Here is a 72,089-nt window from a genome sequence, read left to right as displayed (position 1 = left end):
AGGTTATTGACATTTTTCCCGGCAATCTTGATTCTAGCTTGTGTTTCTTCCAGCCCAGTGTTTCTCATGATGTACTCTGCATAGAAGTTAAATAAACAGGGTGACAATATACAGCCTTGACGTACTCCTTTTCCTATTTGGAACCAGTCTGTTGTTCCATGTAGTTCTAACTGTTGCTTCCTGACCTGCATACGAATTTCTCAAGAGGCAGGTCAGGTGTTCTGGTATTCCCATCTCTTTCAGGATTTCCCACAGTTTATTGTGATCCACACAGTCAAAGGCTTTGGCATAGTCAATAAATCAAAAATAGATGTTTTTCATATATATATATATATATATATATATATATATATATATATATATATATATTTGTCAGTCTCTTCAATAAGTACTGCTGGGAAAGCTGGCCAACTGCATGTAATTGAATGAAACTGAACACTCTTTAATACCATAAGCAAAAACAAAGTCAAAGTAGATAAGAGACCTAAATACAAGGTCTTACACCATAAAACTCTTAGACGAAAATATAGGCAGAACTCTCTTTGACAGAAATTGCAGCAAAATATTTTTGACCCACCTCCTAGAGTAATTAAAATAAAACAAAAAATAAAAAATAGTCTAATTAAACTTAAAATCTTTTGCACAGCCAAGGAAATAATAAACAAGACAAAAATCCACCCTTCAGAATGGGCAAAAATATTTGCAAATGGAGCAACTGACAAGAGAATGAGCTCCAAAATATACAATGAGCTGATGTTGCTCAACATCAAAAAACAAATAACCCAATCAAATAGGCAGAAGACCTAAATAGACATTTCTCCAAAGACACACAAGTGACCAACAAACACATGAAAGCATGCTCAACATCCATAATTATGAGAAAAATGCAAGTCAAAACTACAATTAGGTATCATCTGTGATCAGGTGTTATCTGTGACCAAATATCACATTGGTCTGAATGGACATCATCAAAAAATATATACACAATAAATGTTGGACAGCATGTGGAGCAAAAGGAATCCTCTTACACTGTTGGTGGGAATGTAAATCATCAACCACTACATAAAACAATGAGGAGGCTCCTTAAAAAAATGAAAAAAAAAAAAAAATAAAACTACCCATAAGCCTGACTCCTGGGTATATACTCAGAGAAAACCATAATTCAAAAATATATGTGCTCCCCAATGTTACTTGCAACATTATATACATAGCCCGGAGATGGAAATAACCTAAATTTCCATCAATAAATGAATGGATAAAGAAGATGTTGAGTAATGGAACATCATTCAGCCATAAAGAGTTAAATTGTGCGATTTACAGAGACATGAATGGACCTAGAGACTGTCACACAGAATTAAGAAAGTCAGAAAGAGAAAAAACATATATATATACCACATAATATTGCTTATATATGCAATCTAGAAAAATAATACAGATGAACTTACCTGCAAAGCAGAAATAGAAACAATAGAGAATGGACATATGGATACGGGGTGGATGGGTGTTGAGATGAACTGGAAGTTTGCCACTGACACATATACACTACTGTGCATAACATAGATAACTAAAGAGAATCTACTACATAGCACATAGAACTCTACTCAGAGCTCTATGGTGACTTAAATGGGTAGGAAATCCAAAAAGAGTGGATATATGTGTATGTATAACTGATTTACTTTGCTGTATAGCATAAACTAAAATCACACTGTAAAACAACTATACTCAAATAAAAATTAATAAAAAGTAATTTTAAAATAACATCTTATTATTGCTTGTACTTGTATATTGAATATATTTGTCTTATATTAAAAGCACGTGCAAAGGAGAATTAGGAATTTAAGCATGGCACAACAGCATGCTATAGAATGCATTATATTTCCTCACATTTAATATTTTGAAGCCTTAATTCCAAATACGAAAGTGTTTGGAGAAGAAGCCTTTGGGAAATAATTAGGTTTAGATGAGGTCATTTGTTTCACCCTCATAAAGGATTAGAAGACTTATAGGAGCCACTAAAGAGCATGATCTCTCTTTCTATCTCTCTCTGCCTTGTTGAGACACAGAAAGATGGCAGTGATCTGCAAGCTAGGAGGACAGATCTTATCAGACCTGACGTTGTTGGGATCTTAATTTCACACTTTCAGTCCAGAAATATGGGAAAATAAATTTCTGCTTTTTAAGCCACTCTGTTTCTGGTATGTTGTTTTGGTAGTCTAAATAGATAAAGACATAGAATTATTTTTGCTTTTATTTCCAATATTCTGGGAGGTGGGTCATAGAGGATCCTGCTGTGATGTATGTCAGAGAGTGTTTTGCCTATGTTCTCCTCTAGGAGTTTTATAGTTTCTGGTCTTACATTGAGATCTTTAATCCATTTTGAGTTTATTTTTGTGTCTGGTGTTAGAAAGTGTTCTATTTTCATTCTTTTACAAGTGGTTGACCAGTTTTCCCAGCACCACTTGTTAAACAGATTGTCTTTAATCCATTGTATATTCTTGCCTCCTTTGTCAAAGATAAGGTGTCCATATGTGCGTGGATTTATCTCTGGGCTTTCTATTTTCTCCATTGATCAATATTTCTGTCTTTGTGCCAGTACCATACTGTCTTGATAACTGTGGCTTTGTAATAGAGTCTGAAGTCAGGTAGGTTGATTCCTCCAGTTACATTCTTCGTTCTCAAGATCGCTTTGGCTATTCGAGGTTTTTTGTATTTGCATACAAATTGTGAAATTATTTGTTCTAGCTCTGTGAAGAATACCATTGGTAGCTAGATAGGGATTGCATTGAATCTATAAATTGCTTTGGATAGTATAATCATTTTCACTATATTGATTCTTCCAATCCATGAACATGGTATATTTCTCCATCTATTAGTGTCCTCTTTGATTTCTTTCACCAGTGTTTTATAGTTTTTTATATATAGGTCTTTATTTTCTTTAGGTAGATATATTCCTAAGTATTTTATCCTAATTAAACTTAAAAGCTTCTGCACAACAAAGGAAACTATTAGCAAGGTGAAAAGGCAGCCTTCAGAATGGGAGAAAATAATAGCAAATGAAGCAACGGAAAAACAACTAATCTCAAAAATATACAAGCAACTCCTACAGCTCAACTCCAGAAAAATAAATGACCCAATCAAAAAATGGGCCAAAGAACTAAATAGACATTTCTCCAAAGAAGACATATAGATGGCTAACAAACACATGAAAAGATGCTCAACATCACTCATTATCAGAGAAATGCAAATCAAAACCACAATGAGGTACCATTTCACGCCAGTCAGAATGGCTGCGATCCAAAAGTCTACAAGCAATAAATGCTGGAGAGGGTGTGGAGAAAAGGGAACTCTCTTACACTGTTGGTGGGAATGCAAACTAGTACAGCCACTATGGAGAACAGTGTGGAGATTCCTTAAAAAACTGGAAATAGAACTGCCTTATGATCCAGCAGTCCCACTGCTGGGCATACACACTGAGGAAGCCAGAAGGGAAAGAGACACGTGTACCCCAATGTTCATCGCAGCACTGTTTATAATAGCCAGGATATGGAAGCAACCTAGATGCCCATCTCCAGATGAATGGATAAAGAAAGCTGTGGTACATATACACAATGTAGTATTACTCAGCCATTAAAAAGAATACCTTTGAATCAGTTCTAATGAGATGGATAAAACTGGAACCTATTATACAGAGTGAAGTAAGCCAGAAAGAAAAACACCAATACAGTATACTAACACATATATATGGAATTTAGAAAGATGGTAACAATAACCCTGTGTACGAGACAGCAAAAGAGACACCGATGTATAGATCAGTCTTATGGACTCTGTGGGAGAGGGAGAGGGTGGGGAGATTTGGGAGAATAGCATTGAAACATGTATAATATCATGTATGAAACGAGTCGCCAGTCCAGGTTTGATGCACGATACTGGATGCTTGGGGCTGGTGCACTGGGACGACCCAGAGGGAGGGTAGGGGAGGGAGGAGGGAGGTGGGTCAGGATGGGGAACGCGGGTATACCTGTGGCGGATTCATTTCGATATTTGGCAAAACTAATACAATATTGTAAAGTTTAAAAATAAATTTAAAAAAAAAGACATAGAATTATAAGGTTTCCCCATAAAGCCTTTATTTATATAGGAAAATGTTTCAGAGGGAAACATATATTGATTGCTAAACAAAGAGGCTCAGTGACAGAGTCAAGTGCATCCAGAGTTTAAAAGCCCAGATAAAGTGAGTGTGTATGTGTGCATGTATGCCTGCTCAGTCATGTCCAACTCTTGACAACCACAAGAACTGTAGCCCACAAGGTTTCTCTGTCCATGGAATTTTTCAGGCAAGAATATTGGAGCAGGTTGCCATTTCCTACTCCAAGGTATCTTACTGACCCAGATATCGAACTTTTGTCTCCTGTGTCTCCAGCATTAGCAGACAGATTCTTTACCACTACACAACTTGGGAAGCCAAGTTGAGTGTAAAGTTGAGATAAAGTGAGTATCTGAAACATTTCTAAAGAAGTTCTTTAGGAGATTTAGTCCCTAGTGACTCAAATGGTACATAATCTGTCTGCAATGTAGTATATGAGGATTCGATCCCTGGGTTGGGAAGACCTCCTGGAGAAAAGAATGGATACTCATTCCAATATTCTTGCCTGGAGAATTCCAGGGACAGAGGACCCTGGAGGACTCCTGTCCATGGGCTCTCAAAAAGTCAGGGATGACTGAGCAACTAACAGGAGATTTAGGAGGGAAATAATTACACAGCTGAACTCTACAAAATTTTGGTGTAACATAGTTTGGGTCCCTCTCCTCTCAAAAAAGACTTCTCAGGTGATGCTAGTGGTAAATAACCTTCCTGCCAATGAAGGAGATATAAGAGACATGGGTTGGATCCCTGGGTCAGGAAGATCTCCTAAAGGAGGGCATGGCAAACTATTTTAGTATTCTTGCCTGGAGAATTCCATGAGGACCCTGGCAGACTATATTTCATAGGGTCACAAAGAGTCAGATTTGACTTCAGTTCAGTTCAGTGCAATTCAGTCGCTCAGATGTGTCCGACTCTTTGCGACCCCAGGAATCGCAGCACACCAGGCCTCCCTGTCCATCACCAACTCCCAGAGTTCACTCAGACTCACGTCTATCGAGTCAGTGATGCCATCCAGCCATCTCATCCTCTGCCGTTCCCTTCTACTCCAGCCCCCAATCCCTCCGAGCATCAGAGTCTTTTCCAATGAGTCAACTCTTCACATGAGGTAGCCAAAAGATGAGTTTCAGCTTTAGCATCATTCCTTCCAAAGAACACCCAGAACTCATCTCCATTATTTTAATTTTTTTTTCAATTTTAATTTAAAAAAATTATACATGTGTTCCCCATCCTGAACCCTCCTCCCTCCTCCCTCCCCATACCATCCCTCTGGGTCGTCCCAGTACACCAGCCCCAAGCATCCAGCATCGTGCATTGAACCTGGACTGGCATCTCGTTTCATACATGACATTTCACATGTTTCAATGCCATTCTCCCAAATCTTCCCACCCTCTCCCTCTCCCACAGAGTCCATAAGCCTGTTCTATACATCAGTGTCTCTTTTGCTGTCTCGTATACAGGGTTATCGTTACCATCTTTCTAAATTCCATATATATGCGTTAGTATACTGTATTGGTGTTTGTCCTTCTGGCTTACTTCACTCTGTATAATAGGCTCCAGTTTCATCCACCTCATTAGAACTGATTCAAATGTATTCTTTTTAATGGCTGAGTAATACTCCATTGTGTATATGTACCACAGCTTTCTTATCCATTCATCTGCTGATGTACATCTAGGTTGTTTCCATGTCCTGGCTATTATAAACAGTGCTGCGATGAACATTGGGGTACACGTGTCTCTTTCCCTTCTGGTTTCCTCAGTGTGTATGCCCAGCAGTGGGACTGCTGGATCATAAGGCAGTTCTATTTCCAGTTTTTTAAGGAATCTCCACACTGTTCTCCATAGTGGCTGTACTAGTTTGCATTCCCACCAACAGTGTAAGAGGGTTCCCTTTTCTCCACACCCTCTCCAGCATTTATTATTTGTAGACTTTTGGATCGCAGCCATTCTGACTGGTGTGAAATGGTATCTCATAGTGGTTTTGATTTGCATTTCTCTGATAATGAGTGATGTTGAGCATCTCCTTTAGAACAGACTGATTGGATCTCTTTGCAGTCCAAGGGACTCTCAAGAGTCTTCTCCAACATCACGGTTCAAAAGCATCAATTCTTCAGCGCTCAGCTTTCTTCATAGTCCAACTCTCACATCCAGACATGATCACTGGAAAAACTATAGCCTTGACTAGACAAAACTTTGTTGGCAAACTAATGTCTCTGCTTTTGAATATGTTATCTAGGTTGGTCATAACTTTCCTTCCAAGGAGTAAGCATTTCTTAAATTTATGGCTGCACCTCTGTGGGGTGTTGGGAAGTATTTTCTTTGTTTCTTTTTATTTTTTTTGTGGGGTGGGAGGATAGGGGAGGGCATTGACGTTCTACAGTTCTGAAATAGTTGGTGGTACATAGTTTCACTTGGCTTGGTTACCTATTGGACTTTAATAAGTAAAAACTTCATGAGTGTCATTTAAACAAAAGTTACAGAACAAACAATTGGCTTTAGATGTTTAATATGGAAAAATCCTCCTGTGCCCATGTTCTGACATAACTGTGCAAGTGGGAGCAAAAATGTATTCTGCTTTTCAACTGTAGGTGCTCCAGACTTGCTCTATGTCACTAACACTAAATGTGCTATTTTTCTTGTTTTTCATCAAACATCTGAAGAGAAACTTCTGTACCTTTCTGTAAATTCTTTTTAATTTCTCAGAAATCTAAAAGGGGAATAAAAAAGTCCATGAAAACTAAAACTTCATGTTTTTAGCCAGTGAGGAGGTAATAAATCCTGCCTATAGAAGGTGTGTTTTCATGCAAACTATACGACTGAGCTTATTAGCTTCTAATTATATCTTAATAAATATATTTTATTACTAGAGCAAATTTTTTTTAAGGAAAATAATGTGAAATTCTGGAAATTTTCTTTTGGGCAAAGAAGAGCATCAGCCCTGTCTTATCACATTACCATTCTGTTGCACTGCAGCTTGTATATAGCATGCTAAAATAAATTTTTGTGTGTGTGCAGAAACTAAAGGTCCAGTATAAGTTTGGGTGATGTTAGTGGCATAAAAACAAGTTCTCTGGCCTGACATAGCACTGCATCTCACACATACACACAAACACAGAAATTAGTATATCCATGTATGTCAAATACAGGTTAAAAAAGCAGGGTATTTATACAGAGGGATGTAGTCTTCTCATAAAAGTATACTGGATCCCCAGGGTTATTTGGGGAGGAAGTAGCTACTTTTTGCCCAGCCCTTTTGCTTAAGAAATGTCCAGTTTTGAGTGACTGTAGTATGGATGAGTTTTCATCTTTTGTTTGATTATTTGAGGCTTTTAACAAGTAGTTTGTGAAAGAAGCTGTTGGACTCAGCATAGAGTAGAGAAAATATCTTTATAGTCTGGATTTCAGCCCTTCTTAGATTTTAAAAGTATAAGCATGGATTGCCAGTTCCACTTGATGTAAACAAAACTTTTATACATAATATAAAATAATAAGATAACTTATTGTATCAGTCCAGGTTCGGAAACTTGTGGTAGGCCAGTTCCAGATAGTTTCATTTCACCTGTAAATTGTATCACTTTTACAGATATTGTAATTTTCAAATGTATAATATGTTTACAGATGTGCCCTGCATTTAGTCTGCCTTGTTCTATTTTGATTTTTGTTGAGTCTCCTGCCTACTTGCCAAAAGCTAGGATGCTTCAGGCCCATGTACAATTGAAAGAAGAGGCATCCTTGAGCTTTAAAGCATTGTACAAACTGGAAAATGCATCATAACACATACTGAAGTGAAAGAAGTCTGTGTGTGTGTGTTTGTTTTTAATAAAAAATTTCAAAAGGTTAAAAAAAAATTCATGGCTGCAATCACCATCTGCAGTGATTTTGGAGCCCCCAAAATGAAGTCTGACACTGTTTCCACTCTTTCTCCATTTATTGGCCATGAAGTGATGGGACAAGATGCCATGATCATAGTTTTCTGAGTGTTGAGCTTTAAGCCAACTTTTTCACTCTCCTCTTTCACTTTCATCAAGAGGCTTTTTAGTTCCTCTTCATTTTCTGCCATAAAGGTGGTATCATCTTTATATCTGAGGTTATTGAAATTTCTCCTGGCAATCTTGATTCCAGCTTGTGCTGCTTCCAGCCCAGCGTTTCTCATGATGTACTCTGCACAGAAGTTAAATAAGCAGGGTGACAATATACAGCCTTGATGTACTCCTTGTCCTATTTGGAACAAGTCTTTTTCCATGTCCAGTTTTAACTGTTGCTTCCTGACCTGCTTACAGGTTCTCAAGAGGCAGGTCAGTTTGGATGGTGTTCCCATCTCTTTCAGAATTTTTCATAGTTTATTGTGATCCACACAGTCAAAGGCTTTGGCATAGTCAATAAAGCAGAAATCGATGTTTTTCTGGAACTCTCTTGCTTTTTCCATGATCCAGCGGGTGTTGGCAATGTGATCTCTGGTTCCTCTGCCTTTTTTAAAACCAGCTTGAACATCTGGAAGTTTAAGGTTCACATATTGTTGATGCCTGGCTTGGAGAATTTTGAGCATTACTTTACTAGCGTGTGAGATGAGTGCAATTGTGCAGCAGTTTGAGCATTCTTTGGTATTGTCTTCCTTTGGGATTGGAATGAAAACTCACCTTTTCCAGTCCTGTGTCCATTGTTGAGTTTTCCAAATTTGATGGTATATTGAGTGTAGCATTTTCACAACATCATCTTTCAGGATTTGAAATAGCTCAACTGGAATTCCATCACCTCCACTAGCTTTGTTTGTAGTGATGCTTTCTAAGGCACACTTGACTTCACATTCCAGGAAGTCTGGCTCTAGGTGAGTGATCACACCATCGTGATCATCTGGGTCATCAAGATGTTTTTTGTACAGTTCTTCTGTGTATTCTTGTCACCTCTTCTTTATATCTTCTGCTTCTGTTAGGTCTGTACCATTTTTGTCCTTTATCAAGCCCATTTTGCATGAAAAGTTCCCTTGGTATCTCTAATTTTCTTGAAGAGATCTCTAGTCTTTTCCATTCTGTTGTTTTCCTCTATTTCTTTGCATTGATCACTGAGGAAGGCTTTCTTAGCTCTTCTTGCTATTCTTTGGAACTCTTCATACAGATGCTTATATCTTTCCTTTTCTCCTTTGTTTTTTGCTTCTCTTCTTTTCACAGCTATTTGTAAGGCCTCTCCATACCGCCAATTTGCTTTTTTGCATTTCTTTTCCATGGGGATGGTCTTTATCCCTGTCTCCTGTACAATGTCATGAACCTCCATTCATAGTTCATCAGGCACTCTATCTATCAGATCTAGTTCCTTAAATCTATTTCTCACTCCTCCCACTGAATAATCATAAGGGATTCTATTTAGGTCATACCTGAATGGTCCAGTGGTTTTCCATACTTTCTTCAGTTTAAGTCTAAATTTGGTAATAAGGAGTTCATGATCTGAGCCACAGTCAGCTCCCAGTCTTATTTTTGCTGACTGTATAGAGCTTCTCCATCTTTGGCTACAAAGAATAGAGTCAATCTGATTTTGATGTTGACCATCTGATGATGTCCACATGTAGAGTCTTCTCTTGTGTTGTTGGAAGAGAGTGCTTGCTATGACCAGTGTGTTTTCTTGGCAAAACTCTATTAGCCTTTGCCTTGCTTCATTCTGTATTCCAAGGCCAAATTTGCCTGTTACTCCAGATTTTTCTTGACTTCCTACTTTTACATTCCAGTCCCCTATAATGAAAAGGACATCTTTTTGGGGTGTTATTTCTAAAAGGTCTTGTAGTTCTTCATAGAAATGTTCAACATCAGCTTCTTCATCATTGCTGTTTGGGCAAAGACTTGGATTACTGTGATATTGAATGGTTTGCCTTGAAAATGAACAGAGATCATTCTGTCATTTTTGAGATTACATACAAATACTCCATTTCAGATTCTTTTATTGACCATGATGGCTACTCCATTTCTTCTGAGGGATTTCTGCCTGCAGTAGTAAATATAATGGTCATCTGAGTTAAATTCACCCATTCCAGTCCATTTTAGTCCACTGATTCCTAGAATGTCCATGTTCAGTCTTGCCATCTCCTGTTTGACAACTTCCAATTTGCCTTGATTCATGGACCCAACATTCCAGATTCCTATGCAATAATGCTCTTTACAGCATCGGGCCTTGCTTCTGTGACCAGCCACATCCACAGCTGGGTATTGTTTTTGCTTTGGCTCCATCCCTTTATTCTTTCTGGAGTTATTTCTCCACTGATCTCCAGTAGCATATTGGGCACCTACTGAGCTGGGGAGTTCCTCTTTCAGTATCCTATCATTTTGTCTTTTCATACTGTTCATGGTGTTCTCAAGGCAAGAATACTGAAGTGGTTTGCCATTCCCTTCTCCAGTGGACCACATTCTGTAAGTCCTCTCCACTATGACCCACTTGTCTTGGGTGGCCCCACATGGCATGGCTTAGTTTCATTGAGTTAGACAAGGCCGTGGTCCGTGTGATTAGATTGACTAGTTTTCGGTGAGTATGGTTTCAGTGTGTCTGCCCTCTGATGCCCTCTCACAATACCTACCATCTTACTTGGGTTTCTCTCACCTTGGACTTGGGATATCTCTTCACGGCTGCTCCAGCAAGGTGCAGCCGCTGCTCCTTACCTTGGAAGAGGGGTATCTCCTCATCACCACCCCTCCTGACCTTGAACGTGGAGTAGCTCCTCTTGGCCCTCCTGCACCCATGCAGCCACCACTCCTTGGATGTGGGGTTGCTCCTCTAAGATATGACTTAACATTTCAAGTAATGTTAAAAAACAAGCAATTAAAAAAAAAAAAAAAAAGAAATGTCTCATTTACCTCTCCAGGTCTACTCTATTTTCCCCCCATATCTTCTGTTCCACTGTCCTAGAGCTACTGTAACAATGCAGAACATACTAGGAAACATAAAATAATATACTTTTTTTTTTTTCTCTCTTATAGTTCTTGTGTCTAGAAGTTTGGAAATAATTCTTCAGGTTGGCCATGTTCCTTCTGAAAGTTTTAGGAAAGAATGTGTTCCACGCCTTTCCTCTGGTTTCTGGTAATTGCTGGAAGTCCTTGGTTTCAACTATCATTTCTACAATGAAGCTGTTCTTTCAGATTTAACTATTTCTTCCATATACAAAAGAACTATGCATATTTTTCAATATTCATCTAACTTGGTCATTTGTTCACTTCTTTTTCTGGATCTTTTTTCCTCTTACCCAATGTGTTACTACACTTTTCCTCCATTCTACTGGCACTTTGGGAATCTGTTTCCTCCTTTGCTGGCTCAACCACCTCTTTGTTATTATCTCCTGAAGTTTAAGAATATCATATGTCCATCCCATTATTCATTTTACATCCCTTCACATTTTGCATTTATATACCATTATTTATATGTTATTGTCTTAATCCCTTGCCTCTTATCTGAACATCAGAACCTTGTAAATCAACAACTTATTTTCAGCTCAGTTCAGTCGCCCAGTCGTGTTTGACTCTTTGCGACGCCATGAATTGCAGCACGCCAGGCCTCCCTGTCCATCACCAACTCCCGGAGTTCACTCAGACTCACGTCCATCGAGTCAGTGATGCCATCCAGCCATCTCATCCTCTGTCGTCCCCTTCTCCTCCTGGCTCCAATCCCTCCCAGCATCAGAGTCTTTTCCAATGAGTCAACTCTTTGCAGGAGGTGGCCAAAGTACTGGAGTTTCAGCTTTACCATTAGTCCTTCCAAAGAACACCCAGGGCTGATCTCCTTTAGAATGGACTGGTTGGATCTCCTTGCAGTCCAAGGGACTCTCAAGAGTCTTCGCCAACACCACAGTTCAAAAGCAGCAATTCTTTGGCGCTCAGCCTTCTTCACAGTCCAACTCACATCCATACATGACCACAGGAAAAACCATAGCCTTGACTAGACGAACCTTTGTTGGCAAAGTAATGTCTCTGTTTTTGAATATGCTATCTAGGTTGGTCATAACTTTCCTTCCAAGGAGTAAGTGTCTTTTAATTTCATGGCTGCAGTCACAATCTGTAGTGATTTTGGAGCCCAGAAAAATAAAGTCTGACACTCTTTCGACTGTTTCCCCGTCTAAGTCCCAGGAAGTGATGGGACCAGATGTCATGATCTTTGTTTTCTGAATGTTGAGCTTTAAGCCAACTTTTTCACTCTCCACTTTCACTTTCATCAAGAGGCTTTTTAGTTCCTCTTCACTTTCTGCCATAAGGGTGGTGTCGTCTGCATATCTGGGATTATTGATATTTCTTCCGGCAATCTTGATTCCAGCTTGTGTTTCTTCCAGTCCAGCGTTTCTCATGATGTACTCTGCATAGAAGTTCAATAAACAGGGTGACAATATACAGCCTTGACGAACTCCTTTTCCTATTTGGAACCAGTCTGTTGTTCCATGTTCAGTTCTAACTATTGCTTCCTGACCTGCATACAAATTTCTCAAGAGGCAGATCAGATGGTTTGGTATTCCCATCTCTTTCAGAATTTTCCACAGTTTATTGTGATCCACACAGTCAAAGGCTTAGGCATAGTCAATAAAGCAGAAATAGATGCTTTTCTGGAACTCTCTTACTTTTTCCATGATCCAGCAGATGTTGGCAATTTCATCTCTGGTTCCTCTGCCTTTTCTAAAACGAGCTTGAACATCAGGAAGTTCATGGTTCACATATTGCTGAAGCCTGGCTTGGACAATTTTGAGCATTATTTTACTAGCGTGTGAGATGAGTGCAATTGTGGGGTAGTTTGAGCATTCTTTGACATTGCCTTTCTTTGGGATTGGAATGAAAACTAACCTTTTCCAGTCCTTTGGCCATTGCTGAGTTTTCCAAATTTGCTGGCATATTGAGTGGAGCACTTTCACAGCATCATCGTTCAGGATTTGGAATAGCTCAACTGGAATTCCATCACCTCCACTAGCTTTTTTCATAGTGATGCTTTCTAAGGCCCACTTGACTTCACATTCCAGGATGTCTGGCTCTAGGTCAGTGATCACACCATCATGATTACCTGGGTTGTGAAGATCTTTTTTGTACAGTTCTTCTGTGTATTCTTGCCATCTCTTCTGGTAGCCAAAATATTGGAGTTCCAGAAAAACATCTATTTCTACTTTATTGACTATGCCAAAGCCTTTGACTGTGTGGATCACAATAAACTATGGAAAATTCTGAAAGAGATGGGAATACCAAACCATCTGATCTGCCTCTTGAGAAATTTGTATGCAGGTCAGGAAGCAATAGTTAGAACTGGACATGGAACAACAGACTGTTTTCAAATAGGAAAAGGAGTATGTCAATGCTGTATATTGTCACCTTGCTTATTAAACTTATATTCAGAGTATATCATGAGATACGCTGGGCTGGAAGAAGCACAATCTGGAATCAAGACATTTTATTTTACATGTTAGCAAACCACCTCAATATCAACAAGGTAAAAATGACTGAGTTTTTAACTCAAATCAATGAAAGGCACAGAAATTACTCAGATTTGTAAACCATGAATCTCTAAAATTTTCACAATAGCCTCATCTCTTCTAGTATATCTAGTTCATGACACAGTAATCGTCTTTGATAAACCAGATATCTCAAAAGAGGCCATATCTCTGTATCTCTACCACCATCAACCTAGTCTGACATTCTATTATTTGTGGTTTATCATTTTGATCACCTTTTAGCCCATTTACCTTTATCTCCATTGTAACTCATGAACTTTTGCTTTCACTGTAATGTCTAACATATTATCTCTATCTCAAAAAAACTTTAATAACTTTTAATTGTTCTATCACAAGTTTTAAAATAGTTGTGCATACTCTTTCTTCTAATATTCTACACATTTTCCCTGATTCTGTGTTCTACACCTATTTTGGTCTTGTTTCTGTGTCTAACAGGCCTAAAAACTTTCTGAAAATCTCTTCCCTTCCCTACTCACTTAGACAATGCTTACCAGATTCCATTTATATTTTTTCTTCAGAGAAAGCCTTCTCTTAACATTTAAGAATTATTATACTGGATGCTTTTACAATTTTAATCACATTCCCTTCACGACATTTTAAACTGTTTTAATTTTACATGTATTTAACAAATTCATTACTTAACATGAAACTCAGTACTAAGATGTAATCTCAGAGAAGACAAAGAGATATTTGTTTTTGTTTGCTGAATAAGAGTGGCATTAAATAGGCTTGCTATTAATGTTGATTCAGTGCCAGAGAATGAGTGAATATGGTTAGGAATTTTCACCTAATATTTTTTTTTACTTCAAATGTAGCTGTAAACTATAGGCAAACAATTTTAGATTAATATAGAAAAAATGCCCTTTTGCTTATACATAAAATATACTTCCTTGTTTATAAGAATAACTAGTCATTTTTATTATTTATTATGTGTCAGTTGATTTTAACCATCAGTTTTTTTTTTAAATTAAAGCCAATAAACATTCATGAAAATCATGATTAAACTCAATTTTTGTAGATAAAAATTAAGCTCCTGTTGTAAGCAAAATTTTGGGAATGACTCCCAATAAATATTGTCTTACTAAAATCTTCTTCCCTTTAAATGTCACTGAAACCTGTAAATATCATGAAATGTACTCCAATCATTATGTTGGATCATATGAAGAAATAAATATTATCTGGACAAACGTAATTTAATTATATGAGCACTATAGGAGCAGAAAGTTTCCCCCAGATGATGAGAAAAATAGGAAAAGAGATCTAAAGGATTTGATCTTTTCTTGCAGAAGAATGGAAAGGGTGACATTTGAAGCCATTCAATTTTCCTTCCAAAGAGTGGCCATGGCTGACATCAGTAAGAAAATATAAATGTGTACAGAACTAAATTCTACCAACAATCTGAATGATTTTAGAAACCATTTTTTTTTTTTTTTTTTGCCCAGAGCCTCTAGATGAGATCCTAGACTGCTCAATAAAATTTATTGTGACCCAAGTTTTTCATCAAAATGACATTCAGCTTTCGTGTATGTTCCACTTGTTGTGGCTAACAGTTATATTTTAATGGTAAAAAATAATGTATAAGGATTATTTTAAAACTCTATTTCCTTTATGTCTGTCAGTACCATTTTTTACCTAGGTGGCATATTAAACCTATGAAGCATATTAAAAAGCAGAGACATTATTTTGCCAACAAAGTTCAGTCTAGTCAAAGCTATGGTTTTTCCTGTAGTCATGTATGGATGTGAGAGTTGGACTATAAAGAAAGATGAGTGCTGAAGAATTGATGCTTTTGAACTGTGCTGTTGGAGAGGACCCTTGAGAGTCCCTTGGACTGCAAGGAGAGCCAACCAGTCAATCATAATAGACATCAGTCCTGAATATACATTGGAAGGACTGATGCTGAAGCTGAAGCTAGCTCCAATACTTTGGCCACCTGATGCGGAGAACTGATTCACTTGAAAAAAAACCCTGATGCTGGGAAATATTGAAGGCAGGAGGAGAAGGGGACGACAGAGGATGAGATGGTTGGATGGCATCACTGATTCAATGGACATGAGTTTCAGCAGACTCTGGGAGATGGTGTTGGACAGGGAAGCCTGGCATGCTGCAGTCCGTGGGGTCGCAAAGGGTCCGATAAGACTGAACGACTGAATGGAACTGAACCATTTGTAAATCTGCCAGGGAAAAATACTGTAAGAATATTCAAACTGCATGATTCAAGATGTTCAATGATTGAATGCAAAACTGAAACAGAAATTTCTAACCTGATAAATAGCATTGAATAAATTACCTAGGTAGAGTCTCAGAACTTTCATCTTCCTTTGGAACATTAAATATTGGCTACTGTCATAGGAAGGATTTTACACTAGATGAACTTGTATTATGCTCCACAGCAGCAGTTTCTGATTTTATCATTCTTCCTTCTCTTTTTCTATATACACTTACCCAGGCCTTACTATTTACACCAGCTGAATTATCTTGATCCGAGTGACTAAGACATTTATCCTCCAGCTCATAAACCTGATCTACCTTCCCTCCCCCCTCAATTTCCATTGGAAACAATTTGTTATAATTCTGTCTCCTATGTCTGTTGATTACCTGAAAACATCAACCGATCATTATAAATATCCATCTTCAATCTCCCAGCAATTCAGTCAACTGAAAAGATTTCCCCAGAAGTGTTTCTTTCTTTTATAATCTTTACTTTAAAAAGTTTCAACTCCTCATAAACAATTTTCAAACCAGTATATCAGTGTTGTTTACAATTCAAGAGCAACTGCTGAAATGTATAAACTCCTGATTTTCAACAAAGTATAGCCTTAGTCCCTGAAATTTATTTTTGATATCATTTTAAAATCTATGAAGCAATAAAGTGAATTTTTAGGGAAAATTGTCTGAGAAATCGCCAAATTATCTAATAAAACTTTTCATATTCAAAATCATTATTTCTATACACATTAAAGAGAAAGCAACAGGCATTTGTACCAGGTACCAGACCTGCTGAAATGAAGTTTTAATGAGATCAGAGACCAGCAAATGAATCATTAGCCTGGTAACTGTTCAGCCATACAAAGAAAGAAACTACTATACTAATGTGTCTTCAGTTCAGTTCAGTTGCTTAGTTGTGTCCGACTCTTTGCGACCCCATGAATCGCAGCACGCCAGGCCTCCCTGTCCATCACCATCTCCCGGAGTTCACTCAGACATTATTCAAAAATAACATGGCATATGAGTTCAAAGGAAAACACACTTCCACAATTTGGAAAAGCTAGGAAAGGGGAGTTAAAGCTATGTCACGTTAGGCATTTCCAATGAGTGATAAGCAGAATCAATATAGTTACATTCTGGAAGTGGATTACTGTGAAGTTAAGAGGTAGAGATGATTTGAAGAGAAGTATGCTTCCCTGGTGGCTCAGATAGTAAAGAATGCACCTGCAGTACAGGAGACCTGGGTTCAATCCATGGGTCAGGAAGATACTCTGGAGAAAGAAATGGCTACTCACTTCAATATTATTTCCTGGGAATCCCATGGACAGAGGAGCCTGGTGGGCTAGGTCCATGGAGTTGCAGTCGGACACAACTCAGTGACTAAATTACACCCATGCTATGATATTTATTTATTTTTTCATAAACAAATAAATATTTTAAAGCTATCTGGCAGAAAACAGTAAAAGTATTACTTGTGTTTTACATATAACTGGAATATATAAAGATGGCACCAATGAATCTATTTGCAGGGCAACAATGGAGATGCAGATGCAGAGAACAGACCTATGGATATGAGCGGGGTGGAGGGATGAAGAAGAAGGTGGGAAGAAGGGAGACAGTACCATGGAAACATAGGTACCATATTCAAAATAGATAATCAGTGGGAATTTGCATATGACTCAAGGAACTAAAACCAGGGCTTTGTAACAACTTAGAGGGATAGGAGAAGGAGGGAGGTAGAAGGGAGGTTCAAAAGGAGGAGATAGATCTATACCTATGGCTGATTCATGCTGAGGTATGACAGAAACCAGTGTGATATTGTAAAGCAACTGTTCTTCAATTAAAATTAAATTAAAAAAGAGGAGGTAGGAAGAACACAGATCAGAGAGGAGACTGATGGCAGAAGCAGAGATTGCATTTATGAGGCCACAACTCTAATAATACTGTAGCTTTTAGAAGTCAAAATAAGAAAGGAGTAAATTCTTTCCTGAAGGCTCTGGAAGAAATCCTGATCCATACTTTTATTTTATCCCTGTAAGACTGAATTCAGGCTTCTGGCTTCCAGAAATGTGCAAGAATAATTTTTTTGTCATTTAAAGTGTATATATGTGTGCATGTTTGTGTGTGTGTGTGTGTATATATATATATATATATATATATATATATGTAGTTTGGATTTTAGAAAATAAGTTAATATTGTGGAGTTCAGGGTAAATACACAAAGGATGTTGCTAAATTAAAGTTTTTAAAAATTACAGCTGAGATATAGTGAACTTTTGAGCTAAGACAGTCTTCACAGAAATAGAAAAGAAGGTAGATAAACAAAGTATTATTATAGAAAAGTTATATATGAAATGGAAACATTTGTGGTTAATTCAGACTTTTCTAAGTTGTGCTCCTGAACGTGAAGTTAAAGTGATGTGATGCAAAATAATCAATAGTAGCTATTTAAGGGAAACCTTTTTTGTTTATTACTGTAGTCATTTAACTATGGTAATATTTGTTAGAATGTTTGTAATACTGTTAGCATTCTGTATCTGTGGATTCTGGATTCAACAAACCATGGATAAAATTCAAATAATTACTCCATTTATATAAGCGACTTGAGCATCTGCAGATTTTGGTACCTACAAGGAGTTTAAAGGATGGTTCTGGAATAAATTACCTGTGGATACTAAGGAATGACTGAAAATTAATTCTTTTTTGTGAACTGAAATTTTTTCTTTAGGTTAATTGAAATGTAATTGACATATAGTAATATACAAGTGTACAACATGCTGCTGCTGCTGCTAAGTCGCTTCAGTCATGTCCAACTCTGTGCGACCTCATAGACGGCAACCCACCAGGCTCCCCCGTCTCTGGGATTCTCCAGGCAAGAACACTGGAGTGGGTTGCCATTTCCTTTTCCAATGCATGAAGGTGAAAAGTGAAAGTGAAGTCGCTCAGTCGTGTCCGGCTCTTCACAACCCCATGGACTGCAGCCTACCAGGCTCCTCCATCCATGGGATTTTCCAGGCAAGAGTACTGGACTGAGTTGCCATTGCCTTCTCCGTAAGCAACATAATGACTTGATTAACATATATTGTGAAATGATCACAATAACTTTTTAAACATTTTCTCACATAGTTATTTAAAAAAAGAAGAAAAAAAATTCCTTTTGGTGATAACGCTTAGGATTTACTTCCTTAGCAACTTCCAGATATAGCCTACAGTCCTGTTAGTCAGCATGTTGTATATTACATCCTGATACTTATTTATCTTATAACTAGAAGTGCATGCTTTTCCACTATCTTCAATTTCCCCTCCTCCTACTCTGTGCCTGTGTGTCCCCAAGGAACCCGCAAATCCAATCTCTTTTATCTTAAATTTGAGTTTGTTTTGCTTAGATTCCACATTGGACTTCCTTGGTGGCCCAGTGGTAAAGAATCCACCTGCCAAGTAGGAGACGTGGGTTCAATTCCTGGGTCAGGCAGATCCCCTGGTGTTGGAAATGGCAATCCACTCCAGTGTCCTTGCCTGGAAAGTCCCATAGGCAAAGGAGCCTGGCAAGTTACAGTCCATGATGTTACAAGAGCCAAACATGACTTGGCAACTAAACAAAAAATTCTCATTATACACTATTCTGTCTGACATTTCTAGCCTAATACACACTTAGGTCCATCCATGTTGTTGCATATAACAAGATTTCTTTCTTATTTTTCTCATTGAAATATAACTGACATGCAATGATTTGACACTTAAATGCATTATGAGATGATTATCACAATTAAGTCTAGTTGCTAACTGTAAAGTTAAAGTTATTTTGACATTTAAAGTTATTACATCACTACTGACTATATAGCTTACTCTGTACATTGCATTACCGTGATATATGTATTTTATAACTGGAAGTCTGTTCATCTTAATTTCCTTCACCCATTTCCCCCATCGTACCACCCCATCTTCTCCAGAAACCACCATTTTGTTCTCTGTATCTGTAACTCTATTTTTGTTTTGTTATGTTTGCTCATTTGTTTTTTAGATCCCACATATTAAGTGAAATCACATTGTTCTTATCTTTTCCTATCCTATTTCACTTAGCATAATACCATCTAGGTCTATCCAAGTTGTTGTGAGTGGCAAGATTTCATTCCTTCAATCCCTTACATGGCTGAGTAATATTCCACTGTGAGTGTTTGTGTGTGTGTGTGTGTCTGTCTGTGTACCTCAACTTTCATCCAATGATGTACTCTTAGATTGTTTTCATGTCTTAATTGCTGTAGATGATAATGCTATGAACATAGGGTTGAAGATAACTCCTTGACATAGTAGATCCTTCCCTTTGAATATGTTGTTCAGTCACTCAGTCGTGTCCAATTCTTTGTGATCCCATAGAATGCAGCATCCCAGACTTCTTTACACTATCTCCTGGAGTTTCCTCAAACTCACATCCTTTGAGTTGATGATGTCATCTAACCATCTCACCTTCTGTTGCCCTCTTCTCCTGCCCTCAGTCTTTCCCAGCATCAGGGACTTTTCCAATGAGTTGACTCTTTGAATCATTTGGCCAAAGTACTGCAGCTTCAGCATCAGCCATTCCAATGAATATTCAGGATTGATTTATTTTAGGATTGACTGGTTTGGTCTCCTTGCTGTTTAAGGGACTCTCAAGAGTCTTTACAGCGCCATAGCTAAAAAGCATCAGTGCTTCAGCTCTCAGCCTTCTTTATGGTCCATCTCTCACATCTATACATGACTACTGGGGAAAACAAAACATAACTTTGACTACATGGACCTTGGTTGACAAAGTGATATCTCTGTTTTTTTAATAATCTGTCTAGGTTTGTCATAGCTTTTGTTCCAAGAAGCAAGCATCTTTTAGTTTCATGTCTGTAGTCATTGTCTGCAGTGATTTTGGAGCCCAAGAAAATAAAGTCTGCCACTGTTTCCATTTTTTCCTCTATCTATTTGCCATGAAGTAATGATATAAGTTTCCATGATTTTTGTTTTTTGAATGTTGAGTTTTAAGCCAGCTTTTACCCAGGCATTAAATTGCTGGATCATATGGTTGTACTATTTTCAGTTTTCTGAGAAATCCCCATATTGTTTTCCATAATAAATTAATTTTTGATTGGTAACAATACTTAACTGTATTTTATTTAGAATAAAATAATATAAAACTATAACCTATTTCATATTAATTGCATATAGAAAATCTAATACTTCCCTCACATGCACTGCATTACCATGTTTAACAGTCCTTAAATACAATATAATTGTATTAATATGAAAATTAACAGTGACATCCCAATTTAAATTAAAAAAAAGTTCTTATCCCTAACATATTAGATAACTATTCCTTTGATAACAGCTAATAAAGCTAAGAATGTTTTTATATTTCTATTAAGGATAAGATTGTATCATCTTTTATATATCAACTATGAATTCAAACTGTGAAAGATCTTATAAGACTAAATTTTTTCCAATTACATTTGCAAGAAACTCTCCCCAAATTGTTCTTTCCCATCCCTCTCTCCTGCTAAACTCAAATTGCCTAAACAACAGTAGGAGAGCTATTACACTATCCTGGCTACCCTGCTCCCTGCCCTGTGACTTGCATGCCCTCAGACTCCCAACACCTTCTGAGAATGTGAACAGTGTTCAAGTTTAGGAACAACATGAACTCTATATAATCTTCATGCTCCCGTGTCACAAACGTTCATTATTGGTAGGAAGAATTTTTATTTACTTTTTGCAATGTTAGACAAAAATAGAAATGTGGACCCTGCTCTTTACCCTTGGTAATGGATAGTCATTGAAAGGCTTTGGGCCAGGGAATGGCGATACAGAAACTGTTTATAAAAGACAATTGACCCTGTGAAGCACAAGTTACAATGAAGAGGATCCAGAAGTCTTCTAGATGATAAAGTAAATAGGGGTTTGATTTGTACTTATGACAGTGGAATGGAAAGAGAGGGATAGTCATATAATGCTTCATGCAGCAGTCTTATAAAAGAATTAGAAATGGAATTTACCTCTAAACAGTTTGAGCATCAAACAATTTCCAGTAAAAAACCGAAATTCCAAAAAGGAGAAGAGAAGTACCCTTTGTGGAATAGTGAGAATAGGATGTTGATAAGGAAGGAATTTTTAAGGAAATCTCTGTTTTAAACTTTAAAGTAAAATTGTGTAGGAGATTTCAAGGAAGTCATCAAAACTGAGGGCATGAGGCTTAAAAAGTAGATAATGATGACAGATGAGTATTTGTGAATTACCTGCATAAAAAGGAAGTGGAATCAAAATATCCCTGAAGGGATTGGGAGGAACAAGAGAAAGGATGAGAGACAGGGCAGTACAAAGAGCAGGCACAAATGAGAGAAATAGACAGATTCCTCTATTGGAAGAAACTTGAAGAAAATCCACTGTGTCTCACCACATCTAAGTGCCCTCTTTTGTGAGACTCACCATTGCTTTATGCACCATATAGAGGGGGAAATGTGTACCAAATATGTACATCACAGAATCAAAGAAATACAGCATGTTTAGGATACAGCAGGGAAATGGCTAAGAATCTATCATAATCATAAATAAATGATAAAGTATTCTGTAAAACATTGTTTACAATGCTTAGTTCCCTAAGGTGAAAATCTGTGTATATCTGGTATCTGTTTATAGCTGGTGAGTATATATCTACACTCAAAAAAAAAAAAAAACATTTAAGTGAGAGTCTGAAGCTTTGATGTGTAACTCACCCCAAATCATTGTTGGAAGAACCATACAAGAAAGTTGGGAGAAGGCGGTTTCCAAAGGAAACTATTTTCATGATGGTATTAGAATAAAGGTTTGAACATAAAAGAGAAACTGCTAGCCCCTTTCTCCTGTTTGAGACTGACCAAAAGAAAGAAAGAATAGCTTCCTCTGGAGCAAATTTCAAAAACTTGGTGTCATCAGGAGAAAGCAGTGTGGACTTGTGAGAGGTTTCAGTTAGAATTAGAAAGTGAAAGGAGGGTCCAGGAAAAAGTCTAAATATGGAAAAAGTATGATTCACATGGACAGGAGACATATTTCCTTGCTAAAAACTGGCTGAAAAATCTAATGTTATTAGAAAAGTTTTCTGGGACTTATCTCTCATAATTGGTGTTATTTGGAAAGTATTTTGAGACAATTCAATAGTGGACATCAAGGACTGAATCTACACCATTACTCAAATAAGTAAATAAATAAAAATCAAACAATGTGAGAACTCTAAATTACATTGCTTTAGCCTATTTATTTATCATAGTACTCAATTGTGTGTGTGCATTTGTGCATACTCAGTTGTGTCTGGCTCTTTGTGATTCTGATGGACTGTAGCCCACCTCTGTCTATATAATTATTCTGGCAAAAATACTGGAGAATGTTGCCATTTCCAGCTTCAAGGGATTTTCCTGACCCAGTGATGGAATCTGTGTTTCTTGTGTCTCTTGCATTGGAAGGTGGATTTTTTATCATAGAGTAAATACGGAATTACTGACATTATTTTGATTAAAAATATAAAATGCACAAAATTGCTATAGCTCAATCTATGGTTTTCTCATGATATGTGGAGACCCAGAGGTATAGTAACTTCAACAATGACCTTGTTAGGAAACTTCAGTTTAACAGAAAAAGAAAAGAAATGGCCTACCAGATAAACTTCTTGCATCTATTTTCTCTGTTTCTTACTGACTTATAGTAGGAAAATTCATCCCATTCCTTAGTTAAATAATGTCGTCATAGCAAACAATTTTATCTTAATGAAAGTTGTCTCAGTGTTAACTATAAGGCAAACACCCTTAACATTAATGAACCAAATGATAGTTCTACTGGTGGAGTAGTGGATGCAAACACTAGTGATGCCTGGTCCCTGGAATGTGAACACTAACTTACTGAAAGTGGTCTTATCAATTCCTATGGTTTATGGAGAAGTTGTTTCCCATTACAGCCAATTCCTCAAGTACTATAGGTCTAATAGAGGGCTCTGGAGTGAGAATACTTGGGTTGAAGAGGTTAATATGAAAAAGTGAAAATGCTAATAACTCAGTCAAGTCCGGTTCTTTGTGACCCCATGGACTGTAGCCCATCAGGCTCCTGTGTCCATGGGATTCTCCAGGCAAGACTACTGGATTGGGTACTATTCGCATCTCCAGGGGATACTCCTGACTCAGGAGCTCCTGCATTACAGGCAGATTCTTTACTGTCTGAGCCAACCAGGGAAGGAAGGAGAAAAATAAAATAAAATATAACTCCTGATACATAGTGTTTTCTGACTTCTGTGGTGACCATAAACCCAGCATCATGACTGATTTCAAACCACCAACATACTGGCATCCATGGCCCACAGAGTTGAAATTAAGATTGTCTCTTGTGAGTGCCCCCAACACATCAATTCATACTGATATATCAAGGAAATATTATTTAGAAGAAAGAATCTTGGGGTTTGTAGTGAAAGATATAGACTCTGGTCCTATTTTGACTTTCCACTAATCTTTTACATTCTGGTAAACAGGAATTAAAGTGAGGGAGGCTGCGACCCACGCAAAAAGTGCGGCTGACAGGAGCTACCCCACGTCTGAGGTCAGGGGCAGAAGCCAGGAGGACCCAATGCCTGAAGGGCAGCGGCCAAGAGGAGTTACCCACGTCCAAGGTCAGGGGCAGCGGCCGAGAGTGCCAGGCTGTGATGGTGCAGGAATGGCCGAGAGGAGCTACCCAAGTCTGAGGTCAAGGGCAGTGGCTGGGAGGAGCTACCCCACGTCCGAGGTCAGGGGAAATAGGTGAGAGGAGCTACCCTCTGATAGAATGTGGTCCATTGGAGAGGGGAATGGCAAACCACTTCAGTATTCTTGCCTTGAGAACCTCATGAACAGTATGAAAAGGCAAAATGATAGGATACTGAAAGAGGAACGCCCCAGGTCAGTAGGTGTCCAATATGCTACTGGAGATCAGTAGAGAAATAATTCCAGAGAGAATGAGCAGATGGAGCTAAAGCAAAAACAATACCCAGATGTGGATGTGACTGGTGAAAGAAGCAAGGTCCAATGCTGTAAAAAGCAATATTGCATAGGAACCTGGAATGTCAGGTCCATGAATCAAGGCAAATTGGAAGTGGTCAAACAAGAGATGGCAAGAGTGAATGTCGACATTCTAGGAACCAGCGAACTAAAATGGACTGGAATGGGTGAATTTAACTCAGATAACCATTATATCTACTATTGCAGGTAGGAATCCCTCAGAAGAAATGGAGTAGCTATCATAGTCAACAAAAGAGTCTGAAATGCAGTACTTGGATGCAATCTCAAAAACGAAGGAATGATCTCTATTCATTTCCAAGGCAAACCACTCAATATTACAGCAATCCAAGTCTAAGCCCCAACCAGTAACACTGAAGAAGCTGAAGTTGAACGATTCTATGAAGACCTACAAGACCTTTTAGAACTAACACCCCCAAAAGATGTCCTTTTCATTATAGGGGACTGGAATGCAAAAGTAGGAAGTCAAGAAACACCTGGAGTAACAGGCAAATTTGGCCTTGGAATCCGGAATGAAGCAGGGCAAAGACTAATAGAATTTTGCCAAGAAAATGCACTGGTCATAGCAAGCACTCTCTTCCAACAACACAAGAGAAGACTCTACACATGAACATCACTAGACAGGTCAACACCAAAATCTGATTGATTATATACTTTGTAGCCAAAGATGGAGAAGCTCTACACAGTCAGCAAAAACAAGACCAGGAGCTGACTGTGGCTCACATCATGAACTCCTTATTACCAAATTCAGACTTAAATTGAAGAAAGTAAGGGAAACCACTAGACCATTCAGGTATGACCTAAATCAAATCCCTTATGATTATACAGTGGAAGTGAGAAATAGATTTAAGGGCCTAGATCTGATAGGTAGAGTGCCTGATGAACTATGGAATGAGGTTCGTGACATTGTACAGGAGACAGGGATCAAGACCATCCCCATGGAAAAGAAATGCAAAAAAGCAAACTGGCTGTCTGGGGAGGCCTTACAAATAGCTGTGAAAAGAGGAGAAGTGAAAAGTAAAGGAGCAAAGTAAAGCTATAAGCATCTGAATGCAGAGTTCCAAAGAATAGCAAGAAGAGATAAGGAAGCCTTCCTCAGCAATCAATGCAAAAAAATAGAGGAAAACAACAGAATGGGAAAGACTAGAGATCGCTTTAAGAAAATTAGAGATACCAAGGGAACATTTCATGCAAAGATGAGCTCGAAAAAGGATACAAATGGTATGGACCTAACAGAAGCAGAAGAAATCAAGAACAGGTGGCAAGAATACACAGAAGAACTGTACAAAAAGATCTTCACATCCCAGATGATCATGGTGGCGTGATCACTGACCTAGAGCCAGGCATCTTGGAATGTGAAGTCAAGTGGGCTTTAGAAAGCATCACTACGAACAAAGCTAGTGGAGGTGATGGAATTCCAGTTGAGATATTTCAAATCCTGAAAGATGATGCTGTGAAAGTGCTGCACTCAATATGCCAGCAAATTTGGAAAACTCAGCAGTGGCCACAGGACTGGAAAAGGTCAGTTTTCATTCTTATCCCAAAGAAAGGCAATGCCAAAGAATGCTCAAACTACCGCACAATTGCACTCATCTCACACGCTAGTCAAGTAATGCTTAAAATTCTCCAAGCCAGGCTTCAGCAATATGTGAACCATGAACTACCAGATGTTCAAGCTAATTTTAGAAAAGGCAGAGGAAATAGATATCAAATTGTCAATATCTGCTGGATCATGGAAAAGGAAGATAGTTCCCAAAAAACATCTATTTTTGCTTTATTGACTATGCCAAAGCCTTTGACTGTGTGGATCACAAACAAGTGTGGAAAATTCTGAAAGAGATGGGAATTCCAAACCACCTGACCTGCCTCTTGAGAAACATATATGCAAGTCAGGAAGCAACAGTTAGAACTGAACAGAGAACAACAAACTTGTTCCAAATAGGAAAAGGAGTATGTCAAGGCTGTATATTGTCACCCTGCTTATTTAACTTATATGCAGAGTACATCATGAGAAACATTGGGTTGGAATAACACAAGCTGGAATCAAGATTGCTGGGAGAAATATCAATAACCTCAGATATGCAGATGACACCACCCTTATGGCAGAAAGTGAAGAGAAACTAAAAATCCTCTTGATGAAAGTGAAAGTGGAGAGTGAAAAAGTTGGCTTAAATCTCAACATTCAGAAAATGAAGATCATGGCATCTGGTCCCATTACTTCCTGGGAATAGATGGGGAAACCCTGGAAACAGTGTCAGACTTAATTTTTTTGTGTTCCAATATCACCGAAGATGGTGACTGCAGCCATGAAAGTAAAAGACACTTACTCCTTGGAAGGAAAGTTATGACCAATCTGGATAGCATATTGTGAGACTTTTCCTTGCCAACAAAAGTCCATCTAGTCAAGGCTATGGTTTTTCCTGTGGTCATGTATGGATGTTAGAGTTGGACTCTGAAGAAGGCTGAGTGCCAAAGAATTGATGCTTTTGAACTGTGGTGTTGGAGAAAACTCTTGAGAGTCCCTTGGACTGCTAGGAGATACAACCAGTCCATTCTGAAGGAGATCATCCCTGGGATTTCTTTGGAAGGAATGATGCTAAAGCTGAAACTCCAGTACTTTGGCCACCTCATGCGAAGAGTTGACTCATTGGAAAAGACTCTGATGCTGGGAGGGATTGGGGGCGGGAAGAGAAGGGGATGACAGAGGATGAGATGGCTGGATGGCATCACTGACTCGATGGACATGAGTCTGAGTGAACTCCATGTGTTGGTGATGGACAGGGAGGTCTGGCGTGCTGCAATACATGAGGTCGCAAAGAACTGAACTGAACTGTACCCTGTAGAGGTATCTTATTTCTCAGAAGCCTGTAGAATCCTGTATCATTCACAACAAATGAATCACAAATGTTAAGGCTAGTCTTAAGGTGGGAAAGTTCTTGCCATATTTCCCTTGAAAAATAAAACAAAGAAACAAGCATATTTTGAAGAAATAAATAAAATGTACCGAGAAAATAAAATATATGAAAAAGTCCAAAATGATGCCCTTCAATCAAGTGGTTCCTATATAGGAAAATATCCACTAAATCAAATGTAGACAAGGAGAATTCTGAAAGTCCGTCATTCATTCATTATTATTTTTGTGACTTTCTCAGAATAGCAAAAAAAAAAAAAAAATTGTGTGATTGACTTTCATTATTTCAATTTGTAATGGCTCATCTGAACCTGTTCCAATATAGGAGATTAATAATATTTTCTCACTCAATTCCTAGATAATAATATCTAATAGCATTCTATAAATATAACAGTAAGTATGAGTATTTTTCAGCACCATGCTAATTAATCTTACAACAACACTGTGTAAGTAGATGTCATGACAAGTTTATACATTATAGCAAAATTAAGGTCACATATAGTAGTTAATGAAATGGCAGAAGCAGAATTCTGAGTGAGTACCACTTGATACAATATTTGTGCTCATAATCACATTCATGTAGAGTTACTAATTATGCAAGAAAGATTAAAATACACTGTTTAGAATGATCCTGATGTGCGAACTTATGTCTATATGTGCGTTGTGAACACAAAAATAATTAACCACATATTCTAAACTCCTAAGTATGGTGAATCCAGTTCTTGAAGAGAAGAATTATTTTGAAGGAGTGTATTACTAACAATGTATTTTTAGTGACAAGCTTATTTGCACTATAAATTTTTACTAGAAATGAATATTGCTATATATAGTATAATATAGCCACGGTGCCCAAAATTTAAAAGAAAAAATAAGGCAAGTCTTTTTTATACTTTTCTCGTACAGAAACTACACAAAAAATCATTGTGTAACCAATTGTGTCTATAAAAACATATTTGGAACTGGCAATTATCTAATGACTAATTAAATTTATGCATTCAATCTACTTTGCAAAATGAAATAATGGGTTTTCATTATATTTATACTGAGCTATTCAAGCAAAATTAATTCAATATGGTTACACTGGATCAATGCAGCAGAAACAAGAGCAGATCTAGAAAGCATAGCAAAATATACTTAATTGCAAGATGTTAATCATCAAAAATAATGACAAAATTTTTGTTGTGAATGGGATATAGATTTGATAAGGTCTCAAAATGAGATAAAATAAAGCCTGAGACCTTATTTTTATATGTATGTTTGTGTATCTGTTTCTTAATATTGAAGTGCAGATTACAGTTTACCATAGAACTGTAACCCCTTCTAGTTGCTTAAGGTTTGCACATAAAATGCAATCATGTGTATTACATGTAGAGTCAAGAATTAAAGAACAATCATAAAGTGGTCTATAAGGAAACAAAACAAGAGAATTTCGGCTCTTTTGTCCCATATATATATGCATCAAAAGATGGATATTCTATGGCAAAATGAAATATACCAATTATTTTAATATATATTTAATGAATTAAAGACATATAAGCTGCTCAGTTCAGTTCAGTCACTCAATCATGTTCAACTCTTTGTGACCCCACGGACTGCAGCACAACAGGCTTCCCTGTCCATCACCAATACCCAGAGTTTACCCAAACCCATGTCCACTGAGTCAGTGATGCCATCCAACCATCTCTTCCTCTGTCGTTCCCTTCCCCTCCTGCCTTCAATCTTTCCCAGGATAAGGTCTTTTCAAATGAGTCAGGTCTTCACATCAAGTGGCCAAAGTTTTGGAGTTTAAGTTTCAACATTAGTCCTTCCAATGCACACTCAGGACTGATCTTCTTTAGGATGGACTGGTTTGATCTCCTTGCAGACCAAGAGACTCTCAAGACTCTTCTTCAATATAAGTTGCTACTACATATAATATCTATCTATCTAACTATCTATCTATATTCAGAGAAAGAGACTTACTGCATAATAGATCACTTTCTTACATGTCTTTTATTTTTACAGAACACTCAAATTCATTTTCCAAAGGAAAATGGAAAATAATAACAGAAATTTTACTGTATCTGCTAACTTGGAAATAACATATATAATTGCTTTATCCCCATTTAAACAGCATCAGCCACCCATAGGCAAAGGAGTATATGCAGAAATACCCACCAAATGAAATGCTGCCCTTAGGAGTGTCTGCATTTGCATCTTCAAACATAAGGATTTTATGTGAAAGTTTTAGCACAACAGCATTAAATTTGGCAGGAAATTATCCTGTTTTCTTGTTCTGATAAGTCAGTTCTCAATCTTTACATCAACATGAGGTTTGTTTTGATGAGAAACTGCATGAAAAAATGAGAACTTGATCTTGTATCACCAGTTAATCTAGAATTTCTTTTTACTTAGGGCTGTTTCACAAGAGCTAAATCATCATGGTATGTTTTTTCTTCCTCCTTGATAATAGTAATATGGGATCACATAACATAAGGTGTCAGATAGATAGGATCCAAACTTCTATTTACCTCTAAGACCAAATAAAAGTATTTTCACATTTATAGTTTCCAAATACACGCCAGCTAAGTGACTTTCTTTTCTGTAAGAGAAAATCTGCAGATGTAATAGAAACATAGAAAACCACCATCAGGTAACAAATTCCTGAATTTGAATGTAGTGGTAAAAAGAACTCTTAGAATAAACCTTGGACAGTCATTGATATAAGTAAAGTCATCACTAAAAAAAAATGATATTATTGAGAGATTTAATTATTTACTTTTTTTCTAAAATAGTTTAAGACAAAGTAATAATTTAGAGCATAAAATGGAGTTTAAGATCATACTTTTATCTGATAGATGAATGGAGTAATTGAAAGAATGCTGCTCAATTAAAATCTCTACATTTGGTATTCTTATTTCTAAAATTATAAAGTTATACCAGCATACTACTCAGCCATAGAAAAGAATGAGATTCTGCCATTTGGAGCATCACTGATGGACATAGAGCATATTATGCTTTATGAAATGTCAGACAGAAAAAGACAAACACTGTATTATATCACTTATATGTAGAATCTAAAGAATAATACAAACAAACATATATAGCAAAACAGAAACAGACTCACAGATACAGAAAACAAACTAGTGGTTACCAGAATGAGGGAGGAGGGGGCAAGATATGGGCATAGGATTAAGAGATATAAACTACTATGTATAAAATGTGTCAGCAACAAGGATAGTGTACTCCACAGATGAATGTAGCCATTATCTTGTAATGACTTTAAATGGAGCATAATCTGTAAAAACACTGAATAACAATGCTTGTGTACCTTAAATTACTATAATATTGTACATCATATATTCTTCAAATATATATATATATTCACGTACATCATATATTCTTCAAATATATATATATATATATATATATATATATATTCACGTCAATGTATGGCAAAAACCATCACAATATTGTAAAGTAATTATCCTCCAACTAAAATACATCAATTAATTAAAAAAGATAAATTAGGGGATAACTAAAAATTAAAATCATATCAATATTCAATTTGTTTAACATGAATGTGAATAAACTTTAATTCTAATCATTCTCACTGTGTGACAGAATTGACAATTAATTATTTGAATTCTTAGATCATTAATTCACTCATTCAGAAATCATAAAGTGTTACATACTTCTGTCTTGTGCAAAAATAAAAGTCTTTGCTTTTCAAGGGCCACATAGATTAGTGAAAGATCTGGAGTGCAAAAGTGAGAGAGAGAGAGAGAAGGGAAAAGGAGAGAACAAAAATTAAAGAAAGACTGTCATAAAGGACCAAATATAATAAATCGTAAACAGACATAAATGTCCTTAAATTGACCTCTTAGAAGAAGTCAGCTGAAGCAGATTCAAAACAAAATCCCAAACTATGCTACTTTTGCAAAACACATATAAAGCTAAGTGACACAGGGACACACACATACACACACAAACACACACACGCAAAAAGACTAAACAGCAATGCATGAATAATTTTGAATTAAAGCAAGAACAAGTAGCAGTAATGGTCATTGGAAATTGGTGTGGCTTTTTGGAAAGAAATTGGCTAAATACAAATGACATGAATATATGCATTCTATCTTTTAGTTAGAGTCTAACGTATAAAATATATTTTTGTTATAAAAAAGTGATAAATGTGAAAGGCTGATATAGGAAAATAAGATCTCATAAAGGGAAGACTACAGAATACCTATTATCAGAAAGTGACAGTTATATAGTGCTATAATATTATTTGAACATTTGAGCTAGTTTATGCATGACTTGTGGGCTTCCCAGGTGGCTCTAGTGGTAAAGAATCCAGCTGCCAATCTAGGAGACGTAAGAGATATAGCTATGATCCCTGTGTTGAGAAGATCCCTTGGAGGAGGGCATGCAAACCACTCCAGTATTCTTGGCTGGAGAATTCCATGAACAGAGGAGCCTGGCGGGCTATAGTCCATAGGGCTTCAAAGAGTTGGACACGACTGAAGCACACAGGAACTTGCATGACTTGTGTCATCTTCACACTCATAGTACTATAAAATCCTGCCCCAAATTGTCTTTTAATTCTCTTACCCATTACAGTGTTGGTTAGTGACTATGTTGATGACTGTTCAGAAGAGCCTTTCCCATGCACACACACTATGCAAATTTTTCTCATACCATCATCATACACCAACAGCCATAGATATCCACCTGGCTGGCCCTTCCCCATCTCCATTATGTATATATTTCGAGTTCTCTAAAATCCTGGTCAACTTTAAGTCAGTTCAGTTCAGTCTCTCAGTCATGTCCAACTCTTTGCAACCCCATGGACTGCAGCACGTCAGGCCTCCCTGTCCATCACCAACTCCAGGAGTTTATTCAAACTCATATCCATTGAGCCATTGATTAGCCTTAAAGTAACAGTCAATGAAGTACCTTCCCAAGATTGTAATGGAGCTGGCTTATATTGGCTCAAGGAGTGCTGAATATTAATTTTCTGTAACTTTGTGAGCTGTGGTTGACATAATTCTGGCACACTGGGTTCAAAAAAAGATGAGACTATCTGCATCAGGGAAATTAGATAATACTATAAATAAGCCCTCTCCTCCTATTTTTTTTTTCCCTCTCAACAGGCAGTTGTTATACACTTACTGGCAAACTACTATATCTTTGCACTTTTAAGCTCTCTTAATTCTTACAGAACACATTGGGCCACTCATTTTAAATCAGAAGGCATCTTTTTGAAGCTTGCTTTCATGACATGTTGAAGTAGAATGCAGTCTCTCAGCAGGACACCTCTCAGTATGCCCTATCTGTCTTCTGTCGATAACATTGACTTGACAGCTTGGTTAAAGAGTAAATCAAATGAACCCATAGCAAATTCATTTGCTAATCATTTATTGCAATATGAAGGGAAGTGCTGTAATTACCACTTAACATTTCATTTTAACTGATTTTTAAATTAAATATTTTAGAGACATTGTTTTTAAAATGCAGCTCTAGAAACAAGAATGTCTTGCTAAATTATGAATGAACATAAAGCTCATAAGCCATAGTCTATGCCTTTTATACAAAGAAAATTCTTTGCTATTGATTTAAGGATTAAAACAAGCATTTAGAATAAAGTTCTCAACATTGGAATATTAAATCTGAAAACACCAAGGTCACTGGATATTTTTAACCATGGATCTTAAGTTCTATAATGAAAATTACTTAGTTTTAAAGTGTGTTTCCTACTTATGTAAATTGTAGAATTAGGCATATAAAGAACAATAGAAATTATATTAATTAGTTACTTTTTTTTCCCATGCATCTTAATATTAAGAAAAATAAAACTGGAATTGATTTACTGTGAAACTAATGAGGTTAAACTTTAGGTCACTTCACTTATTAATAGAAGTTTTTGTTTTTTTTTTAACTTTTTAAATTTTAATTGGAGGCTAATTTCTTTACGATATTGTGGTGGGTTTTGCCATACACTGACATGAATCAGCCATGGGTGTACATGTGTTCCCCATCCTGATCATCCCTCCAACCTCCCTCCCCATCCCATCCCTCAGGGTCATCCCAGTGCACTGGCCCTGAGCACCCTGTCTCATGCATCGAACCTGGACTGATGATCTATTTCACATATGGTAATATACATGATTCAGTGCTATTCTCTCAAATCATCCCACCCTCACCTTTTTTAAGGTCTTGTGTCCAAGTTTGTGTTTGTAATTTAGTGTTCTTTTCATTAAAGCAGATCCCCAAATCATAAAAGTCCAGGCCCTTTTTCGGTTCTGACAGAATCATTTATTTTCTAACCTAAGTGTCACAATTCAGAACTCAGGCTGAGTGGCTGGTCGCTGTGCCTTGTTTTCCCAGAGGGTCTCTCTGATTCACTGATTCACTGGATCTAAAACAGTCTTCATGTTGCAAAATGTCTGCCACAACCCAGAAGCTGGAAGATAAACAAAATCTGATTTAATCAAGATTCTGGATTCAGGGTCCATTCAAAAAACAAAACAAACAAAAAACAACGACAAACAAACAAACAAAAAGCAAGCATTTCATTGATCTCCAGTTTCTTGATGGAGTTGTCAGAAATGAGAAAACATAGTTTGCAAAGTGCCACAGATTTTGTTCAGAGCCCAGGACTCTGTGAAGTGCCTCTGTTTGTAAACTTCCAGTCAAAAACTGCAGACCCTTTTATCTTGCCTTTTACTGTTTTGAATTATTAAAGAAAGATTTCAAGTGCTTAAGATGTATTTCAACTTTGTAGCAGTAAAATTTGAACTACTAACGACAATAGACTGTTCCTTTTTTTAAAATATAAATTTATTTATTTTAATTGGAGGTTAATTACTTTACAATATTGTATTGGTTTTGCCATACATCAACGTGAATCTGCCACAGGTATACACGTGTTCCCCATCCTGAACACCCCTCCGTCCTCCCTCCCCATACCATCCCTCTGGGTCATCCCAGGGCACCAGCCCCAAGCATCTAGTATCATGCATCAAACCTGGACTGGCGACTCGTTTCATATATTATATATATATATATATATATATATATATATATATATATATGTATATATGTCAATGGCATTCTCCAAAATCATCCCACCCTTGCCCTCTCCCACAGAGTCCAAAAGACTGTTCTAGACATCTGTGTCTCTTTTGCTGTCTCATACACAGGGTTATCGTTACCATCTTTCTAAAGTCCATATATATGCGTTAGTATACTGTATTGGGGAGAAGGCAATGACACCCCACTCCAGTACTCTTGCCTGGAAAATTCCATGGTTGGAGGAGCCTGGTAGGCTGCAGTCCATGGGGTCGCGAAGAGTTGGATACGGCTGAGCGACTTCACTTTCACTTTTCACTTTCATGCATTGAAGAAGGAAATGGCAACCCACTCCAGTGTTCTTGCCTGGAGAATCCCCAGAATGGAGAGCCTGGTGGGCTGCAGTACATGGGGTAGCACAGAGTCGGACACGACTGAAGCAACTTAGCAGCATACTGTATTGGTGTTTTTCTTTCTGGGTTACTTCACTCTGTATAATAGGTTCCAGTTTCATCCACCTCATTAGAACTGATTCAAATCTATTCTTTTTAATGGCTGAGTAATACTCCATTGTGTATATGTACCACTGCTTTCTTTATCCATTCATCTGCTGATGGACATCTAGGTTGCTTCCATGTCCTGGCTATTATAAACAGTGCTGTGATGAACATTGTGGTACATGTGTCTCTTTCAGTTCTGGTTTCCTTGGTGTGTATGCCCAGCAGTGGGATTGCTGGGTCATATGGCACTTCTATTTCCAGTCTTTTAAGGAATCTGTACACTGTTTTCCATAGTGGCTGTACTAGTTTGCATTCCCACCAACAGTGTAAGAGGGTTCTGTTTTCTCCGCACCCTCTCCAGCATTTATTGCTTGTAGACTTTTGGATCGCAGCCATTCTGACTGGCGTGAAATGGTACCTGATTGTGGTTTTGATTTGCATTTCTCTGATAATGAAAGACGTTGAGCAACTTTTCATGTCTTTGTTAGCCATCTGTATGTCTTCTTTGGAGAAATGTCTATTTAGTTCTTTGGCACATTTTTGACTGGGTCGTTTATTTTTCTGGAATTGAGCTGTAGGCGTTGCTTGTATATTTTTGAGATTAATTTTTTGTCAGTTGCTTCACTTGCTACTATTTCCCCCCATTCTGAAGGCTGTCTTTTCACCTTGCTTATAGTTTCCTTTGATGTGCAGAAGCTTTTAAGTTTAATTAGGTCCCATTTGTTTATTTTTGCTTTTATTTCCAATATTCTGGGAGGTGGGTCATAGAGGATCCTGCTGTGATGTATGTCAGAGAGTGTTCTGCCTATGTTCTCCTCTAGGAGTTTTATAGTTTCTGGTTTTCCATTTAGATCTTTAATCCATTTTGCGTTTATTTTTGTGTATGGTGTTAGAAAGTGTTCTACTTTCATTCTTTTACAAGTGGTTGACCAGATTTCCCAGCACCACTTGTTAAAGAGATTGTCGTTAATCCATCGTATATTCTTGCCTCCTTGGCCAAAGATAAGATGTCCATAGGTACGTGGATTTATCTCTGGGCTTTCTATTTTGTTCCATTGATCTATATTTCTGTCTTTGTGCCAGTACCATACAGTCTTGATGACTGTGGCTTTGTAGTAGAGCCTGAACTCAGGCAGGTTGATTCCTCTAGTTCCATTCTTCTTCCTCAAGATTGTTTTGGCTATTCGAGGTTTTTTGTATTTCCATATAAATTGTGAAATTATTTGTTCTAGCTCTGTGAAAAATACCATTGGTAGCTTGATAGGGATTGCATTGAATCTATAAATTGCTTTGGGTAGTATACTCATTTTCACTATATTGCTTCTTCCGATCCATGAACATGGTATATTTCTCCATCTATTAGTGTCCTCTTTGATTTCTTTCACCAGTGTTTTATAGTTTTCTATATATAGGTTTTTAGTTTCTTTAGGTAGATATATTCTTAAGTATTTTATTCTTTCCATTGCAATGGTGAATGGAATTGTTTCCTTAATTTCTCTTTCTATTTTCTCATTATTAGTGTATAGGAATGCAAGGGATTTCTGTGTGTTGATTTTATATCCTGCAACTTTACTATATTCATTGATTAGCTCTAGTAATTTTCTGGTGGAGTCTTTAGGGTTTTGACTGGTTGTTTTTGTCGTGTTGTTGTTGTTCAGTAGCCAAGTCATGTCTGACTCTTTTGCAGCATGCCAGTCTTCTCTGTCCATCACTATCTCCCTGTGTTTGCTCATACTCATGTCCACTGAGTCGCTGATGCCATCCATCCATCTCATCTCTGTCACCCCCTTGTGCTCTTCCCCTCAATCACTCCCAGCATCAGGGTCTTTTCCAATGAGTTAATTCTTTGCATCAAGTGGCCAAAATATTGGAGCTTCATCTTTGCCATCAGTTCTTCCAATTAATATTCCTTTAGGATTGACTTCCTTTAGAACTGACTCGTTTGATCTCTAAGGGACTCTCAAGAGTATTTTCTAGTAACACAGTTCAAAAGTGTCAGTTCTTTGGCACTCACCCTACTTTATGATACAACTCTCATATCCATATACGACTAATGGAAAAACCATAGCTTTGATTATACAGACCTTTGCTGGCAAAGTAATGTCTCTGTTTTTAATATACTGTTCAGGTTTTTTAATAGCTAATATTCCAATGATCAAGTGGCTTTTAATTTCACACCTGCAGTTAACCATCAGCATTGATTTTGGAGCCAAAGAAAAGTAAGTATGACACTGTTTATATATTTTCCCCATTTACTTGTCATGAAGTGACTGGATGTCATGATATTAGCTTTTGAATATTGAGTTTTAAGCCAGCTTTTTCACTATCCTCTTTTGCTTTCATTAAGACAGTCTTCAGTTCCCTTCACTTTCTGCCATTAAAGTTGTATTATCTGTTTGTCTGAAGTTGTTGATATTTCTCTCAGCAATCTTGATTCCAGCTTGTGCTTCATCCAGCTCAGCATTTTGCATGATGTTTTCTGCATAGAAGTTAAACAAGCAGGATGACAATATACAGACTTGGTACACTTCTTTCCCAATTTGGAACCAGTCTATTGTTCCATGTCTTTTTCTAACTGTTGCTTCCTGACCTACATACAAGTTTTGCCAGAGGTAGGTAAATTGGTCTGGTATTCCCATCTCTTTAAGAATTTTCAAATTTGTTATGATCCACACAGTTAAAGGCTTTATCATAGTCAATGAAGCAAAAATAGATATTTGTTCAGAAATTCTCTATTTCTCCTGTGATCCAACAGATGTTGGGAATTTGCTCTCTGATTCTTCTGCCTTCGCTAAATCCATCTTGCACATCTGGGAATTCTTGGTTCACATCCTACTAAAGCATAGCTTGAAGGATTTTGAGCATAATCTTGCTAGCATGTGAAATCAGTGCAATTGTGTGGTAGTTTGAACATTCTTTGGCATTACCCTTCTTTGGTATTGGAATGAAAACTTCCTTTTCCAGTCCTGTGGCCACTGCTGAGTTTTCCAAATTTTCTGGCATAATGAGTGCATCATTTTAACAGCATCATCTTCTAATATTTGAAATAGTTCAGCTTGAGTTCTATCACCCCCACTAGCTTTGTTCATAGTAATGCTTCCTAAAGCCCACTTGACTTTACTCTTCAAGATGTCTGGCTCTAGGTGAGTGATCATATCATCATGGCTAACTGGGTCATTAAGAGCTTTTTTGTACAGTTATTCTGTGTATTCTTGCTACCTTTTCTTAATCTCCTCTACTTCTGTTAGGTTCTTGCCCTTTTTGTCCTTTAATGTGCCTACCCTTGTGTGAAATCTTCCCTTGGTATCTCTAATTTCCTTAAAGAGATCTCTAATTTTTCCCATTCTATTGTTTTCCTTTATTTCTTTGCATTGGTCACTTAAGAAGGCTTTCTTATCTCTCCTTGCTATTCTCTGGAACTCTTTATTCAGTTGGGTATATTTTTCATTTTCTCTTTGCTTTTCACTTTTCTTCTTTTCTCAAACATTTGTAAGGCCTCCCTAGACAACCACTTTGCTTCTTACAACCTTTCTTGGGGATGGTTTTGGTCATCATCTCGTGTGCATCACTTCCTGTCAGCTCCAAGATGGCCAATGGCAGCAACGAGGCCAGGGTGCTCTCTGCTCCTGGGCATCATCCAATATGAGCTCCAACCTCCCCTGGACTCCTTTTCCAGCCCCTCCAGCAGGGCCTTTGTCTCAACTTCTGGCTACATGTTGATGGACACTGGACTGCCAGTGAAGTTTTGAACACTAAAAAAGGACCAGCAGTGGGACAACCAGGGCACCAGGAACATCAGTCACTTTGAGTGGCTGAAGGTCATGTCCCTGCTAGTTAGGTTCTGACCAAATGCAGCCCACTGGAGAAGAGAATGGCAAATCATTTCAGTATTCTTGCATTAAGCACACCATGAACAGTATGAAAATGTTCTTTTTTGATTGTTACAATCTATTAACAGTAAAAACTAACTAAATCTGGCTTCAGTGATTATGAGATACTTTTAAAAATTATTTGCTACATTTATATTCAGAAGTGATAGTACAATTATGTAATAATTGTTTGACATAAGCAGACCTTAATGTTCCTGTGTACATGTCACCTCCTCAGAGAAGGCAATGGCAACCCACTCCAGTACTCTTGCTTGAAGAACCCCAATGGACGGAGGAAACTGGTAAGCTACAGTCCATGGGGTTGCTAAGAGTCGGATATGACTGAGCGACTTCCCTTTCAATTTTCACTTTCATGCATTGGAGAAGGAAATGGCAACCCACTCCAGCCTGGAGAATCCCAGGAACAGAGGAGCCTGTTGGGCTGCCATCTATGGGGTCACACAGAGTCAGACACTACTGATGTGATGCAGCAGCAGCAGCAGTACATGTTACCTCCTATTTGCTGAGGGTGAAATCTGGACAGCCACAGTAGAGAGGGTGGGGGAGCCAGGAAAGCTAACTACACTCAGTGGCTAGTCATATGAATATTTCAATATGTTTACACTAGTCATGCTGTCCTATTAACAGTACCAAATTTAATTATTCTATATTCAGAATTTAAGTATATCAAAGTATTCATTAAATATAAATATGAGTAGCTTAAAACCAAATTCTTCTTAAAGATATTTCTAAGAATAATATTTGCAAGATGCATTGAAATCAGTGACATGTCATTGAGTAGAAATCACACCCATCTTTTAATGGACAAATTGTTTGAGAACACTTCTAATAAAAGAGTGCTACTTGCAAGTTGAGTTGAAAATATTGGTATAAATAACTAGTGATGAATAAAACAATGTCATGGCTAATTGTAACAATGAATGAAAGTTACACTTATTCTTTAATTCATGTAGAGCAAAAAAATGATGTGCATATAAGATAAGTGAAACCATGATTTTGAAGCAAAATGAATAAGTTATGTACAATTGGAAACAAATAATTGTATGTGTTTACCTTTATAAGTTATAAACTATGAAATCAAACCTAATAAATGGTCTTAATTATCATACTTTGAGTTTAAAAGTGGTGCATAGAAGTCTGACTTCTGGAACCATAGTCATGTTTGAGGCATTCATTCAGATGAGCTTAGACTCTTCATTCCTGCCTTCAAAGTGTTTACAGAATAGTAACTGTGTAGCCACACAACTCTCAAGTAGCCCTGTTGTTGTTCAGTCACTCAGTTGTGTCTGATTCTTCAAGATTTCATGACCCTCAAGTATCCCTGTGAGGTATGAAATAGAAAATCATTTTGTACATGATTAAATGTCAGTTTTCATTCTAATCCCAAAGATAGACAATGCTAAAGAATGTTCAAACTACTGCACGATTGCACTCATCTCACATGCTAGCAAATTAATGCTCACAATTCTCCAAGCTAGGTTTAAGCTGGGTTTAGAAAAGTCAGAGGAACCAGAGATCAAATTGCCAGCATCCATTGGATTGTAGAAAAAACAAGAGAATACCAGGAAAAAACAAAACAAAACAAAACAAAACTTGTATGTCTGCTTCATTGACTAAGCTAAACGCTTTGACTCTGTAGATCACAAAAATCTGTGGAAAATACTTCAAGAAATGGGAACTCCAGACCAGCTTTCCTGCCTCCTGAGAAATCTGTATTCAGGTCAGGAAGCAACAGTTAGAACCGGACATGGAACAACAGATTAGCATATTTATCTCATATCTAGAGTACACCATGTGAAATGCCGGGCTGGATGAAGCACAAGCTGGAATCAGGATTGCTGGGAGAAATATCAATAACCTCAGATATTCAGAAGACACTATCCTTATAGCAGAAAGGAAAGAGAAACTTAGCCTCTTGATGAAAGTGAAAGAGGAGAATGGAAAAGGTGACTTAAAACTCAAGATTTAAAAACTAAGATCATGGCATCCAGTGCAATTCATAGCAAATAGATGCAAAAACAATGGAAACAGTTACAGGTTTTATTTTCTTGGGCTCCAAAATCACTGCAGATGGTGACTGAAGCCATGAAATTAAAAGATGCTTGCTCCTTGGAAGAAAAGCTATGAGCAACGTAGACAGCATATTAAAAAGCAGAGACATTACTTGGCCAACAAAAGTCCACCTAGTCAAAGCTATGGTTTTTCCAATACTCATGTATGGATGTGAGTAGGACTATAAAGAAAGCTGAGTGCCAAATAATTGATAGTTTTGAAATGTGGTGTTGGAAAAGACTCTTGAGATTCCCTTGGACTGAAAGGAGATCCAACCAGTCCATCCTAAAGGAGATCAGTCCTGGGTGTTCATTGGAAGGACTGATGTTGAAGCTGAAGCTCCAATACTTTGGCCACCTGATGCAGAGAGCTGACTCATTTGAAAAGACCCTGACACTGGGAAAGACTGAAGGCAGGAGGAGAAGGGGACAACAGAGGATGAGATGGGTGGATGGCATCACCGACTCGATGGACATGAGTTTGAGCAAGCTCTGGAAATTGGTAATGGACGCAGAATCCTAGTGTGCATGGGGTCGCAAAAAGTCGGACACAACTGAGCGACTGGACTGAACTGAACTGAAAATTTTGTTTGTTTTAACTATAGCACAACCTGTTAGGTGAGCGATGCTTCAAAGAATTAGCTATTTACTTCATGATATGAGCAAAGGATTGAATAATTTGTTTCAAATAAAATTTCCTACATTTATTTGGAGTAAAATTGATATATTGCATTTTTATGTATGTGTGAATTTCATTAATTCTGAAAATATTTTATCATGTTAGTTTCAGTCAACACAAAGAGCTATGAAATGATGAGTGCCTATACATTAGAATAGGTTCTGACTCATTTAGAAGCTCTATTACAGATGGTAACACCTTTTATTTGATATCCTCCACTTGTAATCTTTCCTCATATATCTGCTTGCACTTATATACATACTGCTTACCTTTACCTTGAACACGTTCTTACTTTTCCAAAGTTCTCAACATAGCTGCCTAATTAAATACATGCCTCATTTCATATGCCTTTCTAGACTTAGTCATTTTGTGTGACTCACAAATAAAAAGGAAGGAATATACATGGATTGGAATATTGTTTTGCTTGTCCTAGCAACTTTGTCAAGGGTATTTTGAATCTCCCCTTCAAATGTTCCTTCTAATGACATAGTAATTGTTTTCATGAATTTTCCAGTGAACTATGAAGTACTCTCTTGTCAGGGCCCAGTCTTGTGAGAGAATCTCTCATTTAATCCAGAGCTGATATTGAAGTGTTGCTCCCATTATTTTTATTCAAAATGTATGGAAATATGAGGAGAGACAAGATGCAAATGAGTAACATTATTACCCTTATTATTTTTATCATCAAATATTTATTGATACTTGTCCTTTACTCAAAGCAATAAGGACTATTGTAATGATTTTAAAAGCCACTGTCCAATACTGGAATGCTAATAGGGAGAAAAATAAAGCATCAGCAAAAGTTCCTTGGAGAGCTGTTGAAAATACACATGTACTATATGATATCCCCATAAAATCTTTCCAAACAATGATAATATTAGCAAAACAGTTATTAAATGCTTAATCCATGCTTATTTAATCCAGTATGTGGTATATTACATTGTTATCAACTGCTAATCCAACATTTAGTTATGTAGGGTACTTCTTGAGATCAGTATATAATCTAATTACACTTGTTTTATGGTATTTGGAATATAAATTGAAACATTTTTTCACATTTTATCTTTGTATTATCTAGCATTTCCATTTAAATATTTTAAAAATAACTTATGTCTCATATTTGGTATTCATATGTCCAACTGTTTCACTATCTTTGCATATCTATCATATTTTCAGTTATTTCTCTGATAATTTCAACTTCTGTATAATGTTTAGGTCTCATTCCATTGATGACAGTTTTTTCTGCTTTTGTTGAATGCTTCATAATTTTTTGTTGATATACTTTGAAAGAACAATATTGTATGTTTCCCTGGATTATTCCTTAAAGAATGGCATTTGCCCGGTGACCAAAATGGAAACATTGTATATATCAGTTGAATTCTTTTAAGTATTGTCAATAATAAAATAGCTTGTTATAAAATTCTCATCTTGATTTAAAGAAGCTCTTATTTAACTATTTTGCTTTGTAATTTAAAATGGTTACAAGTGGCAATTTTAATTTTCACTTATTGGATGAATCCTAAATTCATTAATTGTGTGATTATTGTGTGACTGTATTAATTTTATAAGGTTAGTCATAAACATTATATTATTATGTAAGTTGTAATAATTTTTAAAATATTACCACTATTTGGATATATTCAACAGGAAATAAGAAAGTTATTTGATCATTGGAAAACTGAAAAGTTTTGTATTTGACATTTTGCATAAAGTAAAATTAGATAAGTGTAATCTCTGTTCTCAAATAACTAATAATAATAAAAAACAATGATTCAAGTATAATTTAGGTATAAAGTGTTAAATGTTAATTTTTTCCTTAGCTGATATCAGTGTAAATTTATTAAATAGGCTAGAATTTTGATAAGATCTGAATTAAAAACAGGTTTTAAACAAGCTGAAATGTAGACACAACATTCCAGGCAGAACTATCAGGAAAAAGAAAATAAACAAGAATATAGGAAAATACAGTGTTTAATTATAAACTAGTTTTATAAAAGCAGGTGATCCTCATATCTATCTGTGTTTTAGAAACATCTAGAAATAATTTTCTTTTTAAATGTATTTTCTTAGGCCTACTTCTCAGAGACTCAGAATTAGGAAACTGTAATTTCAAAAACTCCACAGGTGATTCTATTATTCAACCAGGTTTGTAAACTAAGGGACTAGCATAGTGAGACTGTCAGAGGAATGGTAAGAAAGGCAAGATTTACTCCGGGGTTGAGAAGAAAATATTTATTTCAGGAGGCAGTAAAGACTCCATAAAATAATTTGTTAGGATAATATATGTGAAATATAAAATGATTAGGAATCAGAACATTTATTTTGGAAATCCTCTGAACATATAAAACTAACCAGTGGGGAGAAGTGGAGTGAAGAAGTCTTGGAAAGAAAATAAGGGAAGGAACATACATTGGAGAAGAGTTAGTCAGAGAAAGAGAGCGATGATACATAGAGAGAGATACAGAATATTTATTTACATATATTATTTGTGGCATAAGAGTGTACATACAAGTACTTATCTTACTGAGCAGGCTTCTCAATTTATATGATTTAATGGCTTATTTCTGAAAATGATTCTTTATTGTTTATTTTTAATATACATTTATTTATTTTAATTAGAGGCTAATTACTTTACAATATTGTATTGGTTTTGCCATACATCAATGTGAATCTGCCATGGGTGTACACGTGTCACCCATCCTGAACCCTCCTCCCACGTTCCTCCCCGTACCATCCCTCTGGGTCATCCCAGTGCACCAGCCCCGAGCATCCTGTATCATACATCAAACCTGGACTGGCGATTCATTTCACATATGATATTATACATGTTTCAATGCCATTCTCCCAAATCACCCCACCCTCGCCCTCTCCCACAGAGTCCAAAAGACTGTTGTATATATCTGTGTCTCTTTTCAATAGAGAGTCAGGTATTGAGGTAGTCTAGTAAAGCGGATTTTGACCCAGCCAGGGACATGGAAAGTCTCTGAATTCCATAGGTAACCATCTACTCTGCTTAGGAATGGAGTTACCTATGTTGTTAATAAAATTTAGAACTATCATTTTAGAACAGAAAATTGAAAATTATTCCAAATATAAATTACTATGCCCACAAAGCAACCCTCAGCAGTGAAAGCATGGAATCCTAACCACTGGATGGTCAGGGAATTTTGTGATCAAACAAAACTGACATGAAATGCAAGACATAAACATACACACACAAAAAACAGCAATGTGTTTATCTAACATAGATTTCAAGGAGTGCCATAATGAACCAGATATAAAATCCATGCCTTTAAGGAGGGCTTAAAATGGGAAAGAAGGAAAAGAAAATAAAAACTGAGTGAATTTTATACAATGCTAGGAGATTGCTTGCTATGGTGAAAACATGAATATAAAACAGGATAATGGTGATTATGGGTGAAGGGGATACAATTTTAAATAGTGTTGTCTTCTTGAGAAAATGACATTTGAATAAAGATCTTAATAAATAAAGCAGTGACTCATAAATATCTGTGGAAAGAGAGTTCTAGAAAGAGGAACAAGGTGTGTAAGGCAATACAAGGAAATCAGTGTAACTATGGAGAAAGCGATGGCACCCCACTCCAGTACTCTTGCCTGGAAAATCCCTGGGACGGAGGAGCCTGGTGGACTGCAGTTCATGGGGTCGCGAAGAGTCAAACACGACTGAGCGACTGTACTTTCATTTTCCACTTTCACGCATTGGAGAAGGAAATGGAAACCCTCTCCAGTGTTCTTGCCTGGAGAATCCCAGGGACGGGAGAGCCTGGTGGGCTGCCATCTGTGGGGTCACACAGAGTTGGACACTACTGAAGCGACTTAGTAGTAGTAGTAGTATAGCAGAGTAGCCAAGGGTGAGGGTAGAGCAAGATGAAGTTAAAAGGTGAAAAAAATGACTGGATTTGTATGATGCTGAAGGGTGATTTCTTGAAGAGATCTCTAGTCTGTCCCATTCTGTTGTTTTCCTCTATTTCTTTGCATTGATCACTGAGGAAGGCTTTATTATCTCTCCTTGCTATTCTTTGGAACTCTGCATTCAGATGCTTATATCTTTCTTTTGCTCCTTTGCTTTTCACTTCTTTTCTTTTCACAGCTATTTGTAAGGCCTCCTCAGACAGTCATTTTGCTTTATTGCATTTTTTTTTTCCCCATGGGAATGGTGTTGATCCCTGTCACCTGTACAATGTCATGAATCTCCGTCCATAGTCCACCAGGCACTTTGTCAGATCTAGTCCCTTAAAACTATTTCTCACTTCCACTGTATAAACACAAGGGATTTGATTTAGGTCATACATGAATGGTTTAGTGGTTTTCCCTACTTTCTTCAATTTAAGTCTGAATTTGGCAATAAGGAGTTCACGATCTGAGCCAGAGTCAGTTCCTGGTCTTGTTTTTGTTGACTGTATAGAGCTTCTCCATCTTTGGCTGCAAAGAATATAATCAATCTGATTTCAGTGAGTTCCAGAAAAACATATATTTCTGCTTTAATGACTATACCAAAGCCTTTTACAGTGTGGATCACAATAAGCTGTGCAAAATGCTGAAAGAGATGGGAATACCAGAGCACCTGACCTGCCTCTTGAGAAACCATATGCAGGTCAGGAAGCAACAGTTAGAACTGGACATGGAACAACAGGCTGGTTCCAAATAGGAAAAGGAGTACGTCAAGGCTCTATATTGTCACCCTGCTTATTTAACCTATATGCAGAGTACATCATGAGAAACGCTGGGCCGGGGGAAGCACAAGCTGGAATCAAGACTGCCTGGAGAAATATCAATAACCTCAGATATGCAGATGACACCACCCTTATGGCAGAAAGTGAAGAGGAACTAAAAAGCCTCTTGATGTAAGTGAAAGTGGAGAGTGAAAACTTTGGCTTAAAACTCAACATTCAGAAAACAAAGATTATGGCATCTGGTCCCATCACTTCCTGGGAAATAGATGAGGAAACAGTGGAAACAGTGTCAGACTTTATTTCAGGGGGTTCCAAAATCACTGTAGATGATGACTGCAGCCATGAAATTAAAAGTCGCTTACTCCTTGGAAGGAAAGTTATGACCAACCTAGATAGAATATTGTGAGACGTTTCTTTGCCAACAAAGGTCCGTCTAGTCAGTTCAGTTCAGGTCAGTCGCTCAGTCATGTCTGACTCTTTGCGAACCCATGAATTGCAGCACGCCAGGATTCCCTGTCCATCACCAACTCCCAGGGTTCACTGAGACTCACGTCCATTGAGTCAGTGATGCCATCCAGCCATCTCATCCTCTGTCGTCCCCTTTTCCTCCTGCCGCCAATCCCTCCCAGCATCAGAGTCATTTCCAATGAGTCAACTCTTCACATGAGGTGGCCAAAGTACTGGAATTTCAACTTCAGCATCATTCCCTCCAAAGAAATCACAGGGCTGATCTCCTTCAGAATAGGTTGGTTGGATCTCCTTGCAGTCCAAGGGACTCTCAAGAGTCTTCTCTAACACCACAGTTCAAAAGCATCAATTCTTCAGCGCTCAGCCTTCTTCACAGTCCAACTCTCACATCCATACATGACCACAGGAAAAACCATAGCCTTGACTAGACGGACCTTTGTTGGCAAAGTAATGTCTCTGCTTTTGAATATGCTATCTAGGTTGGACATAACTTTCCTTTGAAGGAGTAAGTATCTTTTAACTTTAAGGCTGCAGTCACCATCTGCAGTGATTTTGGAGACCAGAAAAATAAAGTTTGACACTGTTTCCACTGTTTCCCCATCTATTTCCCAGGAACTGATGTGACCAGATGCCATGATCTTTGTTTTCTGAATGTTGATCTTTAAGCCAACTTTTTCACTCTCCACTTTCACTTTCATCAAGAGGCTTTTTAGTTCCTCTTCACTTTCTGTCATAAGGTTGGTGTCATCTGCGTATCTGAGGTTATTGATACTTTTCCCAGCAATCTTGATTCCAGCTTGTGCTTCCTCCAACCCAGCGTTTCTCATGATGTACTCTGCATATAAGTTAAATAAGCAGAGTGACAATATACAGCCTTGACATTCTCCTTTTCCTATTTAGAACCAGCCTGTTGCTCCATGTCCAGTTCTAACTGTTGCTTCCTGACCAGCATACAGATTTCTCAATAGGCAGGTCAGGTGGTCTGGTATTCCCATCTCTTGAAGAATTTTCCACAGTTTACTGTGATCCACATAGTCAAAGGCTTTGGAATAGTCAATAAAGCAGAAATAGATGTTTTTATGGAACTCTCTTTCTTTTTCCATGATCAAGCAGATGTTGGCAATTTGATCTCTGGTTCCTCTGCCTTTTCTAAAACCAGCTTGAACATCAGGAAGTGCACGGTTCACATATTGCTGAAGCCTGGCTTGGAGAATTTTGATCATTACTTTACTAGCATGTGAGATGAGTGCAATTGTGTGGTAGTTTGAGCATTCTTTGGCATTGCCTTTCTTTGGGATTGGAATGAAAACTGACCTTTTTCAGTCCTGTGGCCACTGTTGAGTTTTCCAAATTTGCTGACATATTGAATGCAGCACTTTCACAACATCATCTTTTAGGATTTGAAATAGTCTACTAAAGTAATGCTCCAGAGTTCCAGAAAAGCATCTATTTCTTATTTATTGACTATGCTGAAGCCTTTGACTGTGTGGATCACAATACACTGTGGAAAATTCTGAAAGAGATCGGAATACCAGAACACATGATCTGCCTCTTGAGAAATTTGTATGCAGATCAGGAAGCAACAGTTAGAACTGGACATGGAACAACAGGCTGGTTCCAAATAGGAAAAGGAGTTCATCAAGGCTGTATATCGTCACCCTGTTTATTTAACTTATATGCAGAGTACATCATGAGAAACCCTGGACTGGAAGAAACACAAGCTGGAATCAAGATTGCGGGGAGAAATATCAGTAACCTCAGATATGCTGATGACACCACCTTTATGGCAGAAAGTGAAGAGGAACTAGAAAACCAAAACTCCAATACTTTGGCCACCTCATGCGAAGAATTGACTCATTGGAAAAGACTGTGATGCTGGGAGGGATTGGACGCAGGAGGAGAAGGGGACAACAGAGGATGAGATGGCTGGATGGCATCACTGACTCGATGGACGTGAGTCTGAGTGGACTCCGGGAGTTGGTGATGGACAGGGAGGCCTGGTGTGCTGCGATTCATGGGGTCACAAAGAGTCGGACACGACTTAGTGACTGATCTGATCTGATCTAAGGCATAGTGTCTATTCAAGGCTATGGTTTTTTCCAGTGGTCATGTATGGATGAAAAAGTTGGATTGTGAAGAAAGCAGAGCGCCAATGAATTGATGCTTTTGAACTGTGGTGTTGGAAAAGACTCTTGAGGGTCCCTTGGACTGCAAGGAGATCCAACCAACCCATTCTGAAGGGGATCAGACCTGAGATTTCTTTGAAAGGAATGATGCTAAAGCTGAAACTCCAGTACTTTGTCGACCTCATGCAAAGTGTTGACTCATTGGAAAAGACTCTGATGCTGGGAGTGATTGGGGGCAGGAGGTGACGACAGAGGATGAGATGCCTGGGTGGCATCACTGACTCGATGGACGTGATTCTGAGTGAACCCCAGGTGTTGGTGATGGACAGGGAGTCCTGGTGTGCTGTGATCCATGGGGTCCCAAAAAGTCGGACATGACTGAGCAACTGAACTGAGCTGAAGTGAACTGAATTGAAGGGCCATGTTATTAAAAATGAAAGAGATAAGCATTTAAAAGTCCAAAATGTTCAGGTCAATCAATCATTACATTCTTATCCTTTCTGGAAGCTAGTTGGGAAGTCAAAGCATAACCACAGTTTAATTAATGAATAAAGCATCGGGTGAAAAATTCCTAAGATAGTGTCCACCAGATACACTGAGACAGCTTGCCTTCCACAGAGAGGAGTCTCCTGTCTTCAAAAAGTACTGGATGCACCTGCACAGTTCTGCCGCTCACCCCCACCTCTGAGCAAAATACATCATTTCCTCTTAACTGAAAATTTCATCATTGATTTTGCCAGCACTGTACACAGTCCTGCAGAGGAACAGTTCACTTACCTTCTTAATTGGAAGAATATGCTTCTAGAAATACCTACATAAGCTATTTAATATAGCATAATTGTAAAACATTTCTTAGGAAAATGATAGTAATCAAGTGTTCAATTTGTACAAGGTCCTGGGCTAGTTGTTTTAAGCACATGGTCTTACTTTGTGTGTGTGTGTGTTAAGTGGCTTCAGCATGTCCAGTTCTTCGTGACCCTATGGACTTTAACCTGCCAGGCTCCTCATGGGATTCTCCAGGCAAGAAAACTGGGATGCTTTGCAATGTCCTCCTCCAGGGGGTCTTCACTACCAAGAGATTTAATCCAAATGTCTGGCATCTCCTGCATTAGCAAGCAGATTCTTTACCACCAGTGCCTACTGGAGAAGGAAATGGCCACCCATTCCAGTATTCTTGCCTGGAAAATTCCACAGACAAAGGAACCTGGCATGCTATAGTTCATGGACTGGCAAAGTGTCGGAAACAACTAAGTGATTCTCAGTCACTCACTCCAACTAGGAAGCTTGGCTTTACTTTATTATCCCAATAAACTTATGATATCCTAATAGATGATCCTCATAAGTGAGAAGTTTCAATGATTGTGTCTTCACTAAACTTTACTATTGTCACAAATATCTGCCATTTCCTAAAGAATACCATTAATTCCTATTCCATTTATGTTGGCTATGGCCATGTGACTTGGATTGGCAAATTACATATATACAGTGGATTTAAGAGTCTTCACTGGTGCCTCAGGTGGTGAAGAATCTTCCTGCAACTCAGGAGACATTATTATGGAAGATTCCCCTGGAGAAAAGAATGGCTGCCCTGTCCAGTATTCTTTCCTGGAGAATTCTTTGGGCAGAGAAGTCTGGCAGGCTACAGACCATAGGTTTAAAAGAGCCACACAATCACTGAGTAACACACACATGCATGCACACACACACACACACACACACACACACACACACCGTGGATTTAACAGCCAGTGTTGTACCCTTTTCCTTCTTCAAGAGTGGTGATGATCTCCCAGATAGAGGATGCTCCATTAACCTGAATCTCAGAATGAAGATAACATAGACAGGATCTGTAGCTCCCCTTTATCATGGAATATAACAAATAAACCTGTGTGTCACGTGTCATTGAAACTTAGAGAAGCACGTTCATTTTTAAATTTATTACTGCAACCTAATGTAGTCTGTCATGCCTTTTTTATCCAAATAGTAAATCTAAATCTTGGTGGTATTTTTAGATGTTGATGTATATTTGACCAGTGTACATATATTAATTTTATGGTATCTTTACTGTTCAAAGTTCTATATAGATAGCGGCAGTTACATTTAAAAAAAGATGTAACCATTAAATAACAGGATTTTGACTGAAAAGCTATCTATAGAGAGAATTCCCAGAATTATTTTTTTTCATTGGAAGTTTCATTTGCAATAAATCACAGACTCTTGGTGTGACTACTCTAAATAATGTCCACTTAAATCAAACTTCTGATATGACATATAAATTAATAGTTAATATGCCACCTTGTGAAATGGCTCTCAGTCTGCCAAGAATACTGTCCCCAAACTTTTATCTGATATCCAAACAAATACTGATAGTCTTTCAAACTGTTTATTCGAAACTATTTATTTGAATCTTTTAAGAAAAAATTTGGTCTTCGAAAACACTATTTAGTCAAAGTTAGATTCCATTTAGAAATCTTAGTTAATCTTTAAATGATCTGCTAAGATCAATATAGAAAGATTCAAACTTTTAGTATCTGCAAATAAGGATCATTACCAAGAAAAAAGGTATGAATTAGTATTCAAAGTGACAACTTAGTGAAATTATTACTTCATCCATATCCTTAATATGTTCTCCAGAAACAAATCATTTAAGAAGATTAAGTTTATGTTTTTTCTTTCCTCATGCACTTTAAATTAGTCTGAAAGTTCGTGGACTTAAGAATGTTTAACCTTGAAAAACTGTTTTCTTTTGCTCCAAGATGTCAAATTATCTTTAATGGAGGGGATCTTTATTTCTTGGTGACATTTTGTGTAATGAACAAACTTTGGAGTTTTGCATTTAAATAGTCTAGCATTTTATCTTGTCTCTTCTAGTGTAGGCATCGATTGTGAGGTAAATATAGATGAATGCCTGTCAAAGCCCTGTCTCCATGATGGAACTTGTGTTGATGGCATCAATCATTTCACCTGTGACTGCAAGAGTGGGTTTTCCGGAACATACTGTGAAGAGAAGGCAAATGACTGCCTCTTACATCTTTGTCTACATGGCAGGTAGTTATTTTTATTTTTCTGTTATTAAATATAAGAAAACAAATGTAACTCAAAATATTTAAAACAGAATGTCAAGGAAAAGTTAATGAAGGTAATTTTAATTATGCTTTTTCATAAAACAAGAGCTAAGTACAATTAAAATGACAGATGCTGCCTGTTTAACTTAATGCAATGTGCTGATACATTTTCTCTGCCCTGATTTCTACTCATTAGCATAAAGTAATTTTCCATAAATATGAATCAATTAGGCTTTAGTAAACTTAAAGATAGCACTCACAGTAATAGAAGTAGCAGGTAGGATGATGAGAGAGTCTATTACTTGCTCTGTAAAGGAATAATGCTCCACACTTAGTATTTAAAGTGTTCTTAAGTAGACTAGTTCTTTCAGCCCTATATGCATATAAGGCAGTTTTTTACTCTCTGTATGGAATTGTATTATAAGTGTTCTACTCATGGATAGAATATTAGTTTATGAAAATCTAGAGTGGGGCTATTTCTAGGAAATGCAGGTGCCAAGGGAGAATGACTCATGGGAACCCAGCTGCCTTTGCAGCATTATTTTTGTTTCCCAGTCCTTCTACAGACTCTGTAAGCCAGGGAAGGAGGATGAAGATGAATAGTTCTTTGAGGTATAATTTGGTCCTAGCTGACTTCAGTTTCCTACATAAGCCCTAAACATATTTTTTTATCTTTTAAAACTGTTTTTTTTTTTCTTTCAATCACCATGGGGAAGATGGCAAAAATGAAAATTGATTTGTTATTTCAGTCTAGTCACCTTGAAGGATAAGAAAGCAGAAATAGACCCTGCCTTCTTTTGCTCATGAGAATGTGTGTTTATTGTTTACCTGAACAGAAAAAGAAAAAATATTAAATGGTGAACTCTATTGAAATTATACTTTAATTGTTTTATTTATTTAAAAATGTAATTCTATGTTTCAGATGCATAGATTTCATTGATAAGTATAAGTGTTAATATGACACAGAGTGGACTAGCTCAAGATATAAGATCAAGATTAATCTAAAGCTTTATAATTTTCATTAAGTTTAAAGTAATTTAAAAGAAATACAAAACAGTTACTGGATGTCTGATCCTCTCCAAATGTCCTTGACATTTGGACCTGCCCAAAACACTGAATAATGAGCACAGCATGCCCTTACACCTTCTGGATAGGACCAAATGTCCTGCAGGGATTAAACTATTTACTTTTTTCTCTTGGTTTGAGAGTCATTATTTCAGCAGATACTGATGATTTAAGTACTCTGTCTCTCACCTTTCCCTTGGATATTTTTTTTTTCTTTTTGAAATCTTCACTGGCTCCAAACAAAACTAAAGATCACAGCTTCTTTCATCTCCCCCACCCCATCTCTTCCTATCATAAACTCCTGCAATGTGGAGCCCTCATTCAACTAAATCCTTGAAATGATCACTGTCCAAAAAGCTTAGGAGGTTTATGATATGCCATCTGCCTCCCCCTTTCTGATATTAGGACACACGTGTGTCCTTGGATGTGTAGGGATGGGAGGAGATTAAATTGATCCATGTACCACAAGGAGAAAATAAGTACCGGATGAATATGCCAAGGGATGTAGAGAACCTCAACACCTGTAAATATTCTCAGAATCCTTCTTCAAATCTTCAAAACAACTTGATATGATAGACACACACTGTTTTATGTGTAATGTCTCATCTGCTGAGAAATTTTGTTTACTTGAAGTTTAATACCATCCTTGGTGGATGAGAATCTCATGAGTTTTCCTGGTTGATGGGAAGTTTTTCCAAATTCTTCTTGGCTGACAGAGACATGGTAGAAGAAGCAAGCACAGGCACTAAAACAGCATTCTATTTTGTGAAACTGGATATTTTATTTAAAGCCTTTGTGTCTCTTTCCTTTATTAGTAAAATATAGTTCTTATTTCACAGAGTCATTCTATGATGATACCCATAAATGTGGGAGCTATTCAGGAAATGATTCTTCTGGAGGGAGAAACATAATTGAACAGCTATTTTGCTAGTTAACTGCTGTGTGAAAAGTGAGTGTGTCGCTTAGTTGTGTCAGACTGTTTGCGACCCTATGCACTGTAGCCTGCCAGGTTCCTCTGTCCATGGGATTCTCCAGGCAAGAATGCTGCAGTTGGTAGCCATTTCCTTCTCTAAGGGATCTTCCCCACCCAGGAATTGAACCCAGGCCTCCCACATTGCAGGCAGATTCTTTACCATCTGGGTTGCTGTGTGCTCTAGGACAAATTACTTATAATCTAAAATCATGTTTTAGCTATTCAATGAATGTAATCATAGTAACTACTTCTTTAATTTTTGCCCGTGGTGGATTCATGTTGATGTATGGCAAAACCAATACAACATTGTAAAGTAATTAGCCTCCAATTAAAATAAATACATTTATATTAAAAAATATAACTGACACATTTTATGACATTTTTTTAAAGATTAATTTTTTATTTGGCTTCCCTGGGGGCTCAGTTAGTAAAGAATCTACCTGCAATATAGGAGATCATCTACCTGCAATACAGGAGACTCGAGTTCAATTCTTGAGTCTGGAAGATCCCTTGGAGAAGGAAATACTCCAGTTTTCTTGAAAGGGAAATCCAAGAGTCAGACATGACTTAGTGACTAAACCAAACCACCAATGATTTATTGACATTATACTGATTTGATTCTAGATAGTGCAAGCCATACTTGATGTGGAAAAATACATACTGCAATTAATAAATTCCCTGGTAAAGGATGGAGGTGGCATGTATCTTGCCATCCTTGTTGCATATATTGCTTCAATAATCTCTAAATCCCTATCTCTTGAGAGTATAAATGTAGCATTCTTCTTCTGAATTAAATATATAAAGAAATATTTTTTTCATATGTGAATTTGTATAAACTCATATACACACCCAGTTTTATGTGGACAATTGTTAAAATGCTACTTATTTGCTTCTAGATGATTTTTTAATGTTTTTAAATTAACATAAACTCATTATTATTATTTTTTTTTTCAGTAACTTTGCGTTTCACTTAGTATGTCTTAAGGACCACTCCATACTAACACAGAGTCCTGGCTCATTCTATGGAATAACTATAAAGTGTTCTAAATCAGTGTTTTGAGAAACTACATATATTTAATGAGACTATGGTCATGTCCAATGCAATGAACATGGATTTAGGGAAAATCCGGGAGATGGTGACGGACAGGGAGGCCTGGGACACTGCAGTTGATGGATTTGCAAGAGTCAGACATTGTGGGTAACAGAACAACACACAAATGAGCATGTCAGCTTCCCTACATCCTATCAAATGAATTTTTTTTTCAAGTGCTGATTAATTTGATGAGGAAAATGTCAGTTCAGTGCAGTCGCTCAGTTGTGTACAACTCTTTGCTACCCCATGAATCACAGCACGCCAGGTCTCCCTGTCCATCACCAACTCCCGGAGTTCACCCAGACTCAAGTTCATCGAGTCAGTGATGCCATCCAGCCATCTCATCCTCTGTCGTCCCCTTTTCCTCCGGCCCCCAATCCCTCCCAGCATCAGAGTTTTTCCAATGAGTCAACTTTTTGCGTGTGGTGGCCAAAGTACTGGAGTTTCAGCTTTAGCATCATTCCTTCCAAAGAAATCCCAGGGCTGATCTCCTTCAGAATGGACTGGTTGGATCTCCTTGCAGTCCAAGGGTCTCTCAAGAGTCTTCTCCAACACCACAGTTCAAAGGCATCAATTTTTCGGTGCTCAGCCTTCTTCACAGTCGAACTCTAACATCCATAAATGACCACAGGAAAAACCATGGCCTTGTCTAGACGATAATTTGTTGGCAAAGTAATATCTCTTCTTTTGAACATGCTATCTAGGTTGGTCATAACTTTCCTTGCAGTGAGTGAGCGTCTTTTAATTTCATGGCTGCAGTCACCATCTGCAGTGATTTTGAAGCCCAGACAAATAAAGTATGACACTATTTCCACTGTTTCCCCATCTATTTCCCATGAAGTGATGGGACCAGATGCCATGATCTTCGTTTTCTGAATGCTGAGCTTTAAACCAACTTTTTCACTCTCCACTTTCACTTTCATCAAGAGGCTTTTTAGTTCCTCTTCACTTTCTGCCATAAGGGTGGTGTCATCTGCATATATGAGGTTATTGATATTTCTCCCAGCAGTCTTGATTCCAGCTTGTGTTTCTTCCAGTCAAGGGTTTCTCATGAGGTACTCTGCATATAAGTTAAATAAGCAGGGTGACAATATACAGCCTTGACATACTCCTTTTCCTATTTGGAACCAGTCTGTTGTTCCATGTCCAGTTCTAACTGTTGCTTCCTGACCAGAATACAAATTTCTCAAGAGACAGATCAGGTGGTCTGGTTTTCCCATCTCTTGAAGAATTTTCCACAGTTTATTGTGATCCACACAGTCAAAGGCTTTGGCATAGTCAATAAAGCAGAAATAGATGTTTTTCTGGAACTCTCTTGCTTTTCCCATGATCCAGCTGATGTTGGCAATTTGATCTCTGGTTCCTCTACCTTTTCTAAAACCAGCTTGAACATCAGGAAGGGCACGGTTCACATATTGCTGAAGCTTGGCTTGGAGAATTTTGAGCATTACTTTACTAGCGTGTGAGATGAGTGCAAGTGTGTGGTAGTTTGAGCATCTTTAGCATTGCCTTCCTTTGGGATTGGAATGAAAACTGACCATTTACATTCCTGTGGCCACTGCTGAGTTTTCAAAATTTGCTGGCATATTGAGTGCAGCATTTCCACAGCATCATCTTTCAGGATTTGAAATAGCTCAACTGGAATTCCATCACCTCCATTATCTTTGTTCGTAGTGATGCTTTCTAAAGCCCACTTGATTTCACATTCCAGGATGTCTGGCTCTAGGTCAGTGATCACACCATCGTGATTATCTGGGTTGTGAAGAACTTTTTTGTACAGTTCTTCTATGTATTCTTGCCATCTCTTCTTAATATCTTCTGCTTCTCTTAGGTCCATATCATTTCTGTCCTTTATCGAGCCCATTTTTGCATGAAATGTTCCCTTTGTATCTCTAATTTCTTGAAGAGATCTCTAGTCTTTCCCATTCTGTTGTTTTCCTCTATTTCTTTGCATTGATGGCTGAGGAAGGCTTTCTTATCTCTTCTTGCTATTCTTTGGAACTCCGCATTCAGATGTTGATATCTTTCCTTTGCTCCTTTGCTTTTCACTTCTCTTTTTTTCACAGCTATTTGTAAGCCCTCCCCAAACAGCCATTTTGTGTTTTTGCATTTCTTTGCCATGGGGATGGTCTTGATCCCTGTCACCTGTACAATGTCACGAACCTCATTCCATATTTCATCAGGCACTCTATCTATCAGATCTAGGCCCTTAAATCTATTTCTCACTTCCATTGTATAATCATAAGGGATTTGATTTAGGTCATACCTGAATGGTCTAGTGGTTTTCCCTACTTTCTTCAATTTAAATCTGAATTTGGCAATATGGAGTTCATGGTCTGAGCCACAGTCAGCTCCTGGTCTTGTTTTTGTTGACTGTATAGAGCTTCTCCATCTTTGGCTGCAAAGAATATAATCAACCTGATTTTAGTGTTGACCATCTGGTAATGTCCATGTGTAGAGTCTTCTCTTGTGTTGTTCGAAGAGGGTGTTTGTTATGATCAGTGCATTTTCTTGGCAAAACTCTATTAGTCTTTGCCCTGCTTCATTCCGTATTCCAAGGCAAAATTTGCGTGTTACTTCCACTGTTTCTTGACTTCCTACTTTTACATTCCAGTCCCCTGTAATGAAAAGGACATCTTTTTTGGGTGTTAGTTCTAAAAGGTCTTGTAGGTCTTCATAGAACCATTTAACTTCAGCTTCTTCAGCATTACTGGTTGGGTTATAGACTTGGATTACTGTGATATTGAATGGTTTGCCTTGTAAACGAACAGAGATCATTCTGTCGTTTTTGAGATTGCATCCAAGTATTGAATTTTGGAGTCCTTTGTTGACCATGATGGCTACTCCATTTCTTCTGAGGGATTCCTGCCCGCAGTAGTAGATATAATGTTCATCTGAGTTAAATTCACCATTCCAGTCCATTTTCATTCACTGATTCCTAGAATGTCGACATTGACTCTTGCCATCTCTTGTTTGACCACTTCCAATTTGCCTTGATTCATGGACCTCACATTCCAGATTCCTATGCAATATTGCTCTTTACAGCATCGGACCCTGCTTCTATCATGAGTCACATCCACAGCTGGGTATTGTTTATGCTTTGGCTTCATCCCTTCATTCTTTCTGGAGTTATTTCTCCACTGATCTCCAGTAGCATATTGGGCACCTACTGACCTGGGGAGTTCCTCTTTCAGTATCCTATCATTTTGCCTTTTCGTATTGTTCATGGGGTTCTCAAGGCAAGAATACTGAAGTGGTTTGCCATTCCCTTCTCCAGTGGACCACATTCTGTCAAATTTCTCCACCATGACCCGCCCATCTTGGGTTTCCCCATGGGCATGGCTTAGTTTCACTGAGTTAGACAAGGCTGTGGTCCTAGTGTGATTAGATTGACTAGTTTTCTGTGAGTATGGTTTCACTGTGCGTCCCTCTTGCAACACCTACCGTCTTACTTGGGTTTCTCTTACCTTGGGCGTGGGGTATCTCTTCAAAGCTACTCCAGCAAAGCGCAGCTGCTGCTCCTTACCTTTGATGAGGGGTATCTCCTCACTGTCTCCCTTCCTGACCTTCAACGTGGGTTAGCTCCTCTCTGCCATGCCCCCGACCTTGGACGTGGGGTAGCTCCTCTCAGCCATTCCCTGCGCTGTCAGCTTTGCACTCTCGGCTGCTGCCCATGACCTTGGACGTGGGGTAACTCCTCTTGGCCACCACCCTTCGGGCATGGGGTCCTCCCAGCTTCTGCTCCTGACCTCTGAAGTGCGGTAGCTCCTCTCAGCTGCGCTTAGTGCGCTGGTCGTCGCAGCTGCCTGCACTTAGTGCACTTAGAGGAAAATGTAGCATGTCATTATTTTCATGTATATTTTTTGGATTATTATGAAAATTGAACACATTTCCAGGTGATTATACACTACATGTATTTCTTTGGACCTTCATATTCACAATTTTTGACTGATAGTACTTTTCTTTTGATATGCCTGCCCTGTCTTTTCAGATTTTATATATTACCTAAAATTATGCATAAAATCCTCTAGATTCTGCAAAATTACAGATCTAAATTAGAGTTTGACCTTTTTTAAATAAAACTTTCATATAATGAGATTTTCACTTTTCTTACCTTTTTTCTCTATGACACTAAGCTTTGCCTCTTTTTAGATCTTTTCACACAACAATATGTAAGTCATTTTCTTACATTTTCATCTAGTATAATTTTAGGATTAACACTTTTAGTACTTTAACCCATGGTGAATATTTCTATGACTGATAAAATGAATCTATTTTTTTCAAGAATATAATCAATTTTCCTAAAACTTTTACCAAAATATCTATCATTTCTATACTGTTTTGGGATACCTTACTTTTCATGCACTAAATCCCCTTATATGGGTCAGTTTCAGTACTATTTACTCTGTTTCTCTTCTTTTTGATATCTTATTCTTCCATCCATGTTAATTATTATCGTTAAAAAACTTAAAGTTTGTAATAGTCTTTTTATGAACACAGTAATTGCATTCCACATATAGTTTAGGCCATTCAGTCATGGCCAACTCTTTGTGACACCATGGACTGTAGCCTGTCAGGCTCCTCTGTCCATGAGATTTTCCAGGCAAGAGTACTGGAGTGGGTTACCATTTCTTACTCCAGGTAATCTTCCCATCCCAGGGATCAAACCCACATTTATTGGGTCTCCTGCATTACATGTGGAATCTTTATGACTAGCACCACCTGGGAAGCCCAGAATTAATGCTAGATAAAAGCAAAGTCATGATTGGCTATGGACTGGAAGTCATGGTTAGTGAAAAAATGTAATACAACTCTGAGTACACACACACACACACACACACACACACACACACACACACCAAAAAGCAAAGAGAATTGAGTAATGTAGAAAGAAGCTATTTCTATATTGTTAGGACTTAAAAGGATAAATGCTTTAAGGGAGCAGTGTTTTGCTTTGAATATAAAATTATAAGTATACAAAGACTAACTTAAAAAAAAAAACCAACAACAAAAAGATTTCATAAAAAAAAAGAGATATAGATTCTCAGATGAAGAGAAACTAAGATTTTATCTTGAAGGACTAAACGAAAATTTATAAACAGAAAAGAAATGACCAAAGAAAAGAACTGAGTGTGTGTTTATTTGTATTTCTCCAAGGGTGAGAAGAAATTTACAAGGGACTTTTTCTATAATGGCAATAATTATTACACAAACAGGTTTCACTCTATCAGTGCAGAGTAGTCTACACACACACACACACACACACACACACACACACATATATATTTCTACTTTAGTCTTATTAATATTCTATTGTATGTAGGCACTGTATTTATTTCATCAGTACCCTCTTGATGGAGACTTAAGATATTTTAAGATTATTGCCCTTAAAATTTCTGTGTCCTGGATGCAGAAGTTTTAGTTTTTTTGTTTTGTTTTGTTTTTTAATTTATGGTAAGAAATAATTGTTGGTTCTTTGAAAACTCTCTTCATGCTTATTTGTGTATTTGTTGGTGTATTTCCTTTTCACTTCAAAGTGTATTTTTTCCCACCATATTTGTGTGTCATTAAGAATTTCTTCTACATATTTTTTTTATATTGATTCCATTATTTGTCCTGTCCATAAATCTTGAATCTCCAAGATAGGGGCAGATTTTTATCACGATTTCTAAATCAAAGGAGTAAAACAGGCGGGGGTGGGGGGGGGAGTTGCCCTTCATTTTCAACCCCTCTAGAACAGCAAAACTGACTCCATGTCCTATGGAGTGTCACAAATTCCTTAGCGATGGTTAATCATGGTCTTTTGTAAGTGTTCATGCTTGGCCCTTCATTTTGCCAAGTTACTGTACAATATACTACCAAGAATGTATGCTTTAGATTTCTTTTGCAATATTCTTTTGTTTATAGGATATTAGTGGTATTAAGTGACCTTTTTAAATAAGGTTGGAAATTTGCAGTACCTTTAAAAAAAAAATCTTGATTTTTGCTTTGTAAATTTGGTACCACAACTAGTCCCAATTTTTATATTTCATAGTCTTGTTTGATTTGTGCAATTTCAGTTTCAGAAATAGTAAATAATATTGGTAGAATTTATTCAAGTTCATCAAAAGTCAAGAAATTGTACGAAATTTAGTAATTCTTGATTGTGGACCAAAAACAGGTCTGTCCTTAGGTGAACTAAAGTTGTTTCCATTCAGAGAAAAGAACATATGACCAGTTCACAGTTACGAGAATTCTCTTGGGAATTCTGGCCATTCAGAAAATACAGCAGCTGGGAAGCTACTACCCAAGTAGAGGCAACCTTCCCAAACCCTTGTAAGTCACGGGTCCCAGTTCTCCCCAGTGGGAGAGATTAAACCCTGAGCCTTTGAAGTGGGAGCACTGATTTCAAGACCCTAGACTAACAGAGAATTAACCCTATGGAGTATCAAATAGTGAGAACACCCGCGAAGGAAAACACTTGACTATAAGACACTGCATCATCCAAACACCAGTAATATCCTGTGCAGGACACCTCTTCCAAACAACAAACAAAGAAAATGTAAACCCAATCATCAGCAGATAGGATTACCATGTCGCTCAGCCTTGCCCATCAGAGGAGAAACAAAACAACAGCAACAACAATAACAACAGAAACTTAGCATAAATCTCACTCTATATAAAGCTTATAAACACCACTGCATCAACCTAGGGGGGCAGAAGCCAAAAAGAAGAAATAATTCAACCTTGAAGCCTGGGGAAAGGAGACCTCAAACACAATAAGTTAAAAAAAATAAAAAATAACGAAAAGGTAGAGAAATTCAAATGAAGGAACAAGTTAGAAACAGAGAAGTCCAAATAAACGAAGAGGAAATAGGCAAATTACCCAAAAAGAATTCAGAAAAATGATAGTAAAGATGATAAAAAAAAAAACCTTGAAAACAGAATGGAGAAAATGCAAGAATAAATTAAAAAGACCTATAAAAATTAAAGAATAAACATACAGAGACAAACAACACAATTACTGAAATTAAAAATATTCTAGGAGAAATCAGTGAGCTGGAATATAAAATGGTGGAAATAATTTCTGAAGAGCAGAATAAAATAAAAAGAATGAAAATAATTGAGGATTGTCTCAGAGACCTCTGGGACAATAACAAATGCACCAACATTCAAATTATGGGGGTCTCAGAAGAAGAATAAAAAAAGAAATATGAGCAATTTTTCAAAGAGATTACATTTGAAAATTTCCTCAATATGGAAAAAGAAATAGTCTATCAAGTCCAAGAGGCACAAAGAGTCCATACAGGATAAACTCAAGGAGAAACACACCAAGACATATATTAATCAAACTAACAAGGATTAAACAGAAAGAAAGAATATTAAAAGCAACTAGGGAAAAGCAACAAGCAACATACAAGGAAAATCCCATACATTTAACAGCTGATCTTTCAGTAGAAACTCTGCAGGCCAGAAGGAAATGGCAGGATATATTTAAAGTACTGAAAGGGAAAAGTCTGCAACCAAGATTACCCAGCAAGGATCACATCATAATTGATGGAGAAATAAAAAGCTTTGCAGACAAGTAAAAGTTAAGAGAATGCATTACCATCAAACCAGCTTTACAACATATGTTAAAGGGATTTATATAGTCAAGAAATACAAGAGAAGGAAAAGATCTACAAAATCCAACCCCAAACAATTAAGAAAACGAAAATAGGAACATATATATGAGTAACTACTTTAAATGTAAACAGATTAAGTGCGCCAACCAAAGACACAGATTGGCTGAATGGATACAAAAACAAGACCCATATATATGCTGTCTACAAGAAAGCTATGTCAGACCCAAAGACACATATACACTGAAAGTGAGAGGATGAAAGAATATACTCCATACAAATAGAAAGCAAAAGAAAGCTGGAGTAGCCATTCTCGGATCAGACAAAATAGACCTCAAAATAAAGAATATTGCAGAGATAAGAAAGGACATTACATAATGATCAATCCAAGGGGAAGACATAACAACTGTAAATATCTATGCACCCAACATAGGAGCACCTCAATACATAAGACAGACACAAACAGACATAAAAGGAGAAATTTATAGTAACACAATAATAGTAGGAGACTTTAACACCCTACTCATGTCAACTGATAGATCATTGAAACAGAAAATTAATAAGGAAACCTAAGTTTTGAGTGATACATTAGATGACATGGATCTCACTGATATCGTCAAGACATTCCATCTAAATGCAGAATACACCTTCTTCTCAAGTGCATATGGAACATTCTCCAGGATAGACCACATCTTGGGTAACAAATCCAAGCTCATAAATTTAAGAAAGTTGAAATGATATCAAGCACCTTTTCTGACCACAACACTATGAGACTAACTAATAATTACAAGGAAAAAAATGCTGTAAAAACACAAACACATGGAAATTAAGCAATACTTTTCTAAATAACCAACAGGTTACTGAAGAAATCAAAAGGGAAATAAAAAAAATTCTAGAAACAAATGATAATTAATATGATATGATATGATATGATATGATAATGATAATGAAAACACAACAATTCAAAACAGCAAAAGCAGTTCTAAGAGGGAAGTCTATAACAATACAATCCTACCTCAAGGGACAAAAAAAAAAGCAAATAGACAACCTGACTTTATACCTAAAACAACTGGAAAAAGAAGAAAAACAACAGCAAGAAAAACAAACAAAAAACAAAGTTAGCAGATGGAAAGACATCAGAAAAATCAGGGCAGAAATGAGTGAAAAAGAAATGAAAGAAAACAATAGTAAAGATTAATACAACTAAAAGCTGGTTCTTTGAGAAGATAAAATTGGCAAACCTTTAGTCAGACTTGTCAAGGAAAAAAGAGAGAAGAATCAAATCAACAAAATTATAAATGAAAAAGGAGAGGTTACAGCAGACAATGCAGAAATAAAAAGGATTATAAGATTATTATGAGAAACTATATGGCAATAAAGTGGATAACATAGAAAAAATGTAGATTCTTATTAAAGTTCAATCTTCCAAGATTGAACTGGGAAGAAATAGAAATTATGAACAACCCAAATAGAAGCACTGAAATTGAGTCTGTGATCAAACATCTCCCCAAAATAAAAGCCCATATAGCTTCACATGAGATTTTCATCAAACATTCAAAGATCTAACACCTATCCTTCTAAAACCTTTTCAAAAAATTGCAGAGGAAGGAACATTTCCAAACTCATTCTAAAAGGCTACCACCACCCTGCTATCGAAACCAGACAGACAACACAAAGAAAGAAAACTACAGGCCAATATCACTGATGAACATAGATTCAAAAGTCCTCGACAAAATTTTAGCATACATAATTCAACAACACATTAAAATCTCATACACCATGATCAAGTTGAGTTCATTCCAGGAATGCAAGGATTCTTCAATATACTCAAATCAATCAATGTGATACACCATATTAACAAATCAAAAGATAAAACCCATATGAACATATCAAGAGATGCAGAAAAAGGCTTTGACAAAATTAACCACTCATTTATGATTAAAACTCTTAAAAAAAAATGGGCATATAAGGAACCTACCTCAACATAGTAAAGGCCATATATGCTAAGCCTACAGCAAACATTATTCTTAATGGTGAAAAATTAAAAGCATCCCCCTAAGATCAGTAACAAGACGAGGGTGGCCACTTTCACCGCTATTATTCAACATAGTTTTGGAAATCCTACCTACAGCAATCAGAGAAGAAAGAGAAATAAACGAAATCCAGATCAGAGAAGAAGTAAAGCTCTCATTGTTTTCAGATGACATGATACTGTACATAGAAAACGCTAAAGATACTATCAGAAAATCACTAGAGCTAATCACTGCATTTAATAAAGTCAGAGGATATAAAGTCAATACAGAGGAATCACTTGCATTTTTATATACTAACAATGAAAAATCAGAAAGAGAGATTAAGGAATCAATTCCATTCACCATTACAACATAAAGAATAAAAAATCTAAGAATAAACCTACCTAAGGAGACACAAGAACTGTACAGAGAAAAATATAAGACACTGATGAAAGAAATCAAAGATGACATAAACATATGGAGAGATATTCCATGTCCCTGAGTAGGTAGAATCAGTATTATGAAAATGACTATCATTCCAAACATGATCTACAGGTTCAACGTGATCCCTATCAAATTACAAATTGCATTTTTCACAGCACTAGAAAAAAACAAGTTCACAATTCATATGGAAAGACAAAAGACTCTGAATAGCCAAAGCAGTCTTGAGAAAGAAGAATGGAGCTGGAGGAATCAACTTTCCTGACTTCAGATTATACTACAAAGCTACAATCATCAAGACAGTATGGTATTGGCATAAAAACAGAAATATAGATGAATGGAACAGATAGAAAGCCCAGAAATAAACCCATGCACATATGGGTACCTTATTTTTTACAAAAGAGGCAAGAATTTGCAATGAGGCAAAGACAGCCTCTTCCATAAATGGTGTCAGGAAAATTGGACAGCTGCATATAAAAGAATGAAATTAGAACCCCTCCTAACACCATACACAAAGATATCAAAATGGATTAAATACCTAAATATAAGACCAGAAACTGAAAAACTATTGGAGGAAAACATAGGCAGAACATTGGATGACGCAAATCAAAGTAAGATCCTCTACAACCCACCTACTAGAGTAATGGAGCTACAAAAGTAAACAAGTGGGACCTGATTAAACTTAAAAGTTTTTCACAACAAAGGAAATTACAAGAAAGGTGGAAAGACAACCCTCAGAAGGGCAGAAAAAGCAAATTAAACAACTGACAAAGGATTAATTTCCATAATATACAAGCACCTCATACAACTTGAGAAAAAAAACCTAAATAGACATTTCTCCAAAGAAGACATACAGATCACTAACAAACACATGAAAAGATGCTAAATATCGCTCATTATTAAAGAAATGCAATTCAAAGCTACAATAAAATATCACGTCACACCAGTCAGAATGGCCATCATCAAAAAGTCTACAAACAATAAATGCTGGAGAGGATGTTGAGAAAAGGGAATGCTCTTGCACTGTTGGCGGGAATGTAAATTGATACAGCAACTATGGAAGATGGAATGGAGATTCTTTTAAAAACCACCACTAAAAGCACCATATGAACCAACAATCCCATTCCTAGGCATATACCCCAAAGAAACCAGTGCTGAAAAGACACATGTATCCCATTGTTCCTTACAGCACTATTTACAATAGCTAGAACATGGAAGCAACCCAGTGGTCCACTGACAAATGGATGGATAAAGAAGTAGTGGTACATATACACAGTGGTATGTTACTCAGCCATACGAAGGAACACATTTGAGTCAGTTCTAATGAGGTGGATGATCCTAGAGCCTATTATACAGAGTGAAGTAAGTCAGAAAGAGAAACATAATTATCCTATATTAAGACATATATACAAAATCTAGAAAAATGATAGTGAAGAATTTATTTCAGTTCAGTTCAGTTCAGTCACTCATTCGTGTCCGACTCTTTGCGTCCCCATGAATTGCAGCACGCCAGGCCTTCCAGTCCATCACCAACTCCCGGAGTTCATTTAGACTCACCTCCATCGAGTCAGTGATGCCATCCAGGCATCTCATTCTCTGGCTTCCCCTTCTCCTCCTGTCCCCAATTCCCCCCAGCATCAGAGTCTTTTCCAATGAGTCAACTCTTCGCATGAGGTGGCCAAAGTACTGGAGTTTCAGCTTTAGCATCATTCCTTCCCTATAAATCCCAGGGCTGATCTCCTTCAGAATGGACTGGTTGGATCTCCTTGCAGTCCAAGGGACTCTCAAGAGACTTCTCCAACACCACAGTTCAAAAGCTTCAATTCTTCGGTGCTCAGCTTTCTTCACAGTCCAACTCTCACATACATACATGACCACTGGAAAAATCATAGCATTGACTAGATGAAACTTTGTTGTCAAAGTAATGTCTCTGTTTTTCAACATGCTATCTAGGGTGATCATACCTCTTCTTCCAAGGAGTAAGCTTCTTTTAATTTCATGGCTGCAGTCACCATCTGCAGTGATTTTGGAGCCCCCCAAAAATAAAGTTTGACACTGTTTACAGCGTTTCCTCATCTATTTCCCATGAAGTGATGGGACCAGATGCCATGATCTTCTTTTTATGAATGTTGAGTTTTAAGCCAACTTTTTCACTCTCCTCTTTCAACTTCATCAAGTGGCTTTTAAGTTCCTCTTCATTTTCTGCCATAAGGGTGGTGTCATCTGCATATCTGAGGTTATTGATATTTCTCCCAGCAATCTTGATTCCAGCTTGTGTTTCTTCCAGTCCAGCGTTTCTCATGATATACTCCACATATAAGTTAAATAAGCAGGCTGATAATATACAGCCTTGACGTACTCCTTTCCCTATTTGGAACCAGTCTGTTGTTCCATGTCCATTTCTAACTGTTGCTTCATATAGGTTTCTCAGGAGGGAGGTCAGGTGGTCTGGTTATCCCATCTCTTTCAGAATTTTCCACAGTTTATTGTGATCCACACAGTCAAAGGCTTTGGCATAGTCAATAAAGAAGAAATATATGTTTTTCTGGAACTCTCTTGCTTTTTCCATGATCCAGTGGATTTTGGAAATTTGATCTCTGGTTCCTCTGCCTGTTCTAAAACCAGCTTGAACATCAGAAAGTTCACAGTTCATGTATTGCTGAAGCCTGGCTTGGAGAATTTTGAGCATTACTTTACCAGCGTGTGAGATGAGTGCAATTGTGCGGTAGTTTGAGCATTCTTTGGCATTGCCTTCCTTTGGGATTGGAATGAAAACTGACCTTTTCCAGTCCTGTGGCCACTGCTGAGTTTTCCAGATTTGCTGGCATATTGAGTGCAGCAGTTTCACAGCACCATCTTTCAGGAATTGAAATAGCTCAACTGGAATTCCATCACCTCCACTAGGTTTGTTCGTAGTGATGCTTTCTAACGCCCACTTGACTTCACATTCCAGGATATCTGGCTCTAGGTGAATAATCACACCATCGTGATTATCTGGGTCATGAAGATCTTTTGTGTACAGTTCTTCTGTGTATTCTTGTCACCTCTTCTTTACATCTTCTGCTTCTTTTAGGTCTATACCATTTCTGTCATTTATCGAACCCATATTTGCATGAAATGTTCCATTGGTATCTCTAATTTTCTTGAAGGGATCTCTAGTCTTTCCCATCCAGTTGTTTTCCTCTATTTCTTTGCATTGATCGCTGAGGAAGGCTTTCTTATCTCTTCTTGCTATTCTCTGGAACTCTGCATTCAGATGCTTATATCTTTCCTTTGCTCCTTTGCTCTTCGCTTCTCTTCTTTTCACAGCTATTTGTAAGGCCTCCCCAGACAGCCATTTTGCTTTTTTTAGCATTTCTTTTCCATGGGAATGGTCTTGATCCTCGTCTCCTGTACAATGTCATGAACCTCTGTCCATTGTTCATCAGGCATTCTGTCAGATCTAGTCCCTTAAATCTATTTCTCACTTCCACTGTATAATCATAAGGGATTTGATTTAGGGCATACCTGAATCGTCTAGTGGCTTTCACTACTTTCTTCAATTTAAGTCTGATTCGGCAGTAAGGAATTTGTGATCTGAGCCACAGTCAGCTTCTGGTCTTGTTTTTGCTGACTGCTTAGAGCTTCTCCATCTTTGGCTGCAAAGAATATAATCAATCAGATTTCGGTGTTGACCATCTGGTGATGTCCATGTGTAGAGTCTTCTCGTGTGTTTTTTGGAAGAGGTTGTTTGCTATAACCAGTGCATTTTCTTGGCAATACTCTATTAGCCTTTGTCCTGCTTCATTCCATATTCCAAGGCCAAATTTTCCTGTTACTCCAGGTGTTTCTTGACTTCCTACTTTTGTATTCCAGTCTCCTATAATGAAAAGGATATCTTTTTTGGGTGTTAGTTCTAAAAGGTCTTGTAGGTCTTCATAGAACCATTAACTTCAGAGTTACTGGTTGGGGCATAGACTTGGGTTACTGTGATATTGAATGGTTTGCCTTGGAAATGAACAGAGAGCATTCTGTCGTTTTTGAGATTGCATCCAAGTACTGCATTTTGAACTCTTTTGTTGACCATGATGGCTACTCCATTTCTTCTGAGGGATTCCTGCCTGCACTAGTAGATATAACGGTCATCTGAGTTAAATTCACCCATTCCAGTATATTTTAGTTCACAGATTCCTAGAATGTTGACGTTCACTCTTGCCATCTCCTTTTTGGCCACTTCCAATTTGCCTTGATTCATGGACCTGACATTCCAGGTTCCTATGCAATATTGCTCTTTACAGCCTCAGAAAAAATTATCCATGACAGGCTTCATCAGTATGTGAACCATGAACTTCCAGATGTGCAAGGTGGTTTTAGAAAAAGCAGAGGAAACAGATATAATTGTCAACATCCGCTGCATCATCAAAAAAGCATGAGAGTTCCAGAAAAGCATTTATTTCTGCTTTATTAACTATGCCAAAGTCTTTGTGTGGATCAGAAAAAACTGTGGAAAATTCTGAAAGAGACGGGAATACCAGAGCATCTGACCTGCCTCTTGAGAAACCTATATGCAGGTCAGGAATCATCAGTTAGAACTGGACATGCCACAATAGACTGGTTCCAAATAGGAAACAGAGTACGTCAAGGCTGTATAGAGGCACCTGCTTATTTAACTTATATGCAGAGTACATCATGAGAAACGCTGGGCTGGAAGAAGCAGAAGCTGTAATCAAGATTACCAGGAGATTTATCAATAACCTCAGATATGCAGATGACACTACCCTTATGGCAGAAAGTGAAGAGGAACTGAAAAGCCTCTTGATAAAAGTGAAAGTGGAGAGTGAAAAAGTTGGCTTAAAGCTCAACATTCAGAAAACGAAGATCATGGCATCTGGTCCCATCACTTCATGGGAAATAGATGGGGAAACAGTGGAAACAGTGCAAGACTTTATTTTTCTGGGCTCCAAAATCACTGCAGATGGTGACTGCAGCCATGAAGTTAAAAGACACTTACTCTTTGGAAGAAAAGTTATGATCAACCTAGATAGCATATTGAAAAGCAGAGATAGTACTTTGCCAACAAAGGTCCATCTAGTCAAGGCTATGGTTTTTTCAGTGGTCATGTATGTATGTGAGAGTTGGACTGTGAAGAAAGCTGAGCCCCAAAGAATGGATGCTTTTGAACTGTGGTGTTGGAGAAGACTCTTGAGACACACTTGGACTGCAAGGAGATCCACCCAGTCCATTCTGAAGGAGATCAGCCCTGGGATTTCTTTGGAGGGAATGATGCTAAAGCTGAATCTCCAGTACTTTGGCCACCTCATGTGAAGAGTTGACTCATTGGAAAAGACTCTGATGCTGGGAGGGATTGGGGTCAGGAGGAAAAGGGGACGACATAGGATGAGATGGCTGGATGGCATCACTGACTCGATGGACGTGAGTCTGAGTGAACTCCGGTAGCTGGTGATGGACAGGGAGGCCTGGTTTGCTGCGATTCATGGGGTCACAAAGAGTCGGACATGACTGAGTGACTTAACTGAACTGAACTGAACTGAATGAGAAACAGACAAACAGACATAGGGAATAGACTAATGGACATGGGGAGAGGGGAGGAGAATATGAGATGTATGGAAGTGTAACACAGAAACTTATATTACCATATGTAAAATAGAGAACCAATGGAAATTTGCTGTATGGCTCAGGAAACTCAGACAGGGGCTCTGTATCAACCTAGAGGGGTGGGATGGGGAAGGACATGGAAGGGAGGTTCCAAACGGAGGGAATATCTGTATACCTATGCTTGATTCATGTCGAGGTTTGACAGAAAACAACTAAATTCTATAAAGCAGTTATCCTTTAAGTAAAAATATATACTTAAAAAAAAATAAAAATAAGTCTGAAGTGGATGAGGTAGGGCACTAATGGCTACCATGTTCTGTTTCCAGTCTTCAGATAGACAATTGCATCATTTCTTGTTTAATATGCTTTGTTTCCCTATGATCTTATTTGAAGAAAGTATCCCACTTTTTAAAAAGCATCAGCACTAAAAAGAAAACATCATTTGATGAGAGACATGGTGAATATGATCTTGGAAAATAACTTTCTATCCTTCAGGGAAGTTCAGAGATCACAGAACAAAGTTTTGGACCTAAACCATCTTTACCTCAGGATACAACAAAACTGTCAGAGAGCTAACTTTCATGCTTATTAGCATAAGCTGTACACAATGAATACACTGCTCTATTACTCTTACACTCTTGTACATGTCTTGGCTTGGGGGTTTGAATACAGTTTGAGTGAACATTGGAGACTAGCTCAGTTGTCTACATTGCCCTGATCTGTAACATATCTCCCAATTTACTCCCCTTTTTGTAAATATACCAGCCTTTTGTTCCTGTCATTTTCCAAATTAAAAGTAATGGGCTCTTCTTGGGAATCACTTTATTATATTAGAGTATAGAAAGTAGTTCAAACAATGATGAACAAAAGAAAATGATGCCTTAATTTTTAATTAGAAAAGATCAAGAACTTTAAATGTTGAATTTTTCTAAAAAGAACTTGTTTTGCATTTTCCATTAAGTCTTCTAATTAATTTAGTACAAGATTCATATAAACCCTAGAGGGAAAACTTGTCAGTCTAAAACCTTTCTCTGTCTTCCCAT

The sequence above is a fragment of the Bos javanicus genome, chromosome 9, assembly GCF_032452875.1.
Source record: "Bos javanicus breed banteng chromosome 9, ARS-OSU_banteng_1.0, whole genome shotgun sequence".
Lineage (NCBI taxonomy): Eukaryota > Metazoa > Chordata > Mammalia > Artiodactyla > Bovidae > Bos > Bos javanicus.
This window is presented reverse-complemented; position numbering follows the sequence as displayed.